The 61,488-nt window shown below is 52.2% G+C and overlaps 16 protein-coding genes across 16 annotated transcripts in view; 7 read left to right on the plus strand and 9 right to left on the minus strand.

Moving 5' to 3' along the window:
• PHYSODRAFT_337829 (hypothetical protein) overlaps positions 1 to 16,374 on the minus strand; it is a gene marked incomplete at both ends in the record, with an annotated part of 17,275 nt that extends 901 nt beyond the window's left edge. The window contains 8 exons of the mRNA XM_009535517.1: positions 369 to 660; positions 7,917 to 8,058; positions 12,055 to 12,172; positions 12,388 to 13,075; positions 13,273 to 13,625; positions 13,739 to 15,629; positions 15,732 to 15,836; positions 15,937 to 16,374. Of these exons, the coding sequence (XP_009533812.1) occupies positions 369 to 660; positions 7,917 to 8,058; positions 12,055 to 12,172; positions 12,388 to 13,075; positions 13,273 to 13,625; positions 13,739 to 15,629; positions 15,732 to 15,836; positions 15,937 to 16,374 (4,027 nt within the window). The remainder of the gene's footprint in view (positions 1 to 368; positions 661 to 7,916; positions 8,059 to 12,054; positions 12,173 to 12,387; positions 13,076 to 13,272; positions 13,626 to 13,738; positions 15,630 to 15,731; positions 15,837 to 15,936) is intronic.
• A 305-nt stretch (positions 16,375 to 16,679) lies between these two features.
• PHYSODRAFT_518892 (hypothetical protein) lies at positions 16,680 to 16,883 on the minus strand (the record flags this gene model as incomplete). Its single annotated transcript, XM_009535518.1, has 1 exon — positions 16,680 to 16,883. The coding sequence occupies one exon, from the start codon at positions 16,881 to 16,883 to the stop codon at positions 16,680 to 16,682; it is 204 nt and encodes a 67-aa protein (XP_009533813.1).
• Positions 16,884 to 17,101: 218 nt separating this feature from the next.
• Positions 17,102 to 18,148, minus strand: PHYSODRAFT_264761 (hypothetical protein; the record flags this gene model as incomplete). The annotated part of the gene is made up of 3 exons (XM_009535519.1): positions 17,102 to 17,836; positions 17,990 to 18,012; positions 18,037 to 18,148. Coding segments are annotated over 3 exons (870 nt in total), but the record flags the coding sequence as incomplete, so codon positions are not given.
• Positions 18,149 to 18,505: 357 nt separating this feature from the next.
• Positions 18,506 to 18,880, minus strand: PHYSODRAFT_264669 (hypothetical protein; the record flags this gene model as incomplete). The annotated part of the gene is made up of 1 exon (XM_009535520.1): positions 18,506 to 18,880. One exon carries the CDS (start codon positions 18,878 to 18,880, stop codon positions 18,506 to 18,508), a length of 375 nt encoding a protein of 124 aa, XP_009533815.1.
• A 261-nt stretch (positions 18,881 to 19,141) lies between these two features.
• On the plus strand, positions 19,142 to 22,851 carry PHYSODRAFT_521133 (hypothetical protein; the record flags this gene model as incomplete). Its single annotated transcript, XM_009535521.1, has 5 exons — positions 19,142 to 21,116; positions 21,168 to 21,806; positions 21,889 to 22,037; positions 22,104 to 22,192; positions 22,266 to 22,851. The coding sequence occupies 5 exons, from the start codon at positions 19,142 to 19,144 to the stop codon at positions 22,849 to 22,851; spliced, it is 3,438 nt and encodes a 1,145-aa protein (XP_009533816.1).
• Positions 22,852 to 24,245: 1,394 nt separating this feature from the next.
• On the plus strand, positions 24,246 to 24,632 carry PHYSODRAFT_264686 (hypothetical protein; the record flags this gene model as incomplete). The annotated part of the gene is made up of 2 exons (XM_009535522.1): positions 24,246 to 24,480; positions 24,508 to 24,632. The coding sequence occupies 2 exons, from the start codon at positions 24,246 to 24,248 to the stop codon at positions 24,630 to 24,632; spliced, it is 360 nt and encodes a 119-aa protein (XP_009533817.1).
• A 247-nt stretch (positions 24,633 to 24,879) lies between these two features.
• PHYSODRAFT_563851 (hypothetical protein) lies at positions 24,880 to 27,412 on the plus strand (the record flags this gene model as incomplete). Its single annotated transcript, XM_009535523.1, has 1 exon — positions 24,880 to 27,412. One exon carries the CDS (start codon positions 24,880 to 24,882, stop codon positions 27,334 to 27,336), a length of 2,457 nt encoding a protein of 818 aa, XP_009533818.1. The 3' UTR covers positions 27,337 to 27,412.
• A 12-nt stretch (positions 27,413 to 27,424) lies between these two features.
• Positions 27,425 to 29,669, minus strand: PHYSODRAFT_337834 (hypothetical protein; the record flags this gene model as incomplete). The annotated part of the gene is made up of 4 exons (XM_009535524.1): positions 27,425 to 27,485; positions 27,764 to 28,614; positions 28,774 to 29,182; positions 29,254 to 29,669. The coding sequence occupies 4 exons, from the start codon at positions 29,667 to 29,669 to the stop codon at positions 27,425 to 27,427; spliced, it is 1,737 nt and encodes a 578-aa protein (XP_009533819.1).
• Positions 29,670 to 30,991: 1,322 nt separating this feature from the next.
• Positions 30,992 to 32,205, plus strand: PHYSODRAFT_264731 (hypothetical protein; the record flags this gene model as incomplete). Its single annotated transcript, XM_009535525.1, has 2 exons — positions 30,992 to 31,006; positions 31,177 to 32,205. 2 exons carry the CDS (start codon positions 30,992 to 30,994, stop codon positions 32,203 to 32,205), a joined length of 1,044 nt encoding a protein of 347 aa, XP_009533820.1.
• Positions 32,206 to 32,625: 420 nt separating this feature from the next.
• PHYSODRAFT_563853 (hypothetical protein) lies at positions 32,626 to 34,119 on the minus strand (the record flags this gene model as incomplete). Its single annotated transcript, XM_009535526.1, has 2 exons — positions 32,626 to 33,789; positions 33,876 to 34,119. 2 exons carry the CDS (start codon positions 34,117 to 34,119, stop codon positions 32,669 to 32,671), a joined length of 1,365 nt encoding a protein of 454 aa, XP_009533821.1. The 3' UTR covers positions 32,626 to 32,668.
• A 4,745-nt stretch (positions 34,120 to 38,864) lies between these two features.
• On the minus strand, positions 38,865 to 39,716 carry PHYSODRAFT_264685 (hypothetical protein; the record flags this gene model as incomplete). Its single annotated transcript, XM_009535527.1, has 3 exons — positions 38,865 to 38,988; positions 39,237 to 39,479; positions 39,598 to 39,716. The coding sequence occupies 3 exons, from the start codon at positions 39,714 to 39,716 to the stop codon at positions 38,865 to 38,867; spliced, it is 486 nt and encodes a 161-aa protein (XP_009533822.1).
• Positions 39,717 to 40,191: 475 nt separating this feature from the next.
• PHYSODRAFT_519249 (hypothetical protein) lies at positions 40,192 to 41,052 on the minus strand (the record flags this gene model as incomplete). The annotated part of the gene is made up of 1 exon (XM_009535528.1): positions 40,192 to 41,052. The coding sequence occupies one exon, from the start codon at positions 41,050 to 41,052 to the stop codon at positions 40,192 to 40,194; it is 861 nt and encodes a 286-aa protein (XP_009533823.1).
• A 91-nt stretch (positions 41,053 to 41,143) lies between these two features.
• On the minus strand, positions 41,144 to 41,581 carry PHYSODRAFT_455498 (hypothetical protein; the record flags this gene model as incomplete). The annotated part of the gene is made up of 1 exon (XM_009535529.1): positions 41,144 to 41,581. A coding segment is annotated over one exon (438 nt), but the record flags the coding sequence as incomplete, so codon positions are not given.
• Positions 41,582 to 50,606: 9,025 nt separating this feature from the next.
• Positions 50,607 to 50,927, plus strand: PHYSODRAFT_389268 (hypothetical protein; the record flags this gene model as incomplete). The annotated part of the gene is made up of 1 exon (XM_009535530.1): positions 50,607 to 50,927. A coding segment is annotated over one exon (321 nt), but the record flags the coding sequence as incomplete, so codon positions are not given.
• Positions 50,928 to 53,102: 2,175 nt separating this feature from the next.
• On the plus strand, positions 53,103 to 53,483 carry PHYSODRAFT_518912 (hypothetical protein; the record flags this gene model as incomplete). Its single annotated transcript, XM_009535531.1, has 2 exons — positions 53,103 to 53,326; positions 53,363 to 53,483. 2 exons carry the CDS (start codon positions 53,103 to 53,105, stop codon positions 53,481 to 53,483), a joined length of 345 nt encoding a protein of 114 aa, XP_009533826.1.
• Positions 53,484 to 54,680: 1,197 nt separating this feature from the next.
• Positions 54,681 to 55,085, plus strand: PHYSODRAFT_384471 (hypothetical protein; the record flags this gene model as incomplete). Its single annotated transcript, XM_009535532.1, has 2 exons — positions 54,681 to 54,934; positions 55,019 to 55,085. Coding segments are annotated over 2 exons (321 nt in total), but the record flags the coding sequence as incomplete, so codon positions are not given.
• Between the last annotated feature and the right edge of the window lie 6,403 nt (positions 55,086 to 61,488).

Consider the following 61,488-nt stretch of genomic DNA (forward strand, 5'->3'; position numbering starts at 1 on the left):
TCCTGGATGCTGTCGTTGGATTCACAACCAACCCAGTCTCAACATTAGCGAGGAAATGAAAATCTTTCTTCACTCAAGATTCCTAAATAACGATAACTCCTATATGATGACGTGGGGTAAGTATCGAGGCAAATCTTTACAGCAGATCAGTAAATTGGATTTAGGCTATCTCGATTGGCTAAGAAAAAGTCAATTCGTGATTGACAAGTGTCCAAAGCTACTCAAGGAACTGAACTAAAAAATATCTCTTTTTTTTACTTACGCTGTAGTGAAGTCTAGAACCTCTCTGGTTAGGCTATCGAACGTTAGTTCCTGTTCGCTAATTACGAGGATCAGCATATTCACACCTTGGCATCCGGCGTTCGTACCTTGGATCTGAATAGCCTGAGGTACATCGCGCTCAGTCAGGCGACTGACATCGGCAATAAGCATGCGGTTTGTGAGCGACCACGTCTGATAGTCAAGTAGACCATTTACGAGCTCAGGGGTTAGATCTCCGTTAATCGCTGAAATCTTAGCAATTTCGTTGGTAAAGTGGTGGAAATCATAGTCATGACTGATATCGAACACCTGAGTCGAGCCAATACGAACGTTAAAGTTGCGAATCGACGACCCGGGCTGAAGCGTGTATGGAGAGCTATCGAAGGGGCTCTGGAACTGCTGAACAGTAGCAAAAGCAAAGTTGTTTGTCTGTTCCGCGAATGGTAAAAGCACAACATATTTCGCGTTTTTAACACTTGCCGATAGCTGTAAATCGAAAGAAGCATTGAGTTGAGTCGAGGACTTACCAATACCAGCACGCTGGTAAAACCACTGTGCGTAGCAATCATTGTAGCGAACCTTCTTAACCGACTTAGAGATAATAGCTTGAGGGTTCTCAAGATGAACAAAAGAGACATACAAACGAGCAGTAGTAAAAGGCATGTATGTACCATCGATGGTAGGTTCAAGAGCATTTACAACCGCTCCCCAAGCAACACTAAAGCCAGCAGATGCGGCAAGCACACCATTCATCGGATTGCCGGTAGCAGAAGCGGCAATCATGACCGGACAACTATTACCAGACGATAGAGTAGTAGAGGTGAGCGACATACCCTTTGAAGCATCTACCGCGACTACAGACGTTCCCTGATTCACACGGAAACGCAGGCGGATTTGAGGGTTAGCCATCAAGTCAAGCTCACGGAAGATAGGATGCAGATCGGTGAGCTTAATCTTAAGCATGTAGTTCCACGTTCCCATGATTGCGTTAGCAGCAGTACCACCAGCTACGAAAGCTCCGCGCGAGGTCTGGTTAGAAATGGTAGTCGATGCAGCAGCACCACCTACCGACGGCCACGGGCTGGAGAAGTCAGCGCCAGCCGTAGGAGGATTCGATAGAAGGCGCTTAACGAAACCATCATTAGGAATAGTTGCATCACCAGGAGGAGCCGAGACAGCAAAGGAAGACGAGAATGCCATGGTGTTTGAATATCCATCACCACTGGTAGATGCGGATCCAGAACTGTATGATACCGACTGAGCAGCATCAGGGTACAAGAACGATTCAGCTCCGTGCTTTTCAACGTACTGAGGGCTGTAGCCAGTCTGAGCACGAACGTTGTTCCAAAAGAGCTTGTAGTCAGCCATAGAGACGATAGTCTTTCCGCTGAGTTCCAGACTGAGACTATCAATAACGTTCCAATTTCCGCATTTTAGAGTAGCACATAGACGATTGGCAGCGGCAGTTTGAGCAGTGCCACCATTCTTCATTGAGACCTTGTAGGGAAGCATAATGTAGGCATCACGAAGGCTTGCGAAGCCTTCGGAACCGTTAAGCTAAGCCGTAGCATCGATAGTGATGACACCATTCTGGTACGAACCCTGATTTAGGTCAATAACGTGCGGTACACGCTTGCTCGAAGATACCTTGATCTCCGGGTCGCTCTTAAGCGAGCTCTGGTACAAGTACTGATCGGATAGTTGAGTTTCGCTCATCGTTGAATCTATATGGATCCTAATATAGTTTGATAAAATTAAATATTATGTCGCACCTCATCAAGCCAATCACCTCAGATCATGATCTCATCGAACTCGCTGAGAAAATGAACGTTTAACTCGATAATATATTCGAATCAAATGAGATAAAGTCCCATCTCCCCAAGAAAGGGTCATTTCTGATTCTACTTCGCCCTCCTAATCTTGAGGTAGGACACTGGACGGCGGTTCATAATGGTGAATTCTTCGATAGTATGAGGGAAGGACCACCAAAGAAGTATGGTATCGATCGATACAACACCAAGCAATACCAAGGAACCTATGGAGACTACTGTGGACCGTTCTGTGTCCTATGGCTATATTCGAAGCAATACCGTAAGCCACATGTATTCAAAACAATGAAAGATCTAAATTTGACAATAAATTTAATTCAACGTATATAGTAATCATGTATCGCGAATTAACAATCTCCAGTGATATTCCTGCGCGGAAGCTTACCAAAGCTTTCAAGACTGGTAAGCTCAGCCTCACCTCAAGCGAACTAAAGGGTAGTGGTTCAGTCATCCATCTCCACCCTGCTTCGTTTGAAAAGGCGCTCAAGGCTCGTAAAGCTGGACGCGGTGTCAGACTCGACATTACCAAGCACGAAGTGAAGAAGGGCTACAAAAAGGCTCAAGGAGGCTTTATCTGGTCCAAAGTATGGGGAGGGATCAAGTCTGCATACAAATTTGCTAAGGATTCAGGTCTACTATCCAGAGCCGTTGATGCGGCGGTTCCTGCTTTAGCTACTTATGCTGATCAGCCAACGGCTGCTGTTCCAGCCAGAGCTGCAATCAAGTCCCTAACCGGCATTGGTATTTATGATTCCGATAGCGACAAGGAAGGAGGTCGCGTATCAATGGCTGACGTAAAGAAGGCTGCAAAGAATGCTCTTGCATACACGAAGCGCAAGGGGGTCATCACCGACGCGGTCGATGCTGGAGAGAAGTTCCTACTATCAAAAGCTACCAAGCCGGAACATGAGGATCTAATCAGATCTGTGCGAAAGGAGGTTCGTCGCCGCTATGGTGTAGGCGTAGCAAAGAAACGTCCAGCGAAGGGTTCGCCAGAGATGAAGGCTAAGATGGCTGCGCTCAGGGCACGTCGTAAGACTGGTGGTTCGTTTACGTTGTAGCCGCCCTACACAAAAATACTCTGGATGTCTTATTTTTTTGGAGGAATCAGAAGCATGATGGATACCGACGTATCTCTGAAAATCACTTTTTTATCATTTTGTTTATAGATACTGAGTGTAATACTAGCTCGAGCGCCATTATGACAGTTCATCCACGCATACTGGCTCGGTTTGTATGAAATGACCTTTCCAATAGCGGCATCACCTCTATCAAAAGCACTGACAATATCACCAGAAGCCACGTATTCGTTTTTGATCAGATCGCAACGAACGATGTAGGAACTGGTCGGGTAAATCTGAGGAATGATGTTCGATAGCTGAGCACTTGCAACAGTAGCTGATGTGGAGGGGTATGTACCCGCTGTGAGACCAACTACTTTACCGAATTCAGCATTATCGATGATCAGTCGAGGAACGCGAGTAGTAGTCGGCAATCCAGTACCACCAGAGGAGTATAAACCGGAGGTAGGTCTGGTCCATGTTCCACCGGTAGTTGGTAGAGTTGTAGGCGTAGGAGAGAAATCAAGCACTGTTAGCACTCATTTTGATATAGACTACGTTATTCCCCGACGGATCGATTAGATACGCCCCAGCATTGACAAGAGCAGTCTGAATGCTTCGGTTGATATCGGCATACGAATAAATACCATCAGAGAGGGATACACTGATTGTGGATGTAGTTGCAGCGGTAGGTACTTCGATTTTGAACGTTGTGTTCTGAAATTGCATTGAATCAATGTTATACTCGCTGTCATACATCGAGTATAACATTGATTCAATGCAAATCGAAATCGATTGAATGGCACATACTACATCGCGGAAGTCACCCGCCGATCCGGGAAAGGAGTATTTCCAGGTTGAATTGGTTCCATCTTGTACCAGATTGGTGCTGTCGAGTTTGATAAAGCTGGACATATTGATTATATGTTTGTAGGCATATTTTTGTTTGATAAATTGGAATTAGTCCTCGATACGAATCGGTCTATCGAAGTTATACCTGATCTGACCCTTGACCGAATCACTGAAGAGCATTTGGCCCTTTCGCTCCGTGGCTTTGTTGTAATAATAGACGATTGAACGCTCATCTACTCCCTTGATATTAAAATCTTTCACAACCATCTGGAGGTCTCGCTTAGAATTAGCTTTCAGGGTCGCTACGTACTCTGAGTTCAATCTGATCATCTTGTCCGTTGCGAAGTAGCTGTGGCTCAAGAAGATGGTTGATAGCTTGAAGTGGCACCCTCTAGTGAAGTAATGTGAGAACAAATTCTTCTGAAGAAGCTTATCGTTGCTGTAGTCATCGATGATGACGAGCTCAGGCTTATTGGAATTAATTGGTGTATGACGTACCCGTTCAACACTCGGAGGCGAGTCAGGGTCGGCGAATGTGATAAAGCCATCAAGCTTATCACGAAGATACTCATATAACTCCTGGTGAGGATTACGAGCAATGATCGTTAGATGAGCAAATACGTGAGGAGAATGCTTGAGGATGAACATACATAAGTTGGTCTTCCCTGAGAACGATGGCTTCAGAACCACCATTCTAAACAGCGCTTTGATGTCAAGTGCTGGAATATCACCCATAGAGGCGCTTTTGAATTTTTTAGGGATTGAAGCTCCGAAATCTGGAATACCGATCATGATTATCGTCTAAACTATATAGGATCAAACAAAGATGAGTTCAGATTTTTCTTATCCTAGCCCGATATTCACATCGCCGATTTATAATCCGGCATTCTTTCTCCAATTGGATGCCAGCGGGTTTCTAACGTATGACTATGCTCAGACTCTTTATCTGAACAAGTATGACTATCGCTTGACGTACATTACCGGTGTCTCTCAAGGCGTAGCATCACCTGGTGTAGCGCTTGTCCCTGGAAGTGGTGGGAACATCAGCGGTCTTGGAGCACTAAGCTGTAGTAGCCTAACTGTTAATGATGCTTCCGTTTCAGGCGTACCAACGTATGTAGCTGATATTACTCCAGGTACTGCCGCTATCAACAAAGCTCTGGTGCTTGGTGCATCAGGTGAAATTGCTACTATTAGTAGTTTGACGGCAACGTCGATTACTGGCACGCTGCAGACAGCGGCTCAGCCTAATATTACTAGCTTAGGCACGCTATCGTCCCTCACCGTGAGTGGAAACATATCTGGTACATTGGCAACTGCTGCTCAGACCAACGTAGCTAGTGTAGGGACACTCCCGTCGCTCACCGTGAGTGGAAACATCAATGGAACGCTAGCGACGGCTGCTCAACCAAATATCACCAGCTTAGGTACGCTTACTGGATTGACTATCGGAGGCAATTTAACCTTTACTGGTGCAAGTCGATTCATTACAGGTCTTAGCTCGCTACCTGCAACTAACATTACTGGTACGCTACAGACTGCTGCTCAGCCTAATATAACATCGTTAGGTACTCTAACCGCTGTAAATTGCTTGGGCAATGTATCGGGTACGCTAACAACAGCTGCTCAGCCCAACATTACCAGCCTAGGAACCCTGAGCTCGCTCACAGCGACGTCGATAACAGGAACGCTACAAACCGCTGCTCAGCCTAATATTACTAGTCTAGGTACGCTTAGCAATCTAACCCTTAGCGCTGGTGGAACCGGTTTATTCATTCCGAATCTGAAATTTTGGGATGGAGTCAGTTCTTTGATAAATTTCAATCATGCTTACTTTCTCAATGTTATCGAAGGGGGCGCTTCAGCCAGTAGCGTTGTGGTTCTCAATAGTACGAAAGATTACTCAGGCATTCGCGATCTAACCATATCACGAAACTTTATAGCTTCGACTTCAATATCATCGCCTACGATCACATGTGATACGATTAGTAAGTCAGGTACTCAAACTATGAATGCAACGATCTTGAATATCAATCCTACTACGCTTCAACTCAGGGAAGATACTCTCAATGCTACAGGTGCGGAGCTGAACAAGCTTGCTGGATGCACAGCATCTACCGTTGAGCTGAACTATCTAGATCTTACCACCGGAGCAGGAACTGCAGAAGCATCAAAGGCTCTTGTACTAGACTCTAATAGTAGCATCTCATCAGGTATCTCATCTCTAACGTCAACCAATCTGATATCCACTACTTCTACCCAATGTCAGATTGCGGCCGGGACATCATTTACATCAACAACGCGTGCCTCTGATTTTAATCTCATGATTCATAATCAAAGCAATACGGTTGGCGCTCAGGCCGGATTATCGTTCACGATTGAAGGTACTAGTGATATGACAACGTACACCCCTAGCGTTAATCTATATTGTACTAGAACCGCTACGAGTCTTCAATATTCAATGGCTGATTTTGCAATCAGTAAACGGTCAGGAGCTAATGCATTATCACCAATGACTCAACGTATGAGAATCACTCAAGCAGGATACATTCGCTTTGGATCAGCTACCAGTACTGCAAAAATAGATATAGTTTCGAGCGCGAATTTACTAAGCGGGTCTTGGCAACGCGCAATGCGTATAGCCAACGATGCTACTACTCCAATCAAATTTGAAATTCAGGTATACAACGATGTCGCGGGAGGAAGTAGTGGTGTAGCTCTAGGCACCACTACGAGCGACCCGCTAAGGTTCATGGTTGGAAACACAACTCAAGCTTATCTAAACAGCTCAGGAAGACTGGGAGTTGGTATGAGTACGTGGTCGCCAGAAGCAATCATTCACTCAGGCGGAGAGGTATGGGCGAATAATTTCATGCACGTAAAGGGAGGTGGCGATGGATTTGCTAGGTATCGATTCAATTGGTCTCAGACAGACTATCCAGCGATTGGTACTGATTCAACCATAGGAGCTATCAGGTTGGGAAAATGCGATGCTAATTACGCGTGGACAGCCTATGTCCCGGTGCGTGGAGGAAGCTATACCAATGCAAGCGATGAGAGGTTGAAGGCGGACATTGTAGACTGTCCCTATGGTTTGGCAAGCCTTATGAGAATGAGACCTAGAAAATTCAGGATGGTTCAAGAGCAGACTGTCCATGTTGGCTATACCGCGCAGGAGCTGTATAAGGTCATACCAGAAGCAGTAGATATCGGAGCAAACGATGAGCTTAATCCGGATGGGTTTCCAGTGAATCCATGGGGAATCGATCTCGCCCGTTTAACCTCGGTACTGTGTAAATCTATCCAAGAACAGCAAGGTCAAATCAATAATCTCAAAGCTGAACTCAATGAGTTGAGAGCGATTATGTCTGAGTAAATATAGAATGGTATCTGTCAAACCCAGGTCGTGGCGAAGACCGCTTGCCCTCAGACTACTAACGCTAATGTCGTTGATACTGATCAACTACAATGTGATCGAATTGTCGAATTCCACGAGAGGGTTATATATGGTATTGGCTCAGGGATAATTTCGCACCGATAAATATAGAGCAGATCTTGAGTACTTCGTTGTAATAGAGTATCATGGGCTGCGGACCAAGTAAAATGATCAAAAAGAATCTGACTAACCCTGAAATTGGCCAAGTCATCGGTTTAATAACGATGCACGCTGGAGTGGTTTCGATATGGAATAATGCTTATATCCCAATGTACAACGTACATAGTGGCAAGAATGCTGTCATGGCTATCGATATCGGAGATAAAAAAATCAGATTCTATCGCGAGAAGAAAACAGACGTAGACATCTAAGTATATCCGCTCTGCTCTATAGAGCAAATGTCTTCACAGACTTTGACTTTTTTTTTGGCTGGTAAGCCCAGACTCGGCCGCCTTCAGTTTGGGTAGATGCCTCCACATTCTTGGTCGACTTGTCGAGGTCAGTAGCCCACACAGCGGCTTGGGTCTTCTGGGGACGATCATGAATGATGAGGTTCTTCATGATAGCTTTCAACTCAGCGACGTTGAGGTCGCTATTGTCACCATAGCTGCCTCCGGAACTGGATATAATGCGCGAGTTGAAGAAGAACATGGTTTTATAATAAACGGGTGATAATATATTTGAACTCTTTATCATCAATCAGTCGATTGCTGTACATATCCACCGTGGGAGACTTGAGCTGCTTGATGATACTGGGGTTGTCATTTCCAAGTTGTAGCTCTCCTTTTAGCTTATTGTATTCAGCCCTAAGGGTATCTAGAGGATCCTCTAACTTATCGTGGAAGCTGTATTGGAGATGAGTAATCAATAAAACCTCCTTGAACAGTTTCTTATCTTCAACGCTGAGTTTATCGTAAGCGGATTGATCGATACGGTTCTTATAGACAAGTGCCTTGATCATGGCTTGGAGGCTATCACTGATTTCCCACTTAGGACCACATTTACGCCGATTCGGCTGAACGATCACGAGCTTTTTAGCATCAAGGTCGGGGATACGAATATACTTGCTTCCGATCTGCTTGTATGTGTAGGCTGACGGCGTTGCTAATCCTTGGATCTCATTGCGATTGTAGGTACGGCCTCGGCGAACTACACCTTCCAGCGGGGCAACACCTGCACCGCGCAATCCTCGACCTTGAAGCTTTCGTTTAACGCCACTGCCGGATACCTCGCTTGCCTCGGCGTATCGCTTAGCCTTCGTTTGATATATCGATTTTGTCGCCTTCATAGCTGATGTAGCTGCCTTCAACACCGATCTCGCTGCTTTTGAGTTATTCCCTCTAACAGCCTCTTTTGCTTCTTCATAGCGTTTCTGAGCCTCACCGTATGTCTGAAAAGCTGCTTCTGACTCATCATGAAGCTTTTGCAAGCAACAATCGTATTCATACTCTTCAACGCTTTGCTGTCTAATATCGTGTACAGACTTTAGAATAGCCTCATTCAATATTTCAAGATTAGCATCCAGGTTTTTACGTCTTTTCTTATCAAGCTCCTTTTCTTCAAGTATCTTAGCTTCTTCTTCATCGCTCGATGGGAAGGGGTATTCAACCTCATTAAGATAGCGGTCCAAGTCCTCAACCCCGTTGAGTAGGGACGAAAAGGTATCCATCCACATGATATTCTTCATTAGCCCCTTCCAAGCTACACCACTCACCTGCTTGTGTGCTTTGTTTTCACGATTTAAAATATTTAGGGGTCTAGACCCCGATGGCTGCCCAAAGTAGTATGATGGATGGGACTTAACAACACCGTTGATTTTCACGATTGGTTGTAGCCGAAAGGGAATATCAATACTATTAGCGTGCAACTGGCTGTAGTAATAAGTTAAGATATTCTTGGCGTCGTTATCAGCGTTTGATAGGCTTGGGTCCATGTCTTCATCAATACCACTCATTAACCCATGCTGAGCTTCACCATTAGCTGGGGTAAAATCATTTATGTGTTTGGTTTCATTGCTACCAACTAGTTCTAACTCGAGGTCCCTGGCTTTAGTCATATTAATGAAAGATTGGAATGTCATTATCCAGTTCACTTTCTGAGTGATTGCTTGCTTCACACGATCGCTATCTTTCCCGTAAACGCTAATGCTATTGCCATTGATCCAAACATAGCCATCTTTGTCAATAGGAGAAGATTTTGCGGAACCATTAAGAATTGGTACAATCTTCTTTATCAATCCGTTAGATTCAAGGACTTCCCTATTTTTGCTAATTGTCCAAAATAATTTGAGCTTGCTGTCCATTTGATCGGATCTTGTGGATGTTCCAGTATCGAACACAAAACTGTCGTCAAGTCTCTGCTTAGAGCGGTCTGAATAATCTCCTTCTGAGGCATTGATTCTTTTTCTTTTTGAGCCGATATTTTGCCAGACCTGGTATGGGCTATTTTAGTCCTCTTTACCCATCTCATTACGTCGCTCCTTCTCATTGACGTATGCGAGGAATCTGACATCATTAATTAATACCTCACCAATATGGTCATACGTCTCAGACCAATCAATGCTCGGAACTAGTACATATTTTCTCAGTTTAATACTGTACACCTTAGCATCCATCCCAATATAATACTTAGTAAGCTGCCGGCCGTTGGAAGCAATAGGATGAATATTGGGTAAACCTCGAAGATTTTAGCGACCGCTTCCTTTGACTTTGTTTGATTTTTCATCTCAGCATTGCCTTCGTCGAACAAATCTTCTTCGACGGGCTTTTGCGGCAGTGGACTATCAGGGCCAACACCAGCATCTGTCATTCTTGCACTATTATCAACTCCAACATCAGTCATATCGGGGCTCACGTGGACCCAACCATCACTGGTTTTGGGCTTAGCAGTACTGGAAGCATCAACGGACTGAGGCTTTGCAGTAGTCGATGCATCGTTCATTTCAGGTGTTGCATTAACTTCAGCATCTACCATTGTTGAGGGCTCAGGTTTTTTTTGGGAGTTTTCAATATTCAGACTTTTTTTTAACTCTTCCGGCGTAGCCTCGTCAGGGCCAACCGAAATATCAGACTGAGCGGATTGTGTTGATTTCTTTGGAACAGTAGTGATACCATTCGCGATATCGCTAGCCCATGATGCACCTTCGTACATAAGGCGCTTGGACTTGGCTTGACAAACTCGGCGCTCAGCTCGTTCGAGTAGCTCCTGCCGCTTTTGCTCTCGTTGAGCGAGGGATGTAAAGTTGGGAAATATCGTCTAACTATATCATGGTAGTCATAAAAAAATATTAGCATCGATTAAATACATACTCACCAATAGCTTGGCATAACGGAGTCATGCCTAAATGGATGATACGTATGACAGATACGGTTTCGCTCATTGAGGAGATTGATGTATCGATCCTTGATGCAATGAAACGGCACACCAAATATCGTTTCTAACTGGTCGCGGTACTGTAGATTGCACACGGCTTTCCGGAAATTGGCTACTGGGTCTAAATCTCTGAGTTATTTTTGATTCGACTAACCTCTTGAATTATCCACAGCTTTCTTCGGAGCTGTACAAGCTCACGTTGATTCTCTACGCAGTTGCAACACATTCTATATATGAAGTCATATATTTTTAAGCATTATTTTTGGAAAATAGATTGATAGATATAGATGAGTCAACGCTTACAGAGGATTGCTCTACTAAACTTATTTCGAAGCTAGTTCGACTCATTTTTTATCGACTTCCAGTACTCATTCTCTAAGGTTGATCTCTTGTTCTTATTGACTAATCTAAGATTATCTTGTGGCTCCCAGGAGTCAAATTCATTACCGACCCACTGATCGAGATACTTGTACTTGCCGGATCGCATCTTTTTGTGGTCTAAGATCTTCTCCACCTCTTAAATATCACCTCTGTTGATAGTAGCTTCAGATGTTTCTGCTTTAACATTTTTAGATCGTTTGGCCCCTTGTAAAGAGTGTGTCCGTTTTTCGACTTGATTTGGATGCGGTAGCCATCAATACCTACCACCGAATACACAGCCTTAGACCATCTTGCTGCTTCTTTATCAAATGTTTTCTTTTTTAGTCGATACAAAACCTTTTCACCGACCTCGAACTCGTTTTCAATCCTCTCGGCTTCAGCCTGGTTGTGGACTAGTTCAGATTCAATTACCTTACCTTTAGCTTCGTTGGGGGTCATACCAATCGTCCGATGGGTCGTGCTATTGTAGTTCTCAACAACAGCAGCTATGAGCTTCTGGGTTAGTCGCTTTGGTTCGATTTTGACAAGGCGCTGCTTCAGAGTTCTATTGAAGCGTTCAATTTTACCCATTTTGGCGTGATCTCCAGGCTCATTGTTGAAATGGTCAATTTTCTTAGTTTTGAATAATTTCTGAGCCTGTTGGTTCATGAATTCTGAACCATTATCGGTTGTGAGAATGTCAACCTTATAGAGGCGGATAAAAACCCTAATTGCTGCTAGTACGGTCGGGCCAGTTTTGTTGGTTAGTAGTTTTGCGTAGCCTAGGCGAGAGTTGATGTTGATCGCAGTCAAGATTGTTTTTTTCTCCCAAAACGCCAAGTCCATCTGCCACGAATTGGGGTTAGTCGATGCGATTTTGAACCCATCGTATCGCTTCTTCTGCTCCTGAAATCGCTGAATATCGCTCTGGTTTGAGTACCATTCCTTGACGATTTTCATCGTAATCTTCGGCTCCAGTTCTTTAGCCTTCTGGTATAAGGCTTGGGCACCCACATAGCCCGTTTTGGGGTCATAGTATAATTTGGACAACAGCTGATCCATCGCTCTATATGGTTATAAAACAAAAAAATCCCCTGCCAGGTAGTTGCTTATATGTCGAGCGGTTCGGTGGTGATACCATCCGCGAGTACACGACGCTTGCCATAATAGTAGTTTAGAGCTGTTTTAGTCTGGGTGTACGTAATGATTGACTTACTCTCCTTACTGAGTCTAAACCCCTTGTTGGTGCCCTGTAGCGTGATGCGATCGCGAACAACTGATTCAAAGCCATCTGGGTTGAGGACGTCGCCATTGCGGCCACCACTCTGCTGGACTCCCTTCGCTGAAACCTTGACCTTGTAAGATTCGTCTGGTAGGTAGCAAATGTAGTTCTTAGAGGACAATGATACCATAGCATCACCAGACCACTCATCCTTGAACAAACCTGGCGTTCGGCGATCAAACTGAGCCATCTCTTCGCTATAATCACGTGGGAACCACTCGTACTTATGCTGCTGAAAATGCTCACGAAGCTTGGGCTTGATACACTCAACGAATGGCTTCTCACAGCTGAACGCAATATAAGCCGAGTCTGTGTCCATTTCTTGGTACTGGAATTCCGAACGGTCAAAGTAGAAGTCAATGCAATCATAGTAGAATTGCAACATACGGAGCTTAGCGAGCTGATAGATTGCAATCGATAGATGAATTGGGTTCTTATTGTTGAGCTTTCGCTTCTTCATAGTGAATTCACATGAATCATTCAGCTCTTCCATTCCATGGAAGGTGAAGTGCTCAATCTTGGCCTTGATTGCCTTATCGTCCGACTCATACCTGACCTCCTTGTGCTTGCTCATGTCCATGCCAGATCGACCAAACGCACTATTACCAACCAGTTTCATCATCTCAGCAATCCTAGCCTTATTATTGCTACCCTCACTAAGCGTTTTCAGCTTAGTCAACAAGTCTAGAACCAAATGAATCTTAGGATTGGTTGTCGATTCATTCATGAATCTATCGATAATGAGCGCATCAAATGATTTAGGGTTCGTAATGTTTTTTTCAACTCTTGGACTAAATCATCCATATCAGAGTCAGATACCTTCTCAATAATGATCTTACAGATGGATTTAACATTTTCATCACCCTCTCGTCGCGCGCTCGATACGGCTTCCATGAATGGTGCAAATGCCTTGTGAGAGCTAGCCTTGATGAAGCTGTAAGTCTTGGTGATCTCCATACCATGAGAAATGTACCATTTGAGTAGCGGTGCATAAATGAGGATCTTCTCACCAAAGTAGCTCCCGATGAGTTTGCGAGCCGGCTTTGCTCGGCTTTGCTTGCGCTCCTCGTTGTACTCGAACATGTGCTGACCGATGACACTCCGATCGCTGCAGTCGATAAGGGTGTTCTTGAAAATTGGGGTCATTTCACTGAAGTAGGGTTTGAGGTGCTCTGGTGTACGGATATCACACTCGAGGAAGCCAAAGATCTTGTAATTTCAATATCATCGACGATCCCTGTGTATGCTTCGATGGTAGTCAACCGTCCACATGGCATCTCATTACCAAGAGCCCACAAATACAGAGCATTAGCATCGTAGCCGATGATCTTTTTGCAGATCCTACCCCCTCGAATCTTGGTCTCGTTGCGTTTCGCGTATCTGTTGAAGATGATAGAAGGACCACCAGCAATGTTCGCCTTCATCTTGGTGTACATGTCCTTCTCCTCTCTATCGATACTGTACACCAACATGTCTGAGTTGAATTCAAGTAGCTTCTTGTGGCGGAAGCCCTTTAGCGACATGCTCTTGCGAGCAACGTTGCATCCCACACAGCTGATCAAGATATTACCATCGATGTATCCGAGCTTGTTATTGATTCGGTCAGCCGAGGCAGTATCAGCTGTGAGTTGCTTGTAGCATAGCCCACACAGGTACTTTTGTCGCTCTAGCAAGTCGTTGAGGTGTTCTAGCGTCATATTGAATTCACGATCGGCATCAGCATCCTGGGTCTTATATCCACTTAAGCGACTAGCGGGAAAGTCAAACGCTTCAGCAGGCTCCTTACTTGGTTGCTGGAGGTTGTTGAAGCACGTCTGATACATGACTTTCTCAGAGAGACCAGGTAGCGACACACTATCAGTGAACATATCAAGTTCGAAACGGTTGAATAGTTCTCGCTGGGCTTTGATGGCCTTGATGAAGGGTACAACATCGAGGTTGTTGTACCAAATGAGTAGATCCTTGATTGACTTCATGCCATAGTGTTCCCAGACGAACTGTACCCGCACATAGTCCTCGTCGCTGATGCTAGTGCTACGAAGAGCACTGTTGAACGCCGACTTAGGAGGGACTTCCGGCTGACTGAGTACGTCAAATGAAGTAATGTACTCGTACGGGAAGATGCCTTTTCCTAGGCCACAGACGCATCGAATCTTGTCATCACACTTGCACTCACCGAGATATGTCGACAAGTACTTTGCATAGCTGGTGCCTGCCGGAACATAGTTGCTAATGTCAAGCATTTTCATGTCTGACGTGGCGATGCACATGTAGCTAGGGTTCTTGATGACTGATGTGATGTTGTCGGTACCGATGACTGCAAACAGGTCCGCCTTGATAAGGTTGATGTCGTAGCGTCCAGAGTTGAATCCGAATACTGGTACCTGACCAATGCACTGCTTCAGCTTGCCATAATCCGAGCGCTTCTTACCGAATGTGAGCTTGCTGTGGAAATCGAAGAAACAAGCAAACTCCCCGCTCTGAATCCAAGCATTGACATCATCCATCTTGTACGTCTTACCCAAGTCTAGACCAGGAACCTCAGCGTCAGTCAAACCATGGACGTTGATGATTTTGCGGAGCAAAGACTCGTACTTCGAGACGTTGTACTGCTGAATCTTAGCCGCAACTTCCTTGATGTACTGGAACATATCCTTGAGCAACTCCTTCGGGTCATCGCTGACAAAGCATCGCACCTCCTCAGTCAAGCTGTCGGCCACGGAAACAGACACAGGAATATGTTCGTTTGTGAAGATAGTATTCTCTCCGTTTTTGACACCCGTAGGCTTGAGGATAGCCTCAAAATCATAGACAATGAAGTGATCGATGTAATGGTCAGCATCCTTGATGGAGTCCTTAGTCAGCATGGAACGAATGCTGTTCGGAGCGGGTTGGTAGATGGTTGGCTGAGCTGGGAACGATTCGATGTTCACGAGTTCGCATTGGTTCTTAGTGTGGTTGCGTAGCTTATCAGAGCTAACAAACACCATCTCACACGTAGAGCATTGGTACTTCTGCTGGAGCATATCAACGTTCGTGATGTAGAGAGCGTGATTCTCGTGCGACAGGATGTTGATCGAATCATAGTCCTTGTCCGAGCAGCGAATGCATTCAACCTTGCCCGTCTCAAAATCCATGTTGAAGACGTTGATGTTCAGCTTGAAGCACTCCTCAAGCTAATCGAATTGGAGAATGTCGATAGGCTTGAAATTGCGGAACAGACCCAGAGTGTAGGTGATCTCCTTGTACGAACAGTACTGCTTGAAGGCTTGTTTCACCAGAGCCTGGATTCTGCGAGGATCCTTCTTGGCTCCCTCCTGCTTGTGATAAGCAATGCAGTGGAAGACACACTTGTTGTTCGTCTTGGGGAAGTTGATGACGTGCTTGTTATTCACGAATCACCTTAGGAATGACAGCCTCGCTATCACCCAGAGCATGGTCGCGTTGGTAGATATAGATTTTGAAGCCAGTAATCCCCTTCACCATGTACCCGGAGCTGGGGTAGTTGAGCTTGTCAGCCAACTCCATGGAGCGAATCTCCGAGATCACCTTCTTACGAATATCAGCCTTGCTGTTGATAGCTACAGGAGTGCTAAATACAGACGTGTTGCTAATATTCGGGTGGAAGTAGCGAGTCTCGCTGTCATCAGTTCTGCTGACAAGCTTGTATCCAAGAGCGATGTTGACCTTGAAGGCAGACTTCTGGGTTGCGAGCACGTTCTCGAGCTTGTCGTAGAACTCAGCAGGCTGAATTCCCTCGTAGAGGTGCGACTCCATGTTCTTGCCTTGGTAGAAGCGGTACTTACTGTCTTCCTTGAAATCAGCAGCCACCTTCTTTTGGAGCTTGCCTAGACTGATCTGGTACTGCTTCGCTACCAATTTTTGGTTGGTGGGGTGGGAAATGTTGCTAATGTATACCATGCGCCCCGTCTTGCCACGTACCTTAATACGGTAGCTACTACCCCATCGAATGGGTTGAATATTTAATCTCTTTAATCCTTCGAGTTCGTATGCAAACATGTTGCCTATATATGCTTGACTATATTATTCTCCGTAGATATGACTTTATAATTATTTGACCTTGTATCAGGATCGACTTTATATCTTAGTCATTTACAAAATATTCTGAAATTAATTAATTCAAATATTTGGCTTATACCTTTTTGGAGGTTTTAAGCCATTGTCTTTGACTATATTGGGATTGACTTTTTGAGAAAAAAAATTAATTAATTCATTAAGTTCGGTTTCATTATTAAGTTCGACTTCACCATCAATAAGTTCGGTTTTGGGTTGACGCTTGCGAGCTGATTCTTGTCGTCGTAGCTCTTTTGATACGACAAGCGAGCGTCGCGTGTGCGCTGATAGTAGCGCTTCTGTGCTGCTTTGATGCGTTCCTTGCTAGCTTGGTATTGCTCAGGAGAGTACGCCATCATTGTATATTACTAACTTTATATTTATTAGGATGAAAAAAATGTCACTGCCCCTTGTGACATCGCCGATGTTCCTTGCCAGCTAAACCAAGTATTAATGGTGAAGCAGAGAATTGGCAGAATCGTGTATTATAAGTTTAAAGTAGTGTCGACGGACCGCCACGTCAAAATGAAGCTATCCGGTCCTGTAATACTGCTGGGTCCAAGCACACACGTAGCTAGTTGTCTTCCGACAGGATGGAGTAAATCATGCCCGCAATCTGCTTCACTGATTCAGGTGCAGGAACGTCATTCTCCATCACCATCATCACGGGTGTCGCACGCTCAATTCTTTCATCCAGACTTCTCGAGAAGACCCATTCCAAGAAGTTCGTGACAATGCTGTACACTTTCGGCAGTCCTTCTACATCCGCAAGTGCTTCACTTCCCACGTAAGCTTGAGCAAGACCCTGCTGGAAATCGTCACGTTTCGCTTCCACAATGCAAACTCGTTTCTCGCCGCGCTTAAGCACGAACTCAAAGGCTCCGTCTCCGTGAACACGTTTCCCAATCACGGTTTCTTCGGCCAGGATTTGGACGCCTCCATCGAACAGCGCACAGACACTTGCAAGCACGGGCACGATGAAGTGCAGTCGCTTTGCTTCTTTGCCAGTAATGATATCTCCAAAAGCCTTGATCAAGATAGGAAAGTATCTATGCAGCGCATCAAGCTTTTCGTCAGGGATAGGCTTTGACGATGGTCGATACTTGGTCGCTGGCATGATGCTGTCAATCTCCGGGAACGACACGTACGAGAAACCCGTGGAGCCGGCAGCCTTCTTCGCTTTCTTGTTCTTATCAAGAACCTCGTTCAACTTGTCCCATCGTCTCTTGCGACTCGGGTGCGGTGCAATTTCAGCGTCCTGGACTTCAAGGCACTCCCGATCTGCAACCACCAGCACGTGAATCGTCTTCTTCGTTGGAGCACCTTCAAACACGTCGCCAATCTCATCTGCTGGGTCCATTTCCACGTTCAGCAGTGTCTTCACTTGTTCAGGAATGCCTCCACTTCGCATAGAAATCACATCAGGGTCCTTCGATGAGAGCCACGCGCCGTCCGCCGTCTTCGCCAGGAAGAGCTGCAGCTTGTCAGCAGGGAACTGGTACATCTTCTCCGCCTTGATCGCCTTCTTCAGGTCTCCCACCGACTGACCCGCGTCAATGTCCACAGGAAACGCACTGCCCGCCGCACCAACGATCGCACAGAAGAGCTTCACCATCTTTCCTCAAGCCGGCAGATTCTGGAATGAGGAAGAAGGATGTAGAATTTCTGGCGTACTTAAGCGAACATGAAGGTGTGTGACATAGATTTTCAACCAATGATGAGACGCCACGTCGCGCTGGTCCGAACTACTAGTAAAATCTGCCGGCGTAATGTTCTATTGGTTTTATCAATGTGGTTTGAACGAGCGGTCTACCCTCATATCGAAAAGACGTGGCTCTCGCTCTCAAGTGGTCGAGAGGGGTCGTCGTTGAAATCGCTGCTGTCCCGAAAGAAGGTTTCAGGAATGTTCTCGGTGGTAAATTACGGTAAGGAAAAAAACTGCCGGCGTAATGTTCCATGACCCACTACTCGTGTCGCTCTAGCGCAGCGCCGTGAGGCAGTCGGCGATGCTGGAGAACTCGCGCACCGTGAGCCACCCGGCGCAGTTCTTGGTGATCTTCTTGCCGCTGCTCTTCTTGGGCTTCTTGCTCTTGCCAGTGTCGTCGTGGGTCTTGAGCTGCTGCGCGTTGGCCGCGATGAGCCACACGTGCTGCACGCCCAGCGCCTCGGCGGTGCGCAGCACGGCCTGATGGTTGTGCGAGTCCATGCACTGCTCCAGTACCAGCACGATGCGGCTCGTGCGGTGGCGCAGCACCGTCTCCGCCCGGCGCAGATGCTCAGGCGCCTCGCCCAGCTGCGTGTCGGCGGTCGTCAATGGCTCGGCCTGCTGCGCCTCGGAGCTGCTCGTGCTCATGGTGGTCAACTGAAGTGCCGGTTGGGTGGGGCTCAGCAACGCGTACACAAAAGCTACACAAATGTAGCCATCTACAAAACAGCCGCTGCTGCTGGAAGTGCACTCGACGCTGGCTGCTCCTAGGGCAGGACGACGGACACGAAGCGCGCCTTAGCTACGTCGCGGCACCCTGACCGTACTGCTCGTATCTGTCCGGCAGGCCTCGAGTAACAGCCAAAGCTATTCCTGACTATGGCCATCAGTAGTTAGCCCAGCGGCCGCATGAGGGACGACGTGTCGAGGCACGGCATGCCCCGCCTGGCGTCGCGCTCGCGCCGAACGAGCGTGGAGGATGAACCGGCCGCCACGCCCACCGCAGTGCGGGCCGCCGCGCGCGCGGCGCTGAAGGAGGAGGAGACTCGCCCAGCCGCGGTTGAAGCGCCGCCCCGCCAGCCTCCCAAGCTCAAGCCGAGGCCGCCGCCCTCTTCCGCGTCGCGAGGCTCCAGTCCCGCCGAGTCCAAGACGTTCCTCACAGCGCTGGTGCCCGCACGCCGGCGGTCCAGACGTCAGAGCGAGATGCTGCGGCCGCCGTCCCCGCTGGAGTCAATGGAGCCGTCGAGCGACTACACGGAAGGCGGCGCGTCGTCGGAGCCGCCCGTGCCGGCCAACTACATGGGGGCGGAGGCCATGCAGCAGTTCTGGGGCATCTTCCACCGACAAGAAACTGTTCACAACAACAAGGTCGTGCCCCCGACAACGGCAGCCGACTCTTCTCGGCTGAGCAACGAGGTTGGCGGCCGACCCAGATCTGCGCGCAGGACGTACCTGGCGGCGGTGCGCAGCCTTCACCTATGCCCAGAGCCACTGGGCATCGTTCGGCGTCGCGTCGTGGACAAGGCGGCGTCCTACGCCAGCGGAAGCACCGCGCAAGAGGTGAATCTGAGCAGTTATCGGATGGGCAACGACTACGCCGGGGCCTTTGGCGAGGGGTTTTCGCTGCTGCCAGGCGTTGAGAGTCTCAACCTCTCGCACAACCGGATTGGGGACGTCGTTGCTGCTAGACTGATCACCGCAGCGGCAGCCGCGGCCAGTGGACAGGGCACATCGGGACTTCAACAGCTGAATCTGTCGCACAATGCGTTAGCTGCGGCGTCCTCACGCGCGCTGTCGGAGTTGATGCGGCGCTCCCGGACGCTGACGTCGCTCAATCTGTCGCACACAGGCCTGCGCGACCGCGAGGTGCAGCAGCTCTGTGACTCGCTCACTTCCAACCAGACTGTGGTGCGTCTGCACCTGTCCGAGAACCGCTTCAGTACCCCGGGTATGCTCGCCATTGCGCGATTTCTGGAGGAAAACGCTCGCATTGAGGAGCTGTACCTGGCTTGGAACCAACTGCGCGGTGTCGGGGCTCTGAAAATCGTTGAAGCGCTCAAGTTCCATGCATCGCTGCGCGTGTGCGACTTGTCGTGGAATGCACTCGGCTCGTCGGGGCCTAGTTCGGCTTCCGGGAACGGCGGAGCAACTGGAACATCCGGGACGGTCTTGAAGCCTCGAGCCGTGGTGACAGCTCTATCCGATTCACTGGCAAACAACAAGGTGTTAGCTCATTTGGACTTGTCTAGCAACCGCCTAGACTTCGAAGACTGCACTCTATTGGCGAAGCAGCTTGAAAGCAACCAGACGCTTATCGGGCTGCACATGAGCGGGAACTGCGCGGTTATGGACTCGCGCGGGTTCCTCACCCCCAAAATCCAGTCTCACGATGAAGACGGTGGTGGGTCAAGGAGACTGCGCGACCAGCACAAGCTCTATTCCATTGCAGTCTTCGAAGAAGTGCACAGTGACGCGGGATCAGGCGTATTCCCGCCGCACCTCGTGCCCGTTGTGGACGCATCCTGCTGGTATTGCGGACTCTGGTCGGAGCATCGCTTCACATGGACCCCCGCAGCGGCTCAGGGCCCTTTCGCCGGTACCACCGACAGGTTTGAGATCACTCCGTCCATGGAGGTTCGGTTGCACCTGTCTGTTGATGACTGGAGAGGTGTGTCCATGGAGCGACGGGAAAACGAAGGCGAGGGGATATCGTTCAGCTCTCTGAGGGTAATCCCGCCTGGGGCCACCAACTATTTCTTTACAGTCGTTGACACCAACGCCGACCCGGCGAGTACGTCGAACGTAAGCTTCCACCACGTAAGCTCGCGACCCAGCCGCCCCGTGCATCGCCAGCGCCGCCTCGTATCAGGCAGGTCCGCCAGCAGTTGCAGTTTGGGCGACAATGAGGAGGCCGAGACAGCAGCGGCACAACAAGGCGACGTGTTCGGTAACCTCGAGCGCTTGAATGTGATTCGCCAAACGCAACGTGGAGGACGAGACCCGTGCAACACGCTGGTGCCGCGCAGCTCGGGCAAGAGCAGCGAAAGGCGAGGCAAATGGGATATCAACAAGAGCGTGTTTGCACGACGCAAGCGCGAGTCCGAGTGCCGCAACTTTGTCGACACGGACGGGTTCATCGCGAAAGCGTGTGCCGCGGATTGGCGGCAGTGCAAGATCGACCGGTTCGTGAAGGATCCGATCCGGCGGCGCGAGGTGGAACTCAGTGTTACGCGCTGGTATCGCACAGTATGCAATGCCTACCGACGCTATTGCGGCCACAATGTCCTGATGAACCTGGCGCCGTTGGGATCGCTCACGCCAGCAGCTGCGGTGCAGCTCCAGAATGACATAACGTGCGTGCCGTGGTCAGGTTACACCGAGTTTATTTCAGAAGCCCGTATCCTGGACGAGCAGTCTGAGTACTGCTCGCTGCCAGACCTGGAGAACGTGTTCGTGGCGGCTAATCTCGAGCTCACGCAGGAGGCGAAGGAGAAAGATAACCCAGACCGCAGCCTCACGCGGTTCGAGTTTCTCGAGTGCGTTATCCGCATCGCTATGAACAAGTACTTCCGAAGTACGTGGTTTGTTTGTACTCATTCTGCTGTATTGAGAATTGATTTGCCATGGCTAACCATTTCCAATTTTCTTTCTTACAGCCAACGTGTGCGATACGCCCGCCAAAGCTGTTGACAAGCTGATGCAGGAAAATATCCTGCCCGTGACTCCAGAAGACGCAAACGAGTTCCGGTCTCGCTTCCTGTACACGGAAGAGGTCAGCGACGTCTTCACGGAGCACATAACCCTGGTACGTCTGCTCTCTTTTGGGCATCTAGAATCAATCATTGGTATCATCTAACCGTTCGTATAACAGCTACAAGAGCTATATGACGCTCACATGGGCAAGTATTGCAAGCCTGGCGAGAAGAAGGGGATGCACCTCGTCGAGTTTCTCGCCCTCTTGTAAGCAACTTCTTCACCTTGCAGTCTTGGGTCGTATCAAATGCTAATATCCGTTGTTCTTTCGCCTCCACAGAGAAAAATATCAAATCTTTTCCGATTCGTTCCGTGTGCGCGACGTCAAGGACCCGTTCCTAGCGTGCAAGCTGGTGGTGCTGGACGAGATGACCACCATGGGCCACAAGAAGCTCTATCTCACCGATTTCATGGAGATCATGCTACGGGTAAGTGTCTTGCGATACCCACCTCGATCGCTCACGGTGGAGGAGGTTGTGCGCAGTCTGCAGAAGCTGCTGGTCAACCACTTCTACAAACACGACGCGCTGATGGGCCAGTTCTGCGAAGCCATTGACCAGGCGCTCGTGAAGGACCGTCTCGAGGCGTTTGCCAACGCAATCAACTCGCAGCGAAGTCACTCTCAGGTGGCCGCAGCGCCGCCGCCTCGGAATTGTAGTGGCGGAGGACGTTCTGCAGGCCCTGTGCAGCGTGCAACTATTGCAGAAGAGCGTGCCACAGACACGGAGGAGGACAGTGAACCGGAAGACGGTGGCGATAAATTTGAAAGTGGCGGCATTGGAGAAGCATCACAAGCTGGTGAGACGGTTGCTGAAGCGAATGGTGATAGCCCCGCAAGCGATGGAAGTGCAGATTTGGACAGCTAAGAAGGCACGCTCTACAACATAATGACCAACGCTCGACTACAAGCCCAACGCCAGCGCCATGGGGGACCTGTTTGAAGACCTGCGTTTTGTGATAACTCTCCAGTGGTTGCTGAACGTGAATGCGCGACGTCCTTGAGCATGACGTCGTTGGTCGTCGCACTGGGAAGTGGGGGCGAGAACAGATTGCGGTGAACAGGAAGAATACGCCGTTGATATTGGGCGCTGCAAAGAGCGTCACTACCTCCGTTAAGACAGAGCCCATGTTGGCGACGAGAGCTGTGTCGATGCAGAACTCCGTCTCATGATAGGGGTTGCTCTCCGCGGCCTGCTGCAGGCTTGGGGATAGAGGCAATACTCAACGCAAGGGCCGATCGACCGACAAGTTGGCAATCTTCATCTCGATCGACTTGCTCTTCTGCGACGGCATGACGTGGCTCTGCTTCAACGCAAAAGAGCACGACCTCAAGTACGAGTCGGGAACTCGCCCGCTCTTTGGTGCTGAAATGACCCAAAGGGCTGCGCGGCCTCTTTTTCAGGCTTCAAGCAGGTGATCTTCGTCACGGAGCTTTCCCTTCGAACAGAGAACCGGGAGCGTGGTTCGCGCATGGCGAATGACGGGCGCGGTCTTGGTCGGCATCTTTTTGGCCCTGGAGAGCCCTCGATAGGGGGAAGTTGAGAGGTCTGCGCCAAACGAACGCGGTGGCGTGATCTGCAGTCGATCGGCGGAAGAAGAGCTGGCTGCTGCTGGGCCCATAAAATCTGCTGCGTGCCGGTAGTAGTGGTTTCCTGCGCTTTTAATTAGTGGCAGCACGCAAAAATGCTGTTGAGGCTACAGTTCACTAGCAGGGCAGAAGAACCAGACGCGCACGTGTTACTTCAACCAGAGTGATGATCACTTCAACTAGAGTGATGATCACATTGTTGCCGTACTTAACTGAAGCAAATCACAAAGACCTTCCCAGCCTTAAGCGCGACTTCACACAACAAGGTGCTGCTGGTAAATCTGTGAGGTACGCCTGCCTCAACCCCCCCCCGCTGCACGACACCCTGAACTGCGGGCGAGTTGTAGTGCCATAGAGCAAAATGTACAAAGCTCCGCCGAGTACAAAGTTTGTGGCGCCTTCGCATTCCAAGAACTCGCAGGCAGATATTGCGGCTACGATGGTGTGGTTGCACTCAACCACGTGGCTGCAGCTTGCTACTGCAGCCTGTGCCTGCTTCCTTGAGGCATCAACGTAGGATTCCGAATCGGAATCCTATGAGAGAGGTAGTCCCGACGGGGGTTCGGCGGCGCCCCAGGCGTCTACAAGCCCGTGGCGCGCGAAAACGTCCAAACCTCGAGTGCATTCTCGGCGACGACTCCGAGCTGCGAGCCGCGGCGGTACAGGTCCACAATGAAGCTCAGCGCCACGAGGACGATCAGACCGCGGCAGCGCACGGCGTCTGTATCTACTGCAGGAAGTGCTTGCATGCCCCTGCGGCCGACGAGCGATGGCTCGGCGAGCGGCACGCAGTCGGCCGGTTGCCTCGCTGGCAGCAGCGTGGTGCTCAGCGGCGAGGAGGCCGGGGTGATGTCGGAGTTCGGTTCGGTGGACGACGGCGAGTCGGCGAGCAGCAGCTTCCCCAGCGGTGAGTTCTAGGGCGACTGTGGCGAAGTCCCCGGCGGCGAGATCGGCGACGGTGGGGCGGAGCAGGTTGGTGTTGGTGTGCGCTTGAGCCGGGCAAGTGAGCAGAGCAAGTCTGCGCGAGAAGCGCTGGCCGGGTTTGCTTGGCTAGCCTAATCGACAGCAACTTCAACGGAGTTTTGCAATGAAAATGAATCATTTAAAAAAATGAACTACTCTGGAGTAAAAAAAAAATGATGGACGCGTAAAAAACGTTACTCCGCCAAAAGTAGGTGGGACGTAGCTCCAAAACCAGGTAGCCTTAAAAAAATTGACCTATCGCACTTAGCCGAGCAAAGAACAGTACATGCACCTCTCCGATCCACTCTACTTCGCCTTCATTGCCACGGCTGTGAGGCGAACCATGAGCGGCAAGGGCGTGCAGAAGCAGCGGCAGAAGCGCAAGTCGCTGGCCGAGGACTATGGCGGCTCCGTGGGCGAGGACCTGCTCGAGTACATGGAGAGCGAGGAGGCCCCGGGCGGCGTGCAGCAGTCGGTGGACAGCGTGGGCGCCTCCAGCAACTTGTCGCGCCGCATCCAGAACCGCCTGCAGAAGCTGAACGAGGTGGCGCAGTCCGCGGGCGGGGACGGAGACGCCTCTGGCTACTACGACTTCTCCACGCTCGACATGAAGCCCGACCACGAGGCGCGGCCCGTGTGGGTCTGCCCCAACGGCCGCATCTTCCTCGAGGCCTTCTCGCCCATCTACAAGCAGGCCTACGACTTCCTCGTGGCCATCTCGGAGCCCGTGTCCCGCCCCGAGTTCCTGCACGAGTACAAGCTCACCCCGTACTCGCTCTACGCCGCCGTGTCCGTGGCCATCGAGACCGAGAGCATCCTCAAGGTGCTGGAGCGCCTCTCCAAGAACCGCCTGCCCGCGGGCATCGTGGCCTTCATCAAGGACTGCACGCTCAGCTACGGCAAGGCCAAGCTGGTGCTGCACCACAACGAGTTCTACGTCGAGAGCCTGTACCCCGAGGTGCTGCGGAAGCTGCTCGAGCACGAGCACATCCGCGCGGCTCGCGTGAAGGAGACGGCGGAGGATGTGGCCGCCAACGCGGCCGCTGCGCCCCCGGCGGCGCCTGGCGGGCCGAGAGCCGAGGACGCGAGTGAGTTCATTCAGAAGGACGTGTCAGCGGAGGACCAGGCGAATCTGCAGTACCAGAAGCTGCTGAACGAAGACTACAACGTGGCGGAGGAGCACCACCCTGGCAAACCGTCCGGCGACCAGCAGAAGACAGTGCGCACAGTGTCGTTCAAGATCCGAAAGACGATGGTGGAGCAGGTGAAGCGCGCGTGTCTGGATCTCGACTACCCGCTCATGGAGGAGTACGACTTCCGCAATGACAAGACAATCCCGGATCTGGAGATGGATCTTAAGCCCACGACGCGCATCCGAGAGTACCAGGAGAAGTCGCTAAGCAAGATGTTCGGTAATGGCCGTGCTCGATCGGGGATTATTGTGCTGCCCTGCGGTGCAGGCAAAACGCTGACGGGCGTCACGGCAGCTTCCACCATCAAGAAGTCGTGCTTGTGTCTGTGCACGTCTGCTGTGTCAGTGGAGCAGTGGACCGCGCAGTTCAAAATGTGGACGAACATCCCAGAGAAGAAGATTGCCCGCTTTACGTCGGTGGCCAAGGATTACATCGACCCCGACTCTGGTGTCATTGTGACAACCTACACAATGGTAGCGTTCGGTGGGCGCCGCGCTCGCGCCTCAGAGGAGGTCATGCAGCTCATTCAAGGTCGCGAGTGGGGGTGCATCCTTCTGGACGAGGTGCACGTCGTGCCTGCAAAGATGTTCCGCAAAGTCATCGGCTCGATTGCTTGCCACTGCAAGCTGGGTCTAACAGCGACGCTTGTGCGCGAGGACGACTTGATCGGCGACCTGAACTTCCTCATTGGTCCGAAGCTGTATGAAGCCAACTGGATGGATCTGACCCAGAGCGGATTCTTGGCCAATGTGTCGTGCGTGGAGGTGTGGTGCCCCATGACCGGCGAGTTCTACCGAGAATATCTCCGCGAGACCAAGAGCGCCCGTAAGCGCGCACTTCTGTACGTGGCGAACCCGAACAAGTTCACTGCCGCGGAGTTCCTCATCCAGTATCATGAGGAGCGAGGCGACAAGATTCTGCTCTTCTCGGACGACGTATTTGCCCTGCGGCTGTACGCGACCAAGCTGAACAAGGGTTACATCTACGGCGGCACAGGAGAGCGCGAGCGCATGCGCCTGCTGCAGTCCTTCCGGAGCTCACCTTTGGTGAACGTCATTTGCATCTCCAAGGTCGGCGACACATCTATCGACCTGCCGGAGGCCAACGTGATCATCCAAGTGTCTTCCCACTTCGGCTCGCGTCGACAGGAGGCGCAGCGCCTCGGACGTATTCTGCGCCCCAAGGCGAACGCCACGGGCGGCTTCAACGCCTTCTTCTACACGCTCATTTCGACGGACACGCACGAAATGTTCTACTCGAACAAACGCCAGCAGTACCTCGTGGACCAGGGCTACACGTTCAAGGTGGTGACGGACCTCTTCGAGCCCGGGTCGTTCCAGGGCGTGTTCACGCGGAAGGAGGACCAGCGCGCGCTGCTGAACGAGGTGCTCAGCGCCGACGTGGAGAGTGCCGCCAAGGACGAGAACGCCGCCATCCGCGACGACGAAGACCTGTCGCGTCTCGAGCTCTCGGGCCACGGCCGCAAGAAGAAGAAGCTGGCGTCGCTCGGGGCGCTCTCCGGCGCGGACGGCACCAAGTACATGGAGTACTCGGCCGGCCACGGCGCGAAGCAGCGCCACAACCTATTCCGCGACCGGTATCGCTAGGCGAGCCGCACAAGTGCAAGCGCGCGCTGCGTCCTGGCAACTTTCGCTGCAATAATAAATGGATCGTTCATACTTCGGCTTGTGTAGTCTAGTTGGTGCTGCTGCGGAGTGCAGCCATGCGAATGTAGCCATCTGCTGCCAGGAAGTCCCTGGCCAAATCGTTCAAATCGAGCCAATCGATAATTAACCGGTTGTCGGTGAGTCCGAAAAGGTTCGTAACTAGATTGCTGCGCTTACCTGGGAATTCCCGCGGAAGCTTCGTGGGAATTACCGTAACTATACAGCAAAAACTACTTCGTACTATGTACTACAGTACTACAAAAGATACAAAACATGCAACCTAGTTACCAAGTCGCAATGGTCGATGCGATTTGGCGTCCAATAAGTGGAGGCCGCCTTGGTGACCGCCACAACCCCCTCCACCCACCCATCCGTGGAGGAAGCCTTGGGATAATCGTTGTTGAGATCAGTGATTCTCAGATCGATCTGGCCGTGAAGACGCTCCGACCGCACACCCTCGCCTTCACGCATCTGTGTCAGCGCCATCTCCACCATGTTCTTGGAGGCATTCACGTCGCGTTCGACGGTCGCTCCACAACCGCCATTCCGCTTTAGACAGTGGTAGACCTTGCGCACTCCGACAGTTCGTACAACCTTGTCGCGACATCGGTGCTTAACCTGTTGGTTCTCCATTGGAGCAAGCGAGTAGCAGCGGTGGTGCATTTTGCTAGTGAGATACTCGTCCACGATCATGACGTCGACGCCGCGATAACCCATTAGCATGCGCTGGAGCTTCATGACTGGACCCGGGGTCTTCTTCTTGATGATGCCGCTGCTGTTGTTTAACTCCCAGTTACCAAACGCGATCAAAGTACGCGTGTCAGGCTTTCCTGCTAGTTCCCGACAAATAGCTCGCAGGTTCTTCTCAGCCAACATTTGCCGACGGAACCGCATGTCGCGAAAGGTTTTGGTCATGAAGAACGAAAAGAGTCTCTCCATCTTGGCCACAGTGTAGTCGAGATACTCCATCAACTTCGTAAGGGAAGCTGTCTTCTTTGTCGGTATGTCCTTGAACACCTTCTTGATTTCCGTGTTGTGACCGATTTTTAGTCGAATTTTACGATTACTACTCGAGTAACCAGAGTCACTGTAGAACTTCTTGGCTGGGTAGCTAAGAAAGTCGTCGCTGAAGGTTTGCGAGCGGACGTTGTACGTGCATGCTACGAACATGTCGGTGAACCCCGGATCCGCCCCCTTGATCTCGTCGTAGTTCTCAATCTTGCGCAGCGGGGGCTCGGCTTTCGGTTCTCATTTGGGTTTGTGAAGAAAGACACTTGCACCGATGCCATCCGTGCAGATTTGGCCATGGAACACCAGTCGAGTCCCTTTTTCGATGTCAGCAACTCAAAATAGCTTGCGCCACCAAATGTCGGCTACCCCAGACCAGTTCTCCTTCTTAATACTGTCTCCGAGCGAGATACTTCCACCACCCTCCGTGTACACGATAGTGTCGAGATCCAGCCTGTCCCGACTTCTCCTCAACAAGTCCCACAGCCCCGTAGATGTCATGCTGAAGTAAGAGCTCCGGAAACCCTGCTTGGTCGGGATGATGCTGTACACACGTTCCTGGCGGATCTTCGGGTTATCCTTGTTGGTCTCGTTGAACTCCTCCACAGCCTTCAGGTACTTGTGAAATAATCGCAACACGTCCGTGGACTTCCAGTCCACTTTCTGGTTCTGATTTCTTGGTATATCTTCTCGCAGAGCGCCCACGATGTCATTCACGGCGTCACACGATTGGCACTCGGTGGGGGCCGGTTTTTTCTGGCGCTTCTTGGTTCGGCAGCTTTTGCAATGCCGACGGTTGCACGCCTCGTCCAGCACCCAAGACGTTATCAGGAATGCGTCAGCACGTACTTCACCCTCACATACTGCCGGAGGCGCCGCGCTAGGTTCTTCCACATAGAGGTCTCGGTGTTCTTCGCTATCTGCGTAGCCGCCTGCTCGAACCACCCCAAGCAAATGTACTTGCAATCAGGCGGTCGAGCTCCTCCGCGATGCATCAGGTACTCATCTGCTGCACGCTCAAAGTCGACCCATTTCCACTCCTCCAACGCAAGGTCCGGCTGGACCTTCTTTTCTTTTGACTTCTGAAACACGGCCTTGAACGTCTTCTTAGGCCTGGACTTTTTCGACACGGTAGCCATGCACCTACGAAAAAACTTATCGTCCATAGGAGGGAGAACCCCACCACCCGTGGGGTTCTCAATCGTGTGCATCACGACGAAGTTGGCAAGGAGCCAGCCTTCGGCAGCAGCGTGGTTCATCGTCATGATCACGTCGTTGTGGTATCGGAAAATGGAGATTACCGGAGCGATTGCCCGTCGCCCAAGAACCAAGGTACAATAATCAAGGAGCAGTCAAGCGCGAGATGGAAGTGGCTGCTTTGGTTAAGCTGGCGACATTATCCTCGTTGGAGTGACAGGTAGTGGCCGGAGCCTCGTCGGGTCCTAATACAACCCCGAACGAGGCTTCATGGTACCCACTTTTAGGTACAGATGCATTTAGTTACGTACTTCGGCCGCACTTATTAGTGTAGCCGCGGTCGTCATTTGATGTGTCCGGAATCGCCTTATTGCGATCGTTCACACTAGATATGTGTATAGGGACATAGGACTCATCATAGGATGGCCAGAACGAGGCCCCCAGGGCCTCAGAAAACTCAGTAATAAAAAGACAGTCTTCCCCTAAAGCCAACAAGGGTCAAGTCCGACTTCGGTAAGTGTAGCTAGCTTGTTGTAGTGCCTGGACACGCTCGGCTGCGTGTGGATGCCTGTCGGGGAGCTTATCGTGCATTGGCCGAGAGTTTACTTGGCAGCGCCAAGAGTTGGCGTGACCGGAGAGGCAGGAACGGTATTAGAGTATCGTTCAGTATATATTTGTGGGATTAGAGTGTCCCTGAGTGTATTAGTCTACCTACCGAGGTTTTACCTTGGTCCCCCTGTATAAGGCCTAACACGCCGGTACCCTTCCTTTCTGAGGGACTGCAGTGGGGTTGCGCGAAAGCGCTACATAGTATCCTAGCCTAAGCTCGTGGCTAGTGGTACAGGTTTTTTTGGGTTGACCGAAGACAATCTATGGTGCACAGAAGCGCTTGCAACCGACCCGGTGTAAGGGATCGTTCCTGGTCTTCAGGTTTTGATCCAATAAGCGCTTACCTTTGCGGGTTAGCGTGTTGTTGGTGTCTTTAATACCTTTTGGTAGAGGAGAATTTTAGTGGAATTACCACACCACATCGTCCCAGTGGAGAGCTTGCGCCTCCGGGGTGCAGAAACTCTTGAGCGTCACCTTCCGCGCCACAATGTCAACGGTTTTCGCGTCCGCCTTGCGTTTCGCTACGTCGGGCCTGCGTCGCTTCGGAGGTCCAGCTCCACCCGCGTCGTGGGCGTCCGGAGGAGGAGCTCTCTTCTTAGAAGACTTTCTTCGTGCCTTGGACCTGTTAGGGACCTCAGCACCAGGGGGACGTGCTCTCTTCTTCTTATCGATGGCATTCTGCGAGACTTGCTTGCTGTGAGTGAAGAACGAGAATCACAGGAACGACGTTCCAGTCCTGGCGCCTCCATGCTTACAGCGTCTGCAGCTGCCACTTGCAGCCATGGTGCCGGCCACGGTGGGTTGGTCGGAACAATAATAGAATGGTGATGTTGCGGAACTCTCAAAAGCTGATGTGACACGAAGGTTGTGCCAGGTTACGCTTACGGTCACGCAATTAAAAAAAAAATATTAAAAAAAGGTTCGTAATAATGCGCTGTTGTTGCCCTTGGCTGTGCGTGTCAATAGGACCTCCGCGACGTCGCCAGCGGCTGCGGCGCGTCGTGGGTGGCGTCCTCATGGAGCGCGAGCGCCCGCACCCCCGGCTGCAGCGCTAACCTGCTCGTTATTCCTGCTCTGGCCAGCCGCATGTCGGACATCAAGACTTCTCCCCCTCCAGCGGCTTCCTTGGCCGCCGCGCTCCCGGGCTCGGAGCGGCCCGACTACCGGGGCAAGTGCCTCTACAAGACGGGCAAGTGCGTGAATGAGCGCGCGCTCAAGACGTCGGGCGCGGCCCACAACCTCTGCGACGAGCACCGCAACCGTCAGAACCAGCACCAGCGCAAACTCGACGCCAAGAACCGACTGCACAAGCGAGAGCGACGCGCCTCCGGCGGGGCCGCCAAGACGCCCAAGAACGAGCGCTTCGCGCCGTACCCGGTCGCGTCGACAGCTCAGCGTCACGCGCTGCCCAGTTCAGTCGACACGTCCGACGACGACCACGTTGCTTCAGCCACTGTAGTGTCCGCCACCCCATCAGGGGCAGCAGCAGCAGCAGCAACTTCGGCCGCAGAAAGAGCGACGGCCACGACGCAGACGACTGTGCTGGCCACGACTAGCAGCGGCGTCATGTTCCTGCCGAATGGGCCGCAGCCGCCGCAGGTGTCGTACCCCTTCGTGATGCAGGACTTTGACGGCATTGTCGTGCCGCTGCCCTCCTATCTCGAAGGCCAAGAGCGCGTCGAGTTCCGCTCGCGCATCTACCGGAAGGTGTTGGACTTCATCTCGGAAGAATGCATCCTGCGATTCGGCGCCAGGGCCGGCGGGTCTGCATCGGTCGACGCAGCCACCGCCACCACCGTTGCTACAGTCGTCCCGAGCGCCGCAACGCACGCAACCATCCAAGCCGAACCGCAGTCGAGCCAAGAAGGCGCTGTAGTCGCGTCGCTAGGCGCGAGTCCCGAAGACGATGACGGCTTGGACACCCAAACAGAATCCGAGGATGTCGCTGACGAATCAAGGTCCACGGGTGGCATCGCTTCCAAGAAGGTGCATTAACTTGTAGCGCAAGCCTACAAGTTTGTCTTTGGGCGTGTTAATTAAAGAGGAGAAGGGGTGGAATCGTCTCTGAGTGTATTAGCTGAATCCTTCCCTGTCTCGCCGAGCTGAGCCAAGTCGAAGTGGTTGCAAAATCTACTGTATTCTTGCTACACATGCTTCCTGCATCTACGTGTATCTGTACATGTAGACGGCGTCTTGGGTCTCCTTTCAGGCACCGAGGTGGCCGTCGAGGGTGATGGAGTGGCCTGAAGCGCAGAACTGTTGCACCAAGTAAAGTGGTGGCGGATCTGCTCCACGTAGGACTCGACTGCCGAATTCTCTCATAAAGATGGAGCACGTTCGGCTGCCCAGAGGTCTAACAAAGCTCGTAGCTCATAAAATAATCGGGTTCTTTGACGCTCTAGGAGTAACTACACAAAAAGGGAAAATGCCAGGGAGTCTCCGCTGCCTGGGCTTGGACCTAGATCTCGACTTCGCGCTTGCCTTTTCGCACCTGGCTGTCATCGAGGCCATCCAGGCTGCTGAAGGAGTACTTCTCGTCGTTGTACGACATTTCGGAGTAGCAATCGCTCTCGCCGCGAGCGCGAATTTGCTCGGCGTACTCCGAGTCGGTGACCGAGTCGGCGATAGAGTCGGCTATCGAAGAGCGGCTGTCCAGGTCCGTCCGCCGCTGCGGCATTCGGCCGATCCCCTGCGATGACTGGAACGAGTACTTGCCGCTGTCCAAGTCGCTGATGGTGTCGCTGAAGCTAACGCCGCTCATGCCGCCCATCGTGCTGCGGTCGGCGTCGTCGTACTGCATCTCCTGCTTCATGCGCAGGTACTCGCCAAACACATTCGGCGTGGAGGTGCAGCGCAAGGAGACGTCTTGCTGCACGTACTCGTTCACATTCGAGAAGCCTCCAATTCCTCCGACGACAGGGGCCGCCTGGGCGCTGCGCCCGCCGCTCTTGTGCGATCCGCGAGAGTTGTGCGAGCTGGCACCGAGAACTGCTGGCGAGTGAGTTGAGTCTGTGAGCATGCCGTCGAAGCTGCGCGGAGACTCGTCCGTGGGCACGCGCGACATCGTGTCCATCGGGTCACCGCGCGACCCCTTGCGGCGCGCACCGTAGCTCCCTCCGTAGCCTGCGTTCATGTTGGGGCCTGCTGCATAGTTGACTTTGCTGGTGTCCAAGAGGTTGTTGTACGGGCCAGGGTAGGACCCGTTATCGGGCTTCGACAGGCCACGTGGACGCTTGTCCGACGGGGCGCGATTGCGCCCAAAGTTGCCAGCACCCGCGGCCGCGATTTCCTCCTCCCGACGCCGCCGCATCTTGCGCCTCCGAGCGCAGAGGATGATGAGGATGACGAAGATTAGAACTGCGCCCAGGCCGATGGCTCCGTACGTGATGAGGCTGGAGCTCAGTCCGCCGATGGTACCGGAGCTGGAGGATTCTGTGCTGGTGTCGGACGACGACGCTGAGGCGGTCGTCGAAGAACCATCCGATGTGCCGGCCGTGGAAGGGGTCGAGGAAGCTGAGGACGACGACGTCGTGGAGGTCGCGGCTGAGCTGGTGGACGTCGTGGTGCTCCACGAGTCGGCTGTGGCATTGGGGGAAACATTGGCGGGTGTGTGAGATACGAGAGCAATGGAATCGTCTTCAGTTGGAGGACCTGAAAGCACGTACAGCAGTCGTAGCGGACGCCTGTGAAGGGGCAGGTGTTGGTCGAGTTGTCCTTCTCCCAGCACGTGTAGGTGCTGTCCAGCGCGTAGATGCAGGGCGGGCACTCGCCCGTGGTGGTGTCGCACGCGGTGCTGCCATCCTTGAGGCAGGACGTGACGGAGCTGCAGAAGTCGCTCGTGTCGGACGCCTCCGCGACGGCCGCCGCCACTGCTAGGGCTCGTTGCAGCGCTCGTCGTCCTGCGGGCATTGCTCCTCTTCTTTTCTTATGCTGCCGCCCCAAGCCGCCCCCCACCGGCAGAGACCTCGGGCCAGATCAGCGCTCGTCGTCGTGACGGCACTCTGCTGACCAGCCCCATTCCCATATGCCCGGGCAAAAACACGGCGACGGCTTTGTGTATCACTTTGATTTTGGATGTGTACAAACCTGTACATGTACACGCCCAGACAAAAACCAAAAACCGCCGTTCAACATGTACGCCAACAAGTTCTTTGGCCGCAATCTGTCGTCATAGGGTACAGACAGACTCTGCGGAGAATTGGTGGCTCGCTCTACATGCCGACGCACCCCATTATTTAGTCGCCTCGAGACTCACAGGTCAAATGCAGAATGTGCCTTAACAAAAGACGTCGGCCATCGAAGCCGTTGCTGCACATTAAGCAAAAATAACGAAGGGCGAGTAGAGACCTCAACACGCCTCAAGTACTCAGTACCTTTGTAAGTTGCCATTGCCCGCGATGGCTCCACTGCAATCTTGGATGCTCCAGCTTTGTGCCAAGCCCCATGCTGTCTGAGCTCCACCAACTTGGCACCAAGTCCACACATGCATACTTCGTCTGCCTCGCACGTTGTCGATAACGAGTTGCATATGGTAGCTTGGCTGTGGGGCTCTTGGAACGAGGACGGGCGACTGTAGCGATTCGTCATGTGCGCATGTTCAAGAACGGGTAAGGCGGTCCATCCATAGATCTAGAAATTAGATCGTGCAGTTTGGAGGTTCTAATTTTAGGCAGCCCACTTCTGACCAGGCGTGGATTCATTACCGGATGCAACACCTTACATCTGGTCGCCGCGGGATGTAGAGACCGAGCGCCGCGCAGAGCACGTTGAAGCGGCTTCAAGCTGACACGTGAACTCCACGGTGAAGGCGAATTGCTTCTCCTCAGCCATCCTGACAGGACGTGATTCCTTCGCCTGGATGCTGGTCTGCAGCGCACGAAATTCCAGCCACCCTCGTTCGCTGCGGCGGACGCAGCGACAGCGACAGCCATCGGCCTGCGCCGGCAGCCCCTCGTCGCGTAAGCTGAAGATACCTACAGTACCTACTACTTGCACTTCTGTTACTCACGTCGTCACGGCCGAGTGTCCGTAGAAGCGCGAGTCTCATTTGCGCCGCCACGCGCGACTCGCTCGTTACCAATGCTCAAGTCGATGTCGGAACTCGTGACTTGGCGGCGATCTCCGCGACGTGCGTCTGGGTGAGCCGCACTCGGTCGAGCATTCGCGTTGCACCCCTTAGTGTATAGACTACAGACGTCAGGCGCTCTCTCGCCCCACTGTCTCCATGTCCTGCGCCTTTGCCTGTCGATCCGTGGGCCTGAGAACTGGTGTGGTTGTTACTTGGCCCAAGCTGGATCCCAAGTCACGCAAACACTTGAAGCTCGCCCTTGGAGGCGAATGCCCGACGAATGAAAGCGCCATCCTCGCAATGCTGCGCGGAGCATTCGTCCTCGTCCGACGAGCTGTCACAGACACAGCACGCATGCGTGACGACTCGCAAGCTTCCACCACCAGCCGGGGCAATCTTGATCTTGATCGCTAGCTATTATGGCAATCGCTTCAAAGGATGGCTTCAGTGCTGGTACATTCATCGTCGCTTGCGTTGCACACTGCAACGGCACAGTCGCAGCCCTCAGATCCCAATAAGAACGCCAACTCCGGATACTCGTTGCTGTCCGCCGGTGGCAACTCAACGCCTGCAGCCTCCTCGTAGTCATCGTCATCAAACCACTGCGGCACCGCCGCCTCAGCCCGTAAAGTAGTCACCCTTTGATCGCTCCCCCTATTGCTCTCGTCACGCGGTTGCTCCAGTGCGCTGGCATCATCGTCGCTATCCTCTTCATCAAACCACTGCGGCACGTCAGGCCTTACGACTGCACTGTTTGGTTGATTCAGTGATAGCGCGTTAGCCTGGCCTTCCAGCGCAACCATACCCGATTCGTCAAGATCCATCCCAGATAAAATGGTTGCAACAGCTCTTTCTGGAAAATTGCCTTCACCGGCACGATCGCTGTTCGCACATCCGCTAGAACCGCTGTCATGGTCTCTGGGCGAGCATGCTTGCCTGGATTTCTTGTATCCGCCATACAATTCACTGAGATCGTTAGCCTGCAGCAGTGTGGCCAGCGGCGGCCCCACTACTTCAGCAACGTTGGAGTGAGAGACTAGCTGGTGTATTGCGTCGAAACAGGCTGAAAGCAGACTTGGACGCATACTTTGGGTTCTAGTAACCATGCAGGGAGTAAGAAGCAACTTGAAGACGCTGACCAAGGCGTCACACTCGCTCTCCTTGACATCGCTCACCATTTTTGATAGCAACTGCAAACTTGTTTCCACCGAGCGCATTTTGATCGCCTCTGGACACGTGCCTCTGTCCATTTCGGGGGAACACGTCGGGCTGAAATTGGCGAGATGAACGACACTTGCAACTGCCACCGGGCCGAGAATCCGCGCCAATTCCTCGATATCCTTCCTTCTAGTCTCAAAGTAGTCGAATCCAGCCTTGATCACCAGAAGGCACATGTCCAACATACGAATCACTCCAACCGAGACGTTAGCTTTGCAAGTCGAGGGGCCCGGTTGATGATCGTTCAAAAGCTAGATCGCCACGCCGCAGCAATCGAAGCACGCTGGGAAATATTCATCGAGCCACGCTGACACATCTAATTCACCCGATTCGTCCAGGAAATGGCGATCTGTCAAACTCTCCAGCAATCGCAGTTGCAGAACCATACGCGCGGTGAATTGGCAGGTCGGGCCTTCATGAATAAACGTGCTGATGAGCGATGATACTTGATCAATACAACATTCCTTCATGTCGACAGGCAGATGCGCGTACGCAAAGGCAACCACGTCTAGAATCTCGTCAGCTTGCGTCAAAGTCACCTTCTCACCCATGCTCGTACACGTCAGTTGTGCTTTTAGCAGCAGCAACTCCAGCGCCAATCCAGCGGCTCCCTCGCTCCAGCGGTTGCCTTTATTTTGGTTCTTACAGTGGCACCTCCCTAAATGAACCCCTCTAACTGACTATGTGTTCCCTATCTGGTTAGGATTCCTCGACTGCAAACGGGATTATATGGATTTCACTATAGGTGTTCTATAACTGATCAAAAACCTCTTTATTCTCTAAATGGTCGCCATTGTTGGCGCCTCAACCCTCTAAATGGACTCCGTAGTAATATTGTGAAAACCGATTAGTTTGTCCTGCTGAATTAGCCGGTTAAACATCGCTCAATGCGGATTTGAAGACTAATAAATCGGGGATGTATCAATTATAATCGGAGTATAAATCGCTCATCGGTCTCGTAATTATGTGCAGTCTAGCAATTTCGATCAACATGCATGTACCTCGGCCCGAGACTCGCCAAGTGCAGCGACAACACGGCGCTTAAACGCGTCGCTTGCATATCTCAGGTACATGTATTATAGCTTGCGGCTTTTCCTGCTTAGTTCTGATATTAGTATTGTAGCCTTGACTACCTAGCTACTGATAAATAAGCTAGCCACAGTATTTTACAATCAGCGCAGCGAACATATATTTTTTTACGAAAAACTAAAATATTATGATTTCGAGACAACTATAGGGGCTATGCAGTAGATACTGTAGTGTATTCCAGGTTTCACCTTGGTATCACCGCAGTCATCGACCCGATAGCGTGTCGCTGCTAGCGACGGTGAACCCACGTGAGCCACAGGTAATGGGTTCACCACTTCATGGCCAGTCAGACTTCACAGTGTCTGTACCTGGTATGCGGTACGATTCTACATACTAGGAACTTGTATGGCCAACTGCATACTTCTCTTCGTGTCCAGAGGCCGTTGGACACGGACCCAGTTCACTTTGAGATCTATCTCACTCTTGTATTTGCCTCGAAAGGCATACACACTAGATCAATACACTAGGCTCAACTTCCTAGCGGATTGCCATCCGCCCTGCCGTGTGTTGGTTCTTCCCTGATGTGATGTCTTCCCCGGGATTCACTACAGATACCAAGCAAAAGATAAAACTGCAGACATGGTAGCAGGATATCGGTATTGAAACTCACGTACAACCTGAGGGGATGCGATTCTGCTACCTCACTGTATTGAAACTCACGTACAACCTGAGGGGATGCGATTCTGCTAATACCAATGAGAAGAAGGAGTAGGAACAGACAATACCGCGCCTACCGTTATTGGTTAAGTTCTGTTTGTGTGAAGACAAAACAAAACAAGAGTACGAAAATGCTGGAGGGGTACCAGGTAAGGAAAGCCCTTGTATTGTGCACCTAACATATAAAAATGTAGCCATTAGAAATGTAGCCATTTCTTTATCTGATCAATTCTTTAACTGAAACAGCGTATTAGGGCCATTCCTAACGAGATCACCGGGGCATGATCTCGGCTGTGGTTTGGGGTGGAAGGAAGCATGATCTCAAAGCCGTTCCTAACGAGATCGTGATCCATGTCCAAATACATAACGAAAGGCTCGAGTTCGCGTTGAGGGCGGCCGCCATTATGAGCTTCACGAGCTGTGTTCGTTTGCATTTGCGATCGAGCGCTGCTTTGCACTTCGACAATGCATTTGATGCAAGCTGCTAAGACGCTGCACTGCGAACAACCCTGGCCGCCCAGCAGCAGAAGCAGGACCAGCAGCAGCAGCGCTTGCGCGTCTTCGAGCCGTCCGAGCCGGGCTCTCCGACTGCGCGCACACCTCGTCGGGCTCCGCGTGGACATCACGCACCGCCTGACGCGCACCATGGGAGTGTCGTGGGCATCGATACGCGGGTGCCAGGCTCGCTCACGGTGACGGCCAAAGTGCGCGCGTTGGCGCTCGACTCGGAGCACGGCAGCGGCGAGCTACGCGGACTTGAACAGCAGGAACAGCAGCAATGCACCCCGATAATCTCCGTGGACTTGACGTGTTCGGGCATCTAGAGAGCCTTCGCCTGCACGAGTGCACGCACCGGTCGGCGCGTCACCTGTAGTTACCGCGACGGACGGCGTCTGCCTCAGAACCACGTCACTTTCCGTGTCTTCGACCATCAAATAGCACAGCTTGCATAGCGCAGCATGTCGTGCTGCACGTGGTGCAAGGCAGAGTTGACCCGTCGAAGCGATAAGCCACTTCCTGGCGGTCGATCGCGTACTCGTCGTTGGAGACGACATGGCTCAAGACTTCATGCTGAAGTACACGCCCGCCCGTCCGCCCCACTTGCGCTTGGTAGTCCGAGATGCTGATCTTGCTGGCGTCCTTCACCAGCATGCTGTAGTGCAGCTTGGCGGGCGCCAGCTTCAGATCCGACGAGATGTTCTTGTTCTTGATCTTGAAGCTCTTCCACGCGCTTGCCCTTGAACCGTGGTCACCGAGGAGAACACAAATCGCCCAACCGCACCGCAGCCGATTGTCGTGGACAACGAGTCGGCAATGGTGTCGTGTTCGTCCATACGGAGGTACAGCTTCATCACGTCGCCGCAGGCAGGGGCGTACACAGAGCCGTGCCCACATCCTTGGCGTTCTTGTCCACGGCGCTCACCTTGCGCGGGTCGTCGTAATAGTCGACCAGGCCCTCGCAGAACACGGGCATCTGCGAGCAGTGCTGGCCCAGCCGAGATGGCACTCGGGGAGTCTTGAGAGTCGATCGGACAGCGTTGGGGGTCGTCTATCGACGATTTCCGTAGCGGGGGTCGCTTGGGCTGCAACCCAGGGCACCGCGGCGGCTCGGTCCGTCGCGGGGTTGGATGACTGGGGGTCCCATAGGGCTGTTTCGTGCAGTGCTCGAAAGTGCACGAAAGTACTTTCGTGCAAATTCATCAGCCCTTTATTACGGGGATAGCACATTGAGACATCAATGGCAGTTCTCTACCAAGTACGATTAAAACTCTTGAAATTACAGACATAACCCTATCGAAACTGGTTACAGTGGGAGCTGGGCTCCACCACGGAAGTCGCTCCGCTGGTTACATTTTTTGGGTCTATTACCGAATTGAACTGGGCTTAGACCGTAATTTAAATAGTCCTATTTGTGATATATGTGCACAGAGACCGACTAGTCTATTAACTTATCTGTTGCAAGATGTCTGGTATAATCTAAGCCTGGTTAGCAACGCCGGTGCCTTGTATCGGTCCGGTGGTTGTACGGGGCTTGGTTGTCTTGCTAATTTGCGTAGGCAAAACAGAAGACGGGTGCCTTGAATTTTGGAGTCTACTCGCCTGCATTCCCGCTTTGCGAGTGCCCGTAGCTGCCGTAGCCCTGGTTTCCAGAACTCGTGCACGCTGCCAGCTATGGTCACCACTTCATGCTGGTAGACTGCTCGGTTTCGTTGTATCGACAGGTGGGTGACACAAATGCTGCTCAAGATGCGCCATATGCGCTTCCACTCGTTGGTGAATGCGTCGACGTCGTCTGGGTGTTCCTGTGCGAGCCATTGCTTCGTTTTCTTCGATAGGGTTGGAGCTTCTCGCTTAGCGCAGTGCACCAGGAAAGCTGGAATATTATCCTGAGCCCAACGTACTCCTGTCCAGTGACAAATTAGCTTTTGCCAGCAAACTTGAGCACAAGGACATTCCCAAAAAAGGTGCTCCATCGTTTCCTTCTGACCTTGGCAATCTAGCAGCTTGCGGCAACTATTGTCGCGTGCTCGATCGCTGTGGTACAGGTTCAGTTGCCTGACGGCGATCCGATAACTCACCCAAACCTGATACTCCGTGAGTTCGCCGCGGTGATCCCACACTTCCTTAGGAGTCTGTAGCAGGGCTGCTGCTTGCCACTCACTTGCTTGTGCTGCGTGATTGAGCGATGACAGGATGGTTGTTAACGTCAATCCTTCTCCTTTATATCTGCGAAATGGTTGCTTCTTGAGAGCAAGAGGACATAGAGTCTGATACACACCATGGGAATCCGTAGAGATACGGGTGCGCATAGAAGACCAGTCCTCCCCCATCTTGGCGCTGCTGTAACCGCATACAATCTGCCGTAAACCGAGAGTTCTCGTCCTGACTTTCAGCGACTTTCCAGTGAATGCCGTTGCTCCGTTGCTCCAAGGCAATGCTTCCCCCTCGCTCTGAGCCGCCCTCACCTTTCGGTGTGCCTCGAGCGTGACCGTCAGACACATATTCCCATTCGTAGTCATGCTGCAACTTGAGTGGGTGCCGAGGCCGTAACACTTTCGATATTCTTAGACTGCAGCCGATTCCAATCTGTGGAGCACTCATCAAGATGGCTACGCCCCACCGTCGCAGTTTGGCTCGTTGATGCCTGCTGTCGCCTGCTACTGGGATGATCATCGTGTAGGTCTTCACTCCGATGCGCTGTATTTGCAGTGCTTCAATAGTACACGGCTGTATCCTATCGTACGGACGGGTGGTCAGCATATTGCCGTCCTCGTCGCATATCCAGGGGTTGTCGTACCAACAGTACGTGAGCCAAAACCATTCTTCCTCTGGGGTCATCCACCTGGGGGGACTGGGTAGTTGTATCGGTAGAACCAACACCCATTCCTCAGGAGTTGTCCAGCTGATCGCCTCCGCTGCGATGTCCCGCAAATCGTGTCGGTATTGTGTTGCCGCGGCTTCTGGTACGATATGGCGGGGTTGTAACCAGGTTCCGATGTTTAGCTGCAAAAGATTTCCTGGTGTCTGACGACAAGCAGCTAATTGACGCACCGGTTGTTGAACCGGCGATACTCCGGCCGTCCACTCGTGCGTCGCGCCCCGAAAAGCCCACGCCCTCCATGCTGCAAAGTATATATCTTTTCACTGGATAAGCCACTGGATGGTGTGCTTCACTTGTTGCGTCTTGCATGCGATCAGAATGGATGCGAGGCCTACTCCGCCTGCTTTCTTCGGCGTGTACAGCAGTCCTGGGTTGATTTTGTGGCGATTTGCTTTGGTTCTGGTGGATTGCTGCCACAGAAATTGTTTTTGCAAGTTCCGTAGTTGTTTTTCCGCCCAATTCGGTATCTCAAATACTCTGTGTACACAAATTAGTAAATTTGGATCTTGATCTAGATCCAGACCAGAAAAATATGTATTTCCAATAGGGAAGACACTATAACTTTCTCTTCATCTTAGTAACGAGCACATATTTTGTTACGTAGTTGCAAACTTGCTACATCATCTTGCGTTCTAACAAGGCGGACACTCGCCCGTTGGCTCTCGTCTGCGGACTTAGCGACGGCACTTCCGGGAGCCCGCCCCTCTCTCGCTTCGCTCGGGGAGCGCCGCTTCGCGGCCTGCCCCACCCCCTCGTGCCTTACGCTAAGCCCTGCTGCAGGCACGTAGGTGTAACCCCATGGTGGGGGTACACGGTTACGACACCAGAGTCGTACCCACGACAGATCTTTAGGAGATTCTAGAAGCTTCGTAGGGGCGACCGCCCAGGAGGGCACGTAGAGAGAGAGCTCACTTCTCGATTGGTAAAGCCACCGACGAGGCCTCCGGCGGGGGGCCGAAACGCGTCTGGCACGCGTTCAATAGAGAGGTCGTACATGCATGCTCCAAGTACTTCCTACACCCTCGACTCTGCCAGGCGCGGTGTCTAGAAAGAAAAATATCGAGTTGCAGCGCTCGCGTTCGCTCGCTCGCACAGACACGCCCCCGCCAACCGATGCATTCACCGATCATCAACACCCGCCGGCCTAACCGGCGGGTGTTGATGATCGGTGAATGCATCGAGTGAGCCTCGCGCTCGCGTCCGCTCGCCCTCGTCTGTATTGAGCAGTTTGTAGGTACATGTATTTGCAACATCATGGATGTCATGCGTGTATTATACTCGTTACCCAGTTGGTAGTCTGGATCAAAAGTATTTTTAGTCCAAACAAAATATATAATTAGTGTGGCTTTGTGTTGAGTATTTTTTGGATCAGCCTATTTGATCCGAAACTATCGGTAAATTACGCCGATATATTTGGATCCCTGATCCAGTTCAATTCGGTATTAGACCCCATATGGATTCTACCGCTCCGCTCAGTTTCGTTGTGTAGTGAGGCGACCTACGTCGTCAAAGCATGGCAGATGTGATCCAACCACAAGTTCAAAGAAAAAGTACGCTCTGATCAAATCTAAGACCTGTTCTGCACAAGACCCATTTAAAAATCTTCCGCTCCAGCGATTACACAGCAGCCCCCCACCAGAGAAACCTCTGCCCTATCGCATCCAGAGCCCCAGCAGAGAATAGTTCCTCAATGAGTCGCCCACAAGAAGAGGACGGAGATGTCCTGGTGGCTGCGTTCGAGGCTGCAGCCATCCGTCTGAGCGGCATGGAGGTGTGCGCGCGCGATGCTACATGTACTGCGCGTGTGTGGGCGACTCATTGAGGAACTATTGGGGCAACCCACCCACCCTACGCCAGCAAATTTGGGTTTTACAGGTTTTATTTTTGCCTATAATGTAGAGTTACAGTGCAAATATTAGGACAAATAGTCCAATGGTTGGCCTAGGAGAATTTTTTTAATGATTTTGAGACCAAACGAGCCAATCAGAAGCTTATATTGTCGGTTTTTGTGAAAAATAGAAAACCCACCTACTTTCACTCAATCCCCCAGATGGATTCAATCACCCGCCCAACTTTGTCGAAAAAGGTGGGTTTTTAACAACACTGCTACTGAGCTCCCCGTTTCCGTGCATTTTGCCCTGACAGGCGAATTTACGTAGTTACAGTTAAGTACGTCTAATTTATAGTTATGTTTTATTGTGTTTTGCAATGATTTTGGCAATATGAGGCGAGATTTGCTGTATTTGTAGCGACCACCTGCTAGATTTACGATAAATCGAGGTGCATAAATGGGTGGAGGCCTATAATTACGCTAAAAGTGCCACAATTGCACTTTTGAAAATGCAATTGTGGCTGTGCAGCTGCAATTCTGTCCGTTTTTATCCACAAGCACCTACACACACGGCAATTATGCATAAGAGGGTGGATGTGCTGGGGATCATGGACGGTGTTGTACTGGGCCAATGCATGGCTGCTGACAGGCCCTTCCAAGTCGAAATATATATGAGGTGGATTTATGCATAATTTTAGCAGGTCGTGTATCTTCTTTCACACATATTTAGGAGCACGATTTGCCATATTTAGCGTCTAAAATGGTTGGCAAAATAACTGCAAAGCACAATAGGGGAAATCCTGTTTCGGGATTTTTTAAATAATTCTGTTTCGGGGCCGTAAAGCCTAGTTCAAGTGCTGGCACATGTGCTAAGCTCCAATTGCTGAGGCATTTGATTGGCTAACAAAAACCGGTACAATGTACCGGTACCCTTTTGTTCCCAGAACACCACTTTTCAGAACACCAAAATCTGGTGTTCCAGCGCTGGCACATTTGTGCTAGGAATCAATGAGCAAGGACGAGGCGATTCCCTTCTGCCCTGGCCAATCAATGGCCCTCTTCAGCTTAGCCTTGGAACTTCGAACCTGGAAAAAGTTCCAAGGGGCGTTTTTGGCGGTGTCTTCACACAAAATATTAACTGGAACCTCGAACTTTCAGAGCATCATTCCGAGCATAGAGTTTAGAAGGTTCGGCCCTCAGTTCATGTTTGACGGCACGGCGAAAGGGCCTCATGCTATCGCGGATCGCCGCTCTGTGGGGCTGGCGCTAAGGCGGCTACTTATCTGTTGCTGCTAATGCATGTTTTCTCACGAGCTCTCTGACCGCTCTTCCCAACATGAGTCCATCCCAGTAGACTTCAACTTCACGCACGGTCAACAGCGCTCCCTACTCGTCCTGGACGTGCGTACAGCCTGTGATGTTCTCGGCATTGACGCGCGCCGATGGCTACCTCTCGTCATGAGAGCGCAAGGGGAGCGTTATCTTCTGTGGCTGCTCTGTTTTGCTCTTGGGTCACCAGCGGCGCAGCGTGTTCGCTGCGCTGCGTAGCTGCAAGCGCGCGAGCAGGACGTCCTGCTTCTACTAGCAGTTTGCCCAGGTTGAAAAAACGGGGGAGGATATCCTGCGCTATGTACACCACATCTATTTACTCTCGCAAGTTCCAAGCTTCAGGGACGAAACTCGGTCACTGAAGTGGGGGTTTCTGCGAACTTTTGTGGCCGTTTTTCGCGGTTCGAGGGCAAAAAAGGGCTTACGTGAAGGTGATTTCCCCTCGAACCTGGAACATGTCACTATTTTTCCAGGTTCGAGGTTCCAAGGCTTAGCTGAAGACCCCCAATGCTTGGCAGGATACGTGTGCTGCGGGAGCGGTGAATTGCCATCTCCAATGCGCCCGAATCTCGCTATTGCGGCGTTAGTCCAGGAGACGACAGGTATCTAGGATAGCGCTTTGAACTAATAATGTCATTGAGGTCATTGCGCACTTATTCGCATGCTACCATCTCATCAATAGCATAGGGAAATTATGTGGCATTGCGGCGACGTTGTGCCTTCATCTCGTGCGAAAACAAAAATGAACGGGTGGCCAGCACACTAATCACTACAGAACCCACTTGGACACGCCGTAGCACACGTTCTGAAAATGCTTGGTCCAAACTAGAAACCCTAGCCCGGGAAACACTAAGAACGTGTGCTGGCACCTGAACAAAGGCCTAATGTTCAATTGAAGCGTTATTCATAAAACATACCGTGTTTTGTAAAACATACGTAATGTACCCTGTAGCCAAAGTGTATACTGTTGCCAATGTGTTACCAGCAACGTATCATGTTTCCCAAGTGTTACCTATCTCCCAATCGTACTCTGTAGCCTAAGTGTAGCCTGTAACCTAAGTGTAGCCTGTAGCCTAAGTGTAGCCTGTAACCTAAGTGTAGCTTGTAGCCTAGTGTAGCCAAACGGGGATGTACGCAATACGCGGAGAATATGGCGCTGAGTCTCATGAGGCTTTGATCCATCTATAGCGGCGCCCTTTGCGACGGTTATCGATATCGGAAGCCTTCTCAGCGGTTCCATTGCTCCTGTTCTTCTTCCGTATCTGAACACGCCTCTCCGACCGTCCGGTAAACGCGCTTCGGGCGGTCTTTCATTAGTAGAGGCAGCTCGAAGCTCTTCTATCGACGCCACGCGCCCCTCGTTCCCCTCCAGTCGCTAGCACATCGCTTGGAGACATATAAACAATAGAACCCAGCTGTGCTACACAAACAACCATTAGCACCTTCGTCCTTCTTTCTCAGAGGAAGCTGGCGGCGCAGACACACGCTCGCTGTGGTCGCGGTGGCTAACGGCGGAGCTCTCTCTCTCTCCGTCAGGTGTCGGGGCGTAGCGCTGCTTAAACGGGGGCGTTGTCGCTCTTTTGGCTCGGTAAACCATCGTACTTAGCATACCCTTCTACCGGTACTACCAGTAGCTTACTGGTTATGTCCAGACCACTTAAAAAGTGGGACAAGTCACTTTTCCCACATTCTATCAGGAGGTGACCTATTCTGGAGGCAGGATGTGGGAAAAGTGGGAATCAATACATTTACACTGTTATTCCGAAGATGGGTACAGCTCAAAGGTGGGAATGTTACTAATATTTGTTCCGACCCTATGTGGGGCGTTATTAGAGATTGTATCGGATTCTCAATTTGCCAGAAAGTGGGAAATGTGAGAAAATGTAAAATTTTCCCACTTTTGAAGTGGTCTGGTTATGTCACAACGATTGGTGGTCTTTAGTCGTCATATCGGAGGCCATGCAGGAAGTCAATTGCGATGGCTTCACCTGTGGGCGCGTCTACCGTAATAAGGAGATGCTTGAATTTGCAGTGGTTGCCTATGTCGCGCGGGTACGTCTCGCTGTCAGCTGTACGGTATCGACATGCACTGTACTGAATGCTGAATAGAAAGCGGATCTGCTGCTTACCTGTTGCTACCTGCTACAAGGTAGTGGGTTACCCGCTTCCAAACGTGCGAGAGCCACGAAGGCAACGGAAGAAGCACCAGAAAGATCCCGAGACTGCTATGCGAGGCGGTGTTATGTCATCGTAAGCTTGTATGAAACTAGACACAGTTACGGTTACACCAGACTGCAGACTACGCTTAGGATACATACTACACTTAGACTACAGGCTACAGTTGGGAAACACGATACATGACAGAGTGCACATGGGCAACAGGATACACTTTGGCTACAGGATACGTTATGTATACTTTACAAAACACTGTATGTTCCGAGAATAACGCTTCAATTGAACATTACGGCCCCGAAACAGAATTATTTCAAAAACACGGCCCCGAAACAGGATTTCCCCTATATTTTATTGTGAAAACCGATTAGTTTGTCCTGCTGAATTAGCCGGTTAAACATCGCTCATAGCGGATTTGAAGACTAATAAATCGGGGATGTATCAATTATAATCGGAGTATAAATCGCTCATCGGTCTCGTAATTATGTGCAGCCTAGCAATTTCGATCAAAATACATGTACCTCGGCTCGAGACTCGCCAAGTTGCAGCGGCAACACCGCGCTTTAACGCGTCGCCTGCATATCTCAGTTACATTATTATAGCGCGTGGCTTTTCTTGCTTAGTTCTGCTGTTAGTTTTGTAGCCGTGACTACCTAGCCAAGAGCGACTGCAACGATTGTTGTCTGGCGGCTGATTTAGCCTACAAGGAGCGAATGCCGGTTGCACATCGGACATTCCGTCTGAATAGCAAGCAAATCAGCCGGCTCTGGCTTAATCGGCCGATTAGCAAATGTAAATCCGACTCATATGCTCCGACTCTGTAAGTCGTCCTAGGTAGTATAAATCGAGGTATCCCAGTCTAATTAGGGGCTCGGATTTAACAAATCGGGGACCGTAGGTCTTATGAAGCCACTAAATCGGCGGGTTAACAATCCAATAAGACATTATAATCGGTTTTCAGAATACATACTAAAGGTATTTAGCAGTTTGTTCGGTTCCTCCTGTTTTCGATCGGGAAATAAACCCACCCGACAAGATCACAAACGGCCTTTAGCACTTACCAACAATTCCGGTTGGTAGCATATGCTACCAGATCAGAGCTGGCAATTTGAGTTTAACCATTAGGTTGAACTGTGGTTTAAACTCAAAAACCTACCGACCAGATTTTGTGGGTTTTAGACTTAACCTTCAATCCAACGAAGTGAAACCACTGCAACGACTCCGTGGGGATGAACGAGAAGTCGCTGAAACCACATCCAATTGAAACGGACACTGTAGGAAGGCTGTGAGTTCTTTATTAGCAGGAAAACCAGCCGATGGAGAACCAAGCAAGCCAAGCCACCCCATGTGACACAGCCGCAGACGCCGGAGCTGAAGATAGCACCACTACCGAAGCTTCAGACACGCGTTTATATCCCGGTGACGTTGGGGACAGTGCCGCCAGTGCTGAAGGTCTCAAAACGAACAAGAAGAGAGGGGTCGGCCTGTATCTCCGGTCTGGGGGCTTTTGACGGACGAGGACCGCCCGTGGCTCAACGTATCCGCTATCTGCAAGAATTGCAAGGAGCGTGTCCACTACCCCAAAAAGAGTGAGCAGGTGAATGTACATCTAAACAAGTGTGCGGGGTTTATTAAGCTGATGAAGGACACCAATATTGAAGACCGACCGTCGTGGTTTATCTCCGTGAAGCGGAACAAGACCACTCAACAGACCATCGACTTCGGCTTCACGAATCCCGCCCCACCGCCGCCTCGTCAGACGGAGATAACAGAGTTCACCTGCCCTCCAATGACACGCCAACAACAAGATGAAGTCGCCAAGAATCTTGAGCTACTCTACTATATCACCAGCACATATTTTCAACCAGTGGAGGAGCCCCTTCTTGCTGCTGCTTTTAGAGCATGCTGTTCAGACGTAAAACTTCCTGACCAAAAACGCATGAGCAATTCGCTATTCGATTCCTGCTATTCAGAGCTAAAGGAAGCTGTCGACGCAAATCGCAGCAAGGCAAAGGTGAAAGGGTGCGTGTGAACGGACCGATGGACTGATATCGCTGGGAACGCAATCGTGAGCTACATGTATGCGAGCAAGAACGGCACCCAGTTTCTTGAGTCGGTCGCAACAGGATCACAGCGTCATACAGCGGAATGGATTTCGCAAGACTTGACCCGAGTGCTGAAGTCGTGCACAAATTGGAGTGGTGCTTGCACGGACAACACCAATGCAAATAAAGCGGCCTGGGCGATCTTGAAGACTATTTTCCCAGCAAAGTTCTTTTATGGATGCGCAGCACATGCGCTTCACTTCGTCGTTCAGGATATTTTTTCTCCCAAGAAGAAAGATGCAAGTAAAAAGAAGAATGTTGCTACGCTGGCAACTGGTGAGCGCGTGCCAGAGTTCCCGTTCGCGGACCTCGTTACGTTCGCGTCCGATTGCCGAACGATTGTGAAGTTTGTGAAGAAGTATCATGTGTTGAAAGCAGAGGTGGAAGCGATGCAGGTGCCGAGAATTTGAGACGTTTGGCGCTTCCGGGGCCAACCCGATGGGGATCTATCTTAGCATATTTTACTTCATTGCTTGCCTCGGAAAAGATACTACATGCCCTCGTCACGGGACGAGATTTTCTGGCTACACCTGACGCGACCCAACGAGCAAAACGTGAAAATATCAAGAACGTGGTCACCAGAGCCGATTTTCTTCCCAATCTGCGGAAGTGCATCGCGCTGCTGACTCTAGTAGACAAGCGCATCACAGAATTCCAGAACGACCTTCTTCCGATTTCAGATGTCTACAAGGCTTTCGTAGATCTCCCTGGTGAATTGGACAAGTTGGATGACTATTCCAAGAAGGAAGTCGTGTATCTGAAACATTGTATTGGTATGCGGTTTGAATTTGTGAAAAGTGACTGTCATGGTATTGCTTTTATGCTGGATCCACGTTACGCGGGAAGAGGGATGTCTATTCGTGAAGAGCAGAACATCGAAGACAAAATTGTTGCTTTCCCCCCTGCAGACGACAAGCCCACCGACGCGCAACGGACCTCTATGATGAGTGTGGAATTAACACGATTTCGGCTATACTGCAATGAGTTGATGGAGACGAAGAATCGTCGCTACACGGAGTCAGTCGAGGGTCACAAAACTGTCCACGACTTTTGGCTTCTGTATGATTCTCACTGGCCGACTCTCATGGACTTGGCTCTCGCTGTTTTTGGCTTGGTGGCATCTAGTGCTGCATGTGAGCGCAACTTCTCTACTTTTGGCTTCCTCCAACCAAGTCGAAGAAACGCACTGGGCGCACCCAAGTTGGATAAACTGGTTTACATCAAAACCAACTACAAATACAACGGAGAGAATCCGTGGACTCGCATGGACGACGAGAATGACTCGACTGAGTGAGTCTGGCACATGCACCAAAACCCCAGAACCTAATTCATTTTTTAAAAATCAACAGGTTTTTCCAGCTCTGTACCAGATAGAAATAAAACGCAAGCACTTTAAAATTAGATGTGGGGCAGACCTTCATTTCTTTCCTGTGTGCATTCCTCCTCCAACACGAGACTCTGTCAACACCGCGCAACAAGCCCTGAAGACTATGGTGTTCCGCTTCCAGCCTGACCAAGACCGCGAGCTGATCCGCGACTCGCCTGAAACCGTTCGCAGCAAAGCGGGGCTCGACAGGGAGCGTCTGGGAGGAAGTCGCGAAGGGTGTTTCAAGCGCAATTAAAGTCCAGCTCAACGCCAAGCAGGTTCGCGACCGCCTGAATCTTCTCGAGGCCAAGTTCAAGGCGGACGAGTTGTGCTCTTCTCGCGCAAGTGATGTTGAGGAAGCACTGCATGCTGTTAACGTGCAAAGTCAATACGACGACCTTGACGGGCTGGTCCGAGGTTACGATGACCTGAAGCGCGCCTACAAGGACAAGAGAAGCGCAAAAAAGGCAGCGAAGGAGAAAAAAGAGGTCCTTGCTAGTTGTGCTGCTGCCATCGTTGTCGAGAGTACTCTTCGCCGTGCCCAGCGTGGCGGCGATGAATCGGTCAGTTCTGACATCGATCCAAGCGATGAGAGCGACGCGGACAATGTTGCTAGTGAGGTATCGGCGGCGCCATCTCAGGCGTCAACTTCAGCTCTCGATAATACACCCAAGCGATCCAATGCATTTTTGGATGAACACACGGTCGCTTGGCGAGGCGTCGTCACATCAGTCTTGACAACACTCCCACTCGACTCGTCAGCGACCACGATGCCCAGCTTCGTCCTGAGCGCGTCGAACTGCGGCGCCGCGATCGGCTTCGTCATGATGTCCGCCAGCATGTCGAGTGTCGAAACATACTGCAACACCACTTGACCGTCTTCCACCTTCTCGCGCACGAAGTGGTAGCGAATGTCGATGTGCTTGGTGCGCTTGTGGAACTCCGGGTTCTTGGCCAACGCGATGGAGCCTTGGTTGTCCTCGTAGATCTTCACCGCTTCATCGCTCGCCATCTCGCCCAGCTCGCACAGAAACACCTTGAGCCACACCGCCTCCTGCGTGGCCTCCGACAGCGCCATGTACTCGGCTTCCGTCGACGAGAGCGCCACCGTGCGCTGCTTCTTGCTTCGCCAGCTGATGCATCCGCCGTTCATCATGAACGCGTAGCCGCTCGTACTCCGTCGAGACTCGATGTCGCCGGCCCAGTCCGCGTCCGAGTAGCCTTGCAGTCCGTCCTCGCTGCTCGCTTGAAACACGAGGCCGTGCGTCTTCGTGCCTCGGATGTAGCGGAAGACCCTCTTGAGCGCCTGCCAGTGTGTCGGACATGGGTCCGCTGCGAACTGGCTCAGCACTCCCACTGCCGCTGCGAGGTCCGGACGAGTCCCCACCATGAGATACATGAGGCAGCCCACGGCGTTCCGGTACGGAACATTCGCCATGGTCTCGTCGTGCTTGCAGCCTCCCTCGCACATGGCCTTGGTCAGCTTCAGACCCGGATCCTGCGGTGTCTTCACAGGGTTGCTCTCATCCATCTTGAACTTCTCGAGAATGTCCTTCGCGAACTTGGTCTGCCGCACCGACAACTTCCCAGTCGCCACATCTTGCTCGATCTCCATACCGAGAAAGTACTTGAGCTGGCCCATGTCGGTCATCTCGAACCGGTCACTCAGCGCCTGCTTCGTGTCCTTCAGCATCCCGTCGCTGCTGCTGGCGAGGACCAGATCGTCCACGTACAGTGCCACGAACATCATGTCGTGATTGTCCCGCTTCAAGTAGATGCAGTGGTCGGACTCGCACTTCTTGAACCCCAGCTTCAACATGAACTCGTCGATCGTCTTGTTCCACATCCGCGGCGACTGCTTCAGGCCGTACAGCAAACGCTTGCCGCGGCGACTGCTTCAGGCCGTACAGCAAACGCTTGAGCCGGCACACATAGTCGGGTCGATCTCCGTCCACATATCCGTCCGGCTGCGCCATGTAGATGTCCTCGTCCAACACGCCGTTGAGGAACGCGGTCTTCACATCCATCTGGTGCACTGTGAGCTTGTACTTGGCCGCCAGACTCAGCAACACCCGAATCGACGTGAACTTGGCCACCGGCGCGAACGTCTCGTCGTAGTCGATGCCGTACTTCTGCGAGAACCCCTTCGCCACCAGTCGCGCCTTGAACCGCTCGATCTCTCCAGACTGGTTCTCCTTCACGCGGAACACCCATCTGCAGCCGATCGCCTTGCGTCCCTTCGGCAGTGGCACCAGGGTCCACGTCTCGTTCTTGCGGAGCGACTCCAACACGCCTCTTTCCACTTGTCTGCGTCGCTGGATTCCATCGCCGACTTGAACGTTGTCGGCATCTCTCCCACTGAATCCACGACGTACGCAGCCTCGAAGTCTTCCTTCTCTTGTGCTGCGGCAGACATCTCGTCCAGCGGTTGCTGTCGTCTCGGCACCGCATACCGTTTGGCACTCGGAACCTCCACGGCTTCCTCGAGCGACTGCGTGCGCGGGTGTCGCTTGCTGCCGGGTTCAAAGTCTTGATTCCGCGCAGCTTCTTCTCTGTTCTCGTCTGATCCGGACTGAGTCTCTTCATCCGTGGTGTCTTCATCATCATCTGTCGGAAGACCCACCAACACCTCCTTCGAAGCGTAGTCGCGTCTCCCACCGTCGAAGACATCCTCCATGAACTGCGCGTCGCGGCTCACCAACACGCGACCGCTCTCGATCTCCTCAAACCGATACGCCTTCTCGTGCTCCGAGTACCCGAGGAAACGACAGCGCACCGACCGAGCGTCAAACTTCGACCGCTTCTCCTTCGGCACGTGCACGTACGCGTGGCACCCGAACACCTTGAGGTTGGCCAGCAAAGGCTTCTTGCCGGTCCAAACGTGGTGCGGCGACTTGTCGTGACTGATGGCGCGCGTCGGACACCGGTTGCGGAGGAACGTGGCCGTCATCACCGCTTCTCCCCAGTACTCCTTCGACAACCCGGCGTGCTCCAGCATGCAGCGCGCACATTCCACCAGCGTCCGATTCATTCGCTCGGCCACTCCGTTGAGCTGAGGCGTGTATGGCGGCGTGAACTTCTGCTCGATGCCGCGATCCGCACACAACTTGGCCATCGCACCCGAAGTGTACTCGCCGCCGTTGTCGCTCCGAAGCACCTTCACTCGCTTGCCGGTCTGCGTCTCAGCCAACGCGACGAACGCAGCGAACTTGGCAGCCACCTCCGACTTGTTCCGTAGCAGGTACACCACGCAGAAGTGCGACTTGTCGTCGATGAACGTGACGAAGTAGCGCTTGCCTCCGAACGTCGCCGTCTGCATCGGACCGCACACATCGCTGTGGACCACTTCCAGCACTTGCTTCGCACGGTTCGGCGACGACTTCATGAAGCTTACTCGCGTTTGCTTGCCGAGTGCGCACCCGTCGCACACCTCCCACTGCTTCACCGACGTCATTGGGATGCCAGTGCCGTAGCCCTTCTTGACGATGGCGTCGAGACCACCATGGCCGATGTGACCAAGTCGAAGGTGCCAGAGGTACGACGTGGTGTCCCCTTGGCGATTCTTCGAGCTTGCCGCATTGGCCTCGTCAGCAGGCGTCCTCGGCGTCATGCAGAGCTTGAACAGTCCTTTGCCTTCGCGAGCGCCGAGCTTCCACTTGAGACCCTTCGTTTCCGCGAAGCACCCGTCGCTCTCGAAGGTCACTGGCCCGACGTCCTTGGTGAAGCGGCCGACGGAGAACAGGTTGCGCGACAGCTTCGGGATGTGCCACACACCCGTGAGCACACCCTTCTTCATGCCGCGCGGTGTCTGCATCGACATCACGATGTCGCCGCTCCCCACCGCCTGAACCACGCCGTCGTCCGCCAGATGCACGTCCACCGGAGAGATCTTCTTGTAGTTCTTCATGTACTCCATCGAGTACGTCATGTGCTGCGTCGCACCCGAGTCGACCAGCCACATGCCGCTCAGCTTGGAGGCACCCGTGTCGCCACCAACCGAGAAGAGGAAGTCGCCAGAGTCATCTTCGACCTGCGCGACGTTCGCTCGTTGCGGCCTCTGCCGCTCCCCGTTCTCGCGGATCCGCACCGGACCCTTGGCGATCCAATGTCCGTGCTCGCCGCAGTAGTGACAGGCGCTCGTCCTCTGCGCTTGCGCCTGCCGTCCCTTGCGCTTCCCGTTGTCGCTTGTCATGAACGCTTGACCTTGAGCGTGCGCGGTTCCGTCAGCACCGCCACCTTGTTCCTTGCGCTTCATGTCCTCGTGCAGAAGCCGAGACGTCACGAGCTCCCACGTCAGCGTGTCGGAACGCGATTCCAACGCCGTTATGAGGAACTGGTACGACTCGCTCAGACTGGCAAGAAGCGTGATTACCAAGTCGTCCTCGCCGACCGGAGCGCCGACCGCGTCGAGCTGTTCCGCCAGCGTCTTGAGCTTGTTAATGTGCTCCAGCACATCATCACCTTCGTCCATCGTTGTCGTGAAGAACCGTCGACGAAGAAAGAGCTTGTTCGCCAGGCTCTTCTTCTCGAAGTGTCCCTCGAGTCTTGACCATGCATCATGCGCGTCCTTCGCCGACCGCACCAGCGGCAGCTGCGAGTCCTCCAACGCGAGACAGACGATCGCCAGCGCCTTGCGCGACTTCTTGCGAAACGTCGCTTGGTCCGCCGCGGTCGTGCACTGCTCGAGCTTCACTTCCCCACTCGTCACTTCCCACAGTTCGCGCTCCTCCAGCACCATCTGCATCTTGAACTTCCATGTGTGGAAGTTGGTTCCGTTGAACTTGTTGATGCGGGCGGTCGCGGTCGGGGCGGCGTCCATGGCGAAGGCGTAGTCGGGGTCTTGGTCAGGGAAGACGGGGCTTGGGCTCATAACCAAAAGGAAGAACACTTGAGCAGTAGTTGGCAAAATGCAAAGTGATTCGATTCAGGTCCTTAGTTCGCAACCGCGTGCTACCTCTAAGCCTGCTACTGGATACCTCTTACTGGATACACCCTACTGGATTCTCTACTGGATACACAGTTACCTTATCCAATCAGAGAACGCCACGTCGATGCCCATCTTGTACCCACAATCTTGGCGTAATCACCGTGACGTAATCATCGTCCCGTAATCACCTGAATGATTGCGGTACAACACAGTGAAGGTCACGCCGACCTCACTGATGACGCGTTCGCGTCACACGGTTGCTTGGCGAGGCGTCGTCACATCAGTCTTGACAACAAAAACCACCTCGAAATAGCCATTCGACGCCGCTCCATCCATCGCTTCTGTAGAGCACGCTTCTGGCGAACAGCGTCCAGTCATATCAACACGTCAAGTTGCCCATTATTCGCTGCTCGGTCCATTGCTTCAGTTGGAAAAACACGACGTAGATCACATAGATATCCGGAGTGGTGACTTTCAGCTGACCTGACGAGCACGTGAAAAATTTGTCCGGCAGTTTAACCCCAGTGAAATTTATCCGACGAAAAAGGATCAAATCCGTTGTTGATGTGGCATACACAAGACGTTTTATCCTAGCGATGGCTCCGTAGGATAAAAAGTGACTTGGCGTTTGTATAGGGAGGCATCTCCAATCTTATCTGTGGTGTCGCTTTTGACAAAACGAATAAACTTCTAGAGGTATTCAGAGCGATACTCAACTCAAGTCTGAAGCCAATTTTTATCCTAGCGGATAGGATAAATCTGGATTTTTGATAAGGTTTTAGATACACTTTTCAGGCGGCATTTTCGAACTGATGGACAATGAGAGACACCAAGTGGACACTTGCATCTTACAGAAGAAGGAGTAGGCATTGTGTGTCTACGTTTAGATACTCGTATTTGCCAGCATTCATTTCAGTAACGAGAGCTAAACTTTTGATCCTTTCTTTTATCGTACGGCCAGGCTCACTGGGGTTAAGCATTCCTCCTGTGCGTACCCATGACGTCGACGGCAACGCCTTCATGTGCAAATACTCAACCACACCCAAATCTCCTTGGGCTGCCGCTTCTTCCATGATAAGGTAGAACGAAGCCTGCTCATCGTGCGGGAAATGCCTGAACATCCATTGAACAGACCCCAGCGTGTTCTTGCGTACACCGCCAAGCATCGCGGCTCTATAGCTGTCAACCCTCCCATGATCACCAGAAGCTCGGTCATAAGCTCCTTCCCTCCGTCAACCGACTCTCTCAACCATTCGAAGGAGTAGTTTTCCGTTTGCACGGTATGCACGGTATACGAACCACTCGCCATCTGGACGTCCGCCATCCACCTCATTAATGGTATAACACTGCGCGGACAGACCTCTCTTGCTATACGCTTTCATTCCTTCTCAAACCAGCTACGCCCAGGAGAAGTTGAATAGTGCACCTCAACAACCCGGAAGACGATATCCAGGCGCCCCGCCTTGGCCAACGCATCCGTTAACCAAGTGGCCCGTGCCTGCTTTGGCCTCTGGTATCCACAACGCCTGACCACTTTATCTCACAACAAGTCCTTGGCAAAATCCGCCACGTGTCGCCCTCTCGGAGTGAAAGCGCGGCCAAGCTGGACGTTGCTGACTCGTTATTGAGGGTTGCTGGTCTTGGGTACTGTGTACCAGTTGTACCCATTAACCGGTTAACCCGAACCGGTCCAATCCGAACCCACGTTGATTATGGTGATTACGGTAAGTTGTTTACGCCACCGATGATTAGACGAGTAGGATGATTGGATGAACACCGGTGAGTGATGGTTGATTAGATGCACTAGGTGATAGGACGCAGGGTCGCGTGTCTATAACAGTAGGGTGTAAGCTCCAACAGTTCAATCCCTTTCGAATCTTCATTCTACCCCTCAAGTGCCTTCGCTCCGGTCCCGCCGTCTGCGACGTCCCTCCCTCCGCTTCGTCCGAGCTTCGTGTCCAAGATCCATACCTTCCATTAGGTTATGAGCCCAAGCACCATGTCCTCTGCCCAAGACGCCTCGACCAAGGTCTCCATTGACAAGTTCAACGGGGACAACTACGCGACGTGGAACCGCTACATGCGTGGCGTGTTCCTGACCAAGTCGACGTGGCATGTCGTGAACCGCGAGAAGACGCCGAGCTTCACGGACTCGCGGGCCAAGGACGACTACGTCAAGTCGAGCAACATCGCGTTCGGACTGATGTTGCTCCACATGGACGCGGACTACCACCATGTGGTCGACGACTGCGAGGAAGCGTGGGTTGCGTGGACGCGCCTGAAGACGCTGTACGGTGGTTCGCAGAAGGCTGGACGCATCTACCTGAAGCGCCAACTCTTCAGCATGGAGATGTCGGAAGGCGGCAACGTCTTGCATCATTGCAACGAGGTCCTCAACTATTGAGGGTTGCTGGTCTTGGGTACTGTGTACCAGTTGTACCCATTAACCGGTTAACCCGAACCGGTCCAATCCGAACCCACGTTGATTATGGTGATTACGGTAAGTTGTTTACGCCACCGATGATTAGACGAGTAGGATGATTGGATGAACACCGGTGAGTGATGGTTGATTAGATGCACTAGGTGATAGGACGCAGGGTCGCGTGTCTATAACAGTAGGGTGTAAGCTCCAACAATTCAATCACTTTCGAATCTTCATTCTACCCCTCAAGTGCCTTCGCTCCGGTCCCGCCGTCTGCGACGTCCCTCCCTCCGCTTCGTCCGAGCTTCGTGTCCAAGATCCATACCTTCCATCAGGTTATGAGCCCAAGCACCATGTCCTCTGCCCAAGACGCCTCGACCAAGGTCTCCATTGACAAGTTCAACGGGGACAACTACGCGACGTGGAACCGCTACATGCGTGGCGTGTTCCTGACCAAGTCGACGTGGCATGTCGTGAACCGCGAGACGACGCCGAGCTTCACGGACTCGCGGGCCAAGGACGACTACGTCAAGTCGAGCAACATCGCGTTCGGACTGATGTTGCTCCACATGGACGCGGACTACCACCATGTGGTCGACGACTGCGAGGAAGCGTGGGTTGCGTGGACGCGCCTGAAGACGCTGTACGGTGGTTCGCAGAAGGCTGGACGCATCTACCTGAAGCGCCAACTCTTCAGCATGGAGATGTCGGAAGGCGGCAACGTCTTGCATCATTGCAACGAGGTCCTCAACTATTGAGGGTTGCTGGTCTTGGGTACTGTGTACCAGTTGTACCCATTAACCGGTTAACCCGAACCGGTCCAATCCGAACCCACGTTGATTATGGTGATTACGGTAAGTTGTTTACGCCACCGATGATTAGACGAGTAGGATGATTGGATGAACACCGGTGAGTGATGGTTGATTAGATGCACTAGGTGATAGGACGCAGGGTCGCGTGTCTATAACAGTAGGGTGTAAGCTCCAACAATTCAATCACTTTCGAATCTTCATTCTACCCCTCAAGTGCCTTCGCTCCGGTCCCGCCGTCTGCGACGTCCCTCCCTCCGCTTCGTCCGAGCTTCGTGTCCAAGATCCATACCTTCCATAAGGTTATGAGCCCAAGCACCATGTCCTCTGCCCAAGACGCCTCGACCAAGGTCTCCATTGACAAGTTCAACGGGGACAACTACGCGACGTGGAACCGCTACATGCGTGGCGTGTTCCTGACCAAGTCGACGTGGCATGTCGTGAACCGCGAGACGACGCCGAGCTTCACGGACTCGCGGGCCAAGGACGACTACGTCAAGTCGAGCAACATCGCGTTCGGACTGATGTTGCTCCACATGGACGCGGACTACCACCATGTGGTCGACGACTGCGAGGAAGCGTGGGTTGCGTGGACGCGCCTGAAGACGCTGTACGGTGGTTCGCAGAAGGCTGGACGCATCTACCTGAAGCGCCAACTCTTCAGCATGGAGATGTCGGAAGGCGGCAACGTCTTGCATCATTGCAACGAGGTCCTCAACATCAGCGCCAAGCTCAGCAGCATCGGCGCCAAGATGGAGGATGAGGACGTGGCGATCTGCCTGTTGCGCAGCCTCCCCAAGAGCTACGAGAACGTCGTGCTGAACTTGGAGATGAGCAGCGCTGAACTACGATCGCAAGACGTCGTGAAGGTGCTGACGAATGAGCACATCAAGAGACAAGGCGAGAAGACGGCGACGGTGAAGACGGAGAATGCGGCCAAGGCGTTCAACACCGACCGAGAGTCTCGCCAGTGTACGTACTGCGGGAAATTGGGGCACACGATTGACAAGTGCTGGACCAAGCAGAAGGACGAGAATCGGGGCCCAAGACGCGGCGGCAATGGCAATGGCCGTGGACGCGGGGCCAACAATGCCCAGTGGAGGAACGACGACGCCAGCTACAACTACGACTACGGCTATGATCGAGTGGCGTTCGCGGTCTCACTGGAGTGTGGCATTTCGACGGGCAAGAATGTGTCCGGGTTGTGGGCGGTCGACAGCGGCGCAACGCACCGCATCTGCAACGACAAGGCCAAGTTCGCTCATTTGATTGAGCGGAATGAAGGCGAACTTTCGGTGGCCGACGGCAACAAGGCGGCCATCATGGGTGTGGGGACCATCGTGGAACGAGTGGTTCTGCCCAACGGCGACGAGCGCGACATCGAGATCAAGAACGCGCTGTACGTCCCAAGCATGAGCAAGAATCTGCTTTCGGTGCCACAGATCAACAAGAGTGGTCTGTTCCAAGTCGTGTTCGACAGCACCAAGATGCAGATTGCGCACAAGGGCTCCAAGCAAGTGGTGGCGACGGCAAACCTCGTGGATGGACTCTACTGGCTCCAGACGCCTCAGCGATCGGCGAATGCGGCGACCAGTGGGAAGACGGTCGACTTACACGCGCGTATGGGTCACGCTCCGGTGGAGGTGCTTCGCAAGATGGTCGACAACAACATGATCAAGGACGCGAAGGCACCTTCCAAGTCGAGTGGACCAAGCGTGTGTCGCGGCTGCCAGCAAGGGAAAATGGTCCAGAAGCCGTTCCCAAGCAACCGTGACAAGCGTCACTACGACACGTTCGAGCTGCTCCACTTCGACGTGTGCGGCCCCATGGAAGAAGAGTCACTGGGTGGCAGCAAGTATCTGCTGCTGATCGTGGACGAAGCCAGCGGATGCATGAAGGGGTTCTGCCTGCGTGCCAAGTCGGAGAGCGAGGACTGCATCAAGATGTACGTCACGAAGGTGCAGACGCAGTGCGGCAAGAAGGTCAAGTTTGTGCGGCACGACGGAGCCCGTGAGTTCGCGACCAACTCGCTCAAGGCCTTCTACGAAGTCGAAGGCATCGAGCAGCAAACCACGGTTCCGTACGCGCACCAGACCAACGGCACGGCAGAACGCGCCATCCGGACCATCGTCACGATTGGCCGCAGCATGCTGCATCACGCCAAGCTGGACAAGAGCTTCTGGGCTGAGGCGGCCATGACAGCCATCTACGTGAAGAATCGTCTGCCATCACCCAAGATCGAACACAAGACTCCGTTCGAGATCGTTTACAAGTCCAAGCCGAGTGTGAAGCACATGCGTGTGTTCGGATGCCAGACGTACATCCTGACGCCGAAGGAAAGACGGCGCAAGTGGGACCCCAAGGCTCGCGCCGGGCTGTTCCTCGGCTACGAAGAAGTGTCCAAGGCGTATCGAGTTTATGACATCGAGGCGGGGCAGGTGGTTATCAGTCGCGATGTCAACTTCGATGAGTCGACCTTTGGACTTTCGACGCATACTTCGGATGAAGACGTCGATGATGCTGTGCTGGACTTGGACGCGCTGGACCTGGACGACAACGATGGACCGCGCCAAACGAGCTTCAAGCAGGCGGGGAAGCGCAAGTACCGACCGAGTGGCGACGACAACACTGCCAGAAGATCGCGCCCCGTTCGCCACCGAGCTGGCTTAGAAGAAGCAAGTGCGCCGGACGTATCCTCCTCGCGCCGAGCCGACCCCGACGAAGAAGAAAAGTCTGGGGACCAAGATGAAGACGACGACTCGACGCCTCCAGTGTTTTGGCGTGCCAGTGTCAACGCTGTGGAAGCAGCAGCCGATCTATCGGAGCCGACGACGTTCCAAGAGGCTGTGAACGGTCCTGATCAAGTGCACTGGCGCAAAGCGATCCGCGCGGAGCTCAAGTCG

This window comes from Phytophthora sojae, assembly GCF_000149755.1.
Source record: "Phytophthora sojae unplaced genomic scaffold PHYSOscaffold_8, whole genome shotgun sequence".
Taxonomy (NCBI): domain Eukaryota; phylum Oomycota; class Peronosporomycetes; order Peronosporales; family Peronosporaceae; genus Phytophthora; species Phytophthora sojae.